Here is a 72089-nt window from a genome sequence, read left to right as displayed (position 1 = left end):
CATTTTCAGGATATTGGAACCTACCTGTCTTCTGTGGCAGATACTTATAGGAGTCGTGCAAATACCTGAGAAGATGGCTATACTGTCCATGGAGCTAAAATTACTGCAACTGTTTCTACATCATTTCCTATATGTCTGAGAATTGCTGCCTTTCTATCAGTTTCTGAAGGGAAAACTTGTTATCTCTAGTTGACCAGACATGACCTTTGCTGTATAAACACTGAACTCTAATGCATTAGGGATCATATGTTTTGGTCAGTTGTGATCTTTTACCTTCCTGGGTCTGATAGAGTGCATTCATTAACTCCATTCTTCTGTGAAATAATTCCTTAAAACATGCAGTTTGTGTTTTAAGGAAGAGATGTAATTAGTCCTTACACCTAGCTACTGTCAAAAACAAAGAATACTTCAAACCCTCTCTCGTTAGTATTCATTCAAAGTGAATTGCTCTTTCAGTTCCCGTTCATTATTATTTAACCGTTAATCAAAAAGTTTATAGGCTCATGTTATGATGATGATTATTTTTTTGGTTGGTGTCCAAAGGGTCATTTTGAAAGAGGCTCATTTCAGAAGGGTTGCAGAGTATGTGGATTTGCAGGAGCATTTAATGTGTTTTGCTTTCAGTCTTTCTCTCACTGGGCAACATGCCAGGAACTGTCTGAGGTTTGCTTTGTAAGTACTGAATCACTAATGCAAAGGCAGTGAAAGTACATAGCTATCATACCCATCTGTCCAATATTACTACACATGGAACTGACCATATTGAACATATTGAATTAATTCCACTACAGCGTTGCCCATCAAATTACTTGACTCTTTACATCACCCTTTTTTTGCTCCCTAATGCAAAACATCCATTTTATTTGACAACCCTTTCTTTGGCTTTGGCCTAAACAGAGAATAGGGATGATCTTGGCTCCCTTCACTCTAAATAATCGTTCTTTAATTACACTAGAGGTGGTATCATCTGCAGTAATTACTGAAAAGATGTCAGCTCTCAGATAATGGAGTAAAACATTAATGGAACTGAGCTGGCCCAGACATTTGCTCGTAGAAACCAGTCACTTGTTATGCAGTGGCTTGGCATCATTCTTAACACAATGTCAGTTCTAGTTAAGGTTTCAGTTGAGCACCTGACTTAGGATCTTTTAGAAGTTTCATATATCATAATCTTTTTCTTCAGAGAACAAAATAATTAATTTGTGATTTACGTTAGATTTTTGCAGCTAAAGAGATATATCTCCAAGAATTCCTGGTAAGCACACAGATCTCCACACACCCATGACATCTAGAGATGGACAGACTATACCGTTTCATACAGGAACTTTTAAAGCTTTCAAGCAGCAGCAGTAAAACTGTTGTCATTTTAACTAAAAAGTACCCTTCCCCTGGTAGGAACTACTGGATTACACACTTATAAATGAGAACAATAACTTATAATGAGAATAAACTTATTTTTTGCAGATATGAATTATACAAAGATAGAAGAAGGTGGGTAGGTAACGCTCATAGTTGCTTACATGTGTGACAAAGGGTTATCTGCAGTTCAGGTCTAGAAGCTGAAGGAGTCTGCTGGCGGATTCCTTAGCATTAGGCTTTTGTTCACGTGAGAGTAGTATAAATATAAATAATAAATATCTATAAAAAGCTAAGTATAATTAAAGCAATCATGATCTGATAATGTTTGCTCTCTTACTTATCAATGCATTGTTGTTTTTTTTTATCTGATCCATATTTAGTTTTGTAATCACTTTGTACGGTACCATCACACGGAAAGCATATACATTGCAGAGGGGCAACATGTAGCTGTCTTTCTAGCTTCTGTAAAGGGACACCAGTACTATCTGAAATTTAGTCCTGATGTTTATTCTACTGACAATGGTGATTCAATTAAATCATGCAATTGAGCTATAGTTTTCCAAGAACTGGCGAAATTTCTAACACATCATAATAAATTACTTCAAAAAATTACTTCAAGCAACTGTATTTGGAGGTGTAGAGTTGTGATTTTCTAAATGGGTACCTCTGATTAAATGTCTTTTGGCCTTCCTGCAGCTGTGAAATCCTTTGACTCTAAAGGCCCAGTAAAATTATAGATATATAAATATGATATACAAATATATAACCTTCCATAGCTAATACGCATTTCATGCTGTGTAGTCCTCATTCTCCTTGTATTGCAATTATTTTAGCTTCTCTGACTCTACCTTTCATGTTCAAAGAAAATAGAATCCAAATCTATCAGTCTATAACTGGCAGTTATACTTAGTGAAGCAACAGCAGTCAGCTGTTATTCAGTTAGATAGAAAATATAATATTATTCCAATTAAAAATAAGCCAGATGAGACCTTCAGAAACCACTTTTTATGCATCTTCTCACATATGTTACTTTTCAAATGAAAAAACCAACATATGTGAAAAGCACTTTGATCCATATGGTATGCTCCCCTTGATATTTTTTCTATTAAAAATCTCTATACTGATCAGTCAGCCTTTTGATTTATATACTTGCTTTTTCTTCAGCATAGAATATTGAAGGCTGTTTTTCTTCCCTTCCCTTCCCTGCCTCTTCCTCCTCTTTCTAGATTTAGTAGTATTTTCAGTGTCAGGAGAAAGTCACAAATAATAAATTTCAGGTTAGGAGCAAATGTAGGTTTGCCCTTTCTTCCCCGGAACTTATAGTGAAACCTGATATTGTAGTGATTTTGGATGAGGCTTAATGTGAGTTTTCTGCCTTATTAGAGCAACATGCTAAAATGCAAAGAGCTCAACAGCCAATATTTAAATTGAACAGTGTGCGTTCAATGAGTGCTAAATCTCATTTTCTGAGATTTCCTTTCAGTGAACCTTTCTTCTGGAAATTACCTTTCCTATGGAACCTTATGAAATACAAAATCTCAGAGTTTTATTGTTACACAAAAACCAATCTAGTTCCAGTTAAAACTTGAAATGTTTGAGTTTAAAAAAACGTTTTATCAAGTTTTAAATTTTTATATATATATTTTTTATTGATTAGTTTAGCAGCTAATACATAATGAAAGTGTTGTCTGTCAGGGAAATTTATTCCTTAAATGGTGTTGGAATGAGGTATTTGATTTTTCAGGAATTAATGTATTATTTCTTCCTACACGGCATTGTACTGTAATCAACATTTCACCTGCTTTCTGATTACAGTTGAACTTCACACTTCAGTTGATTGTAGTTCTCTCTCTCTTTTTTTTTTTTTTTTTTTTTTTAATAGAGATGCTCATATTTTCACCTGTGTATGTAACATGCAGTACAATGTATACATTTTTCTCTGCTAAATTTGAAGCTTCGTGTGTTCCCCATTGCCCTACTGCTAGGAGTTTGGGAATTGGAAGCAAGAAGAAGTGGGGATGTCTGTTTTGACTGCGTTTCCCCAGCCCTTTGGCTAGAAGAGTAGCTCATCCATGTGCAGCTTTGTGTGGAATTGATAAGTAGACTTAATCAAAGCACTCAAAAAAAATATCTGTTTTACTGGAGGTATTAGAAATGTGTAAGAAAAAGGTTTAAAGAACTCTGCTGTGTCTTTTATGTTTTTGGATATGTCTTCTACCTTCAAAGTAAATCCTGTCTGGATAAGAAATTCCATTGTTTTTATAAAATTCGGGAGCTTTTCCTACATTTTTTGAACATAATGCACTATACGTTTATCATCAGAGCTCCTCTTTGCTCTCATCGGAGAGTTCTACTTATAAATCAAGTCAGGTTATAGCCTGTGGGTTTTGTAAGTAAAGTTCAGGAGACAACCCTAAGAAAATAAGAAGCAGCCTTATTAATGAAAGAAGTTAAATGAATGATTTATATCTTTCTCTCCTTTTCTTCTTCTCTCCTCTCCTGCTTCTCTCCTGCTTCTCTCTTCCTTTCTTCCTCTCTCTCTCTCTCTCTATCTGTCTCTCTTTCTCTCTTTCTCTTTTACCTTCCCCTGAAGATGGCTACTGGCATCCTACTTGCAATTACTTTTATTTTTCGTATCTGGTCTCTAGACATTGCACAAGTCTGCTCCTCTTGTTAGGAATATTCCATAGTCAGTATGGTGAGATACCACATTTCATGCCACATATCATGTGGAAATTTATATATATGCATTTTTATTATACCACATGAACAAATATGATTACTATAGTATAAAGTCTATATACATTACAGTGGCTTAGCCAATAGCATTAAGCCATCTGAAGGACATAAGAAATATACTTTAATAATAAGTATTTCAGACTGAAGTTCTAGTGGTATTTCTTTGTCCGTGTAACAACAACAACAACAAAAATCAATATATATATCTTTAGAAAATTAGGAGTTTAAGTGTTAAAGCTACAAAGGGACTTGTGCACCCTCCTGTCAGGGAAAAAAGATTTTAGTGCCCTGATATTCTGCATTAAAGTTCAATATGGTGCACCTTCCCCTTCTGATTTGGGCATTACAAATACCACTTTTGGACTAGGGTTTACCACTCTGAAGGTCTTTCCTATTGAGAAGGAGAAGGTATTATAGAGAAAGTTCTGTGGCTCTATTTTCACATCTTCATTTTGAGTGAAGGACATGAATTAATATTTAACCTCAGTGAAAGAAATGTGTGAGCTTGGCTGAATTGAAAAAGAATTCAAATCATTGGAGAAGTGTCTGAGTGACTTTTATTTTTTAATATATCCATTTAATTTGGCTTATGTTAGGACATGACATAGGCAGCATATGTTAATGGTATGCACTTCTGTTAAAATATAATACCTTTATATAAGGAACCTACTTAGTTGCTGTTAATGTTTTGGTGAAGTTTTTATAATTATTGTAAAGCTTTTTGTATATTAGACTTGTAAGTTAACAGTGCTTAGTGAAATCTTTAATGAACACTCATAAAATGTTAATATAAACTTGTATTAAATTGTGTTGTGATGAGGGAAAAAGTTATGTGCTATGAAAAACTGTATAACAACAGTGTGTATAGTAAACGTAATTTATACGGTTGAAACGAGAGGTGAACAATCCCAACAGAAAACCTGGCAATATAAGTTCAGTATGAAAACTCACTTTAACTTAAAAGGAACATTGTTTAAAAATGCTGTATTTATATTTGCAGTATTTCTCTAAAAATATAGCATTTTACTGGAACATGGGAAGAATAACCCTCAAGTGGTGTTTAGGAAACTGAACCTTCATAGGATTTGTTCCCAGTTCATGATTAATCTGAAATATTAATTTAGTATGAAATAACAATGATGGGTCTTGGATTTTGATATATTATGATACAATATCACTTTGAAAACTTACAAGCTCTTAAAAGGCATAAGCTACATGTGGTCATATTTTAAGGTGAATAAAATGAAATTCTGAAAATCTGTTTGCAGTGGCAGGTAGAATAATTCACTGCTGTTCGCTGTGGTACAACATTTAAACATGGTATCGGTGTTATCATACTGCAATATAAAAGATAAGGTATATGATATATGCCAAGAAGAAACACTTCTCAACGATAATTTGCAGATTTTGAACATTATTTTCTGAAAGGACAGTCACTCTTTAGTGTTTTGAGAGGAAACATTGCAACGGGAAATTGCGTTAATTCAGAGTATGAAAAAGACCATGGATGAAGAACTACCTTTAGTGAAAGGACTGGGATTTTGACCTCTGTGTGGTCCATATTTCACTGCTATTTTTTTTTCTTTTTCTTTTCTTTCTGCTTTTAAGCTCTAAAATGGGTGTGTTGTGTTCTAGCTTTACATTTATGAAAAGCTCTCATCAAATCCTTGCTTGAAATTGACTTGCAACTGAAAATTAATTCAGTCCTATTGTAGCTTGGTTTAATTTGTAAAACTGCTATATATTTTTAGATGGGTCGGTTTAAGCAGCAGTTTGCTGGAAAGAGATTCTGGTCTGGAAAAGTAAGTGTGTGTGGGTCAGGAGTTTGTGTAGGAGTGTATGTAGGAGCAAGGAGCTGTGAAGAAGCTCACTTTGTGCCTGGCTGTATTTTTGCCTCCATCTGCCCAGTTATATTACAGTCTCAATTCATAAGGATTAAGCTCATCTATGGAAATAATTAATCTTGTTCTATATCCTTTCCTGTTAGTCAGATTGTCTAAGACAAGTCACCTAGTCCATTTGCAAGTGACAGGAATTTAGTGCTCTTCTTTGTGTTTGTCCTAGTTCATAAATAATATATCAGACCTTTGCTTTCTGTAGTTTAACTGTAGCCTTAAGGCAGCTCATTGGCTGCACAGATCTGAAGTCTTTTTTGGAGGTTAAGACTTTTACAGGAGATTTTTTTGAGGAGAAAATTTTGTACTTCACATTTGCAGAATTACTGGTGGCCACACTGGCTCTTTGTTTATATTTACTCAGTTTTTGATCTTCTGCACGAGATTATATACAAAGCCTTGGTAGCTCTGTCTGATGGTAGACCCTTTTCATTCTGCAATGCAAAGAGTTACTCACAGTGCCCAAGCTACAATGTGAAAGAGATGCTATAAACCCCAAACCTTAAAATGGAGTGGATGAGATGAAAAAAATTCTATAAAATTAACTGGAATAAAAATTTAGTCTTTATTTGGGCACAACCTATACGATGAAATGTGTAAAGATTTGGATGGTTTTATTGATTTTTGAGAAGAACAAGAAGCTTCAATATATCATGCTGTGTTTGTGTGCAAAATAAACAATGCATCATGCTGGAGAGCACAAAATTAGCTACAGTGGGGTTTATTTTATAAAGAAAATACAGATAATCCTGCAGAACGGTATTTGATGTCCTCATGCATTTTTGGCAATGCAGGATTACCAATATATTGAGAATGAGACATTGTCACTGTGGTCTTGAAAGGAAATCAAGATTAAGATTGTGTGACTAATGATGAAGTTATGTATGAAAGAAAACAATCTTTGGGGAAGAATGTGGCGTTTTCTTAAAAGCATCTGATTTCGACATCTAATTGGAGTCTAATTTCAACTGAACAAGCTACTTGTCAATGGAAAAGGTAACACTGCAGATTTCTGGCATGAATAGTGCATATAGACGAGTACTCAGGTTGAGACAAGAGGAGAAAGTAGTGACACCATGAAGTATTGTACTTAAAATTTACTCAAGCAATCCTTAATTTGTGTCATGTGAAAACTGAAGCAATCTAATAGGCTTTTATCCCAGCCTTCAGCATTGACTTTTTGGTTCTGTGTAAGCTACATCGCCATGCCATTGTCTGGCTTCTATTCCCCTCCTGCCTGTAGTCACCACTAGATGGATTTATTTTTTTTTTTTTTTTATACCACTGATCTCTTTTCAAAGGTGTTAGGTTGTGTTCTCATTAAGTAGTTTGTGGATAGATAGCTGAGTGGCATTCCAGTTTTTTAGAGGCTTGTTGAGAGGTTCGGTTCAGAGCCATCACTGGCGGTTAACTTGCCAGAATACTCAGGAACTTAAACTATATTGTGCTTCCTACTGAGTACATTTACACAGGACTAATTCTAGTCCCAAACAAAGGGTACAAATTATGCAAGTCCCTTTTAGGGACAAACCATTAATGAAAGCAATGTTGCTAGCTCTGATTTAATGGGAATTTCTGCACTTTTCTATAATATTTTGACTTCTGGCAGCTATCTCTCGCTGCAGGATTTTTACCTGAGGCTGATTTTTCTACAGCATCACTTATACCCTTGCTCTTGGTGCCTTCTTATTCTCATACAGCCCTTGTACCTCTTGTTGGAGTCTCTGGAGGACAGGCTGTCCCAGTACATTCAATTAGACGTGGTTTCTTCTGTAAACCTTTAAAATGTGTAACTCATAATAAACTGAATGAGAATAATTCATTGCTGCTATGTTCCTATTCATAACATCAGGAAATATGCTGATGGATCACTCAGAGTTACCCTGCCTTGACTTGACAGCCTGGTCCAAGTAAAGGAGAGCAAGAAGATTTAATTCCTTCTTTCAGCCACTCACTTAGGATTTTGGAAAGAAAGGTGAGTCTGATGTAGGTTAAATGATATTATATACTCATAGCCTCTCTCAAAGAAAAGCCTAAAGTTGAGTATTCTTTGTTTTGCCTTCTCTGTTTAAACTAAATGTCTCAAACTGATGACAGGTTTTCTCATTATTGAGTTCAGTGGCATAATTTTTCCATAACTGCAGGCATGAGTGGTAGAAGAAGTTACAGATCATTAAGAGAATAAAAATACAGGTTTTAAGCACCCCATATTAAAGATGCTGTGATCTGCTGTTCTGATTATTTCATTTATAACAATATTAGACTCACTTGGTATAGTCAGCACTAGATGCAGATTTCATCTTTTGTTAACATTGTAACATTTAACAATTTATTTACTCATATATTTACAAAACCTCAAAGTATGCAGAAGGGAATTGTGTAATGTACTTTGATTCTGAATAAACAACAACAGGAACTTTGGTTGACCTATAGAGGGAGAAAGGAAGAAATTCAAGAGAAATCAGGGTATTTTTATTAAAAAAAAAAATCCCACTTGATGTTAGCTCCTTTCAAACCCAAACAAATTTGCCTTGTTTTCCTCTTGACTCATCCTCTGTTCAGATCTCCATTCTCAGCTGAACTGCTTCCCATCTCAGTTATTGCTGTTCCCTTCTTTACTGTCTTACTGTCTTGAAATTGTGCTGATTAAAGAATATTCAAATAGCCAGGCTCAGGAAATTAAATCTCACTAGTTTTCCTAATACCTTGCCCATCATTTCACCCCTCTTAAGCTTTCAACATTTAAAGTCTTCACTATCACCATAACTTCCTAATGTCCACCATACTACACTCTAATTTGATCTTCATCTCCAAATGTCTCCTTAAGATAGGCTAATTTTAAACTGAATTTAGTGATAACAAATAGTAGCAGATAACAATGCTGTTGACATTTCATAGTTGGCACCGTTTTTGTGCCTCATGTACATGTAGTTTGGCACCTGAAGGGATCAGAACTAAATGAGCGCAGTAGTTCAGTCTGTATTTAAAAAAAAAAAAAAAAAAAAAAGTGTGAGAATTCCATCTCTGTATGCATAAACCATTACTTTAAGTAAGGTGAAGTGACCTCAGTTCATTAGAGATGACCCCATGTTACTTTGCAGTCAAAAGATGGTGTTCTAACTGCAGGTGCAAACAGGAGTTTAATCCTGATAATAAAACTAAATCTTTGGCGACGGCCCTGGTTACGCTAACATTAATGAAACCAGGGAATGCCAGGTCCAGCGATGCTTACATTTCTCCATGAGAAGCTATTGACAAAGACAAGTGATTTATCTTGCAGAGCTTTCAGAAGGTAATGAGTTCCAGTCACCACTGAGCTGGATCAAGTTTAAATTGGTGACCTAAAGGTGAAAGAAGTTACTCTACTACTTGTTCTGCCTAATTGTCTTTAACAATTTCTGCTCCTTTGAGCAACTGAATAATTCTTTTCAAAACTCATGTAATGAGTTTCTTTTAATGTTGCTTTATGACTGTATCTTAGTGAGCAGCTTAGAACATATTACAGAACTATTGGCAAATTGGGCTGTGAAGTACTAGAAATTACATTTATATTACTATTTAAAGTAATCCAGGCTTTGTTCTTTGGCCCTGAGATGAAATGTTACTGCATGTCTTATGTCTAGATGGATAAACACCTAACCCACGTTGCCAACTCTGAATGGTTCTTAGTGCTTGCAATCAATTGCCTAAACCATGCCCAGGCACTTAATGGGAGCATCCTAGTTGGCTTTGGCCAAACTATTTTGGGGTGTGCTGACAATTAACAGCCTGGATGACTGCCTGTCAGTTCTTGATGGAGATGCCAGGGATTCCAGAGCCCATCTGTTCCTTTGCTTCACTGTCCTTACCACCAAAAACTTGATGCTTAATTAGAGTCTTTTTTTTTTTTTTTCATTCAGTTAGAGTAATGAACCTGCCACGTCCAATTTAAATTAAAGTGAAACTGAGTTCTCCTTTCTACCACACTTGCAAGAGTAGTCATTCTATTCAAGCTTTTAATAGTAGACTTTTACTGAGATGTATCAGTCTACTATTTCTATATTTAAATTTCTTAACTGGCAATTTCTATTAACGCTTTCATAGCTCTTTTACTGTTGTTATAATTATGTGGATGTCAAAGGTGGTCAGAAAATTGACCATTAATTCTCTTTATTGCTCTTGTTACAATCCTTATATGATTAATCCAGTGTGTTGTATTGGTATATGATTAATTGCTGGACCTTTTTGACTTTGCTTCAGGGGCTTTTCAGAGGTTAGAGTTTTTTTCAGGGGTTAGTAGAGCATTCTTTGCCTTCTTGTATGGTAGGTTTCATTCTTACCCAACAGGCACATGGCATGAGCTGTTAGCTACAGCAGTCAAAGGGAGCTGGCACAAAGTGCACTGATTCTTAAATCCCCTAAGACTTGTTACTATAGCACTATAAACATTTTTTCTGCCTCAGGGCCATTCCTAAATCATGATTAGTCTCTGTATGGGCAGACCCAAAGAGCAACAGGGTCAGCAGGACAGATGGGTTTCACAGCCATTCTCTGATGTCTCTGATTTGGGTTCACTGGGTGTATTATATCTCCCAGGAGGTTATCAGGCAGGAGTGGAGTCATGGAGAGACGGGAGCTGTTAGCCACTTTTCCTCTTAGGAATGGAGCTTGTGAATGTCACTCACTTTGAAGTGCTTAACTTGCCTCCCAGTCCCCTAGGGATGGTGTCTGGCAAGTTGTGTTAAGTTCTTCATCTCAATAGGTAATAACATAGAGGTGTAGCGCTGGCAGGCTCCCAGGGAAAGAGCAGTCTTTCCTCCTTTACTGTTGGTCCTGTAGGACTCTGCAGATATGCCTCTATGGAGAAGAGGTCTTGTAAAACATTTTTAAAAAATATTTAGATGTGTCCCATAATAATTTATGCATATGATACATAAATACAGATGATAGCCAGAACTATGAATGCAATTTACAGGCAAAATAAAAAAATATTGCATATTTTGGTCAGCCTTTAAAAATATTTCTTTGTTACAGTACAAGTACTAACAAAAAAATTATAATGCTTAATCAAATGTATGGGAGGAAAGTTCTGAAAAAATAGACTAATTCAATGATTATTTTACATAGTGGAAAATATTGCACCTTCTTAAATTTGGAATGTTTAATGATCACTTCGGTAAGCTTAGCGAAGAGTGGTATTTGCTGAATTGTTTTGAAGTGAGACTTTGGAAGAGAACATAAAGCTTTTATGTATCCCATTACACTGGCACACACCACGTTATTGATTATATATGCACAGTTAGCTTTTCTTATACAGTTATGTATTATGGGTGAATTAAACCTTTTCAGAAATGCTTCATGGTATATCCTGGTGTTTAAAACGTTATTGCATCTCTGAACATCCCACGTAACAGTTTCAGTAACAGAATTTTACTCTATGAAATAGAATTTGTCATAACAGATACTTATACTCATCGGTTTTCTGTTTTATTTTCAATCCATGCACAGTTCAGAATAAGCACCTCTACTTTTAATTGGGTTAGGATTTTTCTTTTATCATTAGTACATCATAAGTGGTAAAAAGATTATAGCATTGTGCAACTGATAGACCAAATGGGGAAAGTGCAGAATTTTTCCTGTCGTTCTGTGATTGTCCATTGTTGCAATCCTTTAAAAGATAAGGAAAATAGATTCATGACATAGCAGTAATTAGTATGCCTGCATCCAAAATATAACTTAAAGATTTCAAAGCAAACTTTATTTTCAGAAACCTCTTCTGACCCAAATGGATGGTTCTACAGATTAATAAGGGTTTCAGTGGGTGACAAATCAGCATGTAACTTCACAGCAGGTGTGAGAGTTGCTTTCTTCCACACCTCTGAGAGTCTGGCCTGCATGTGTAAATTTGTCATCTTTTTGCTGGCAAGGTGGTTATCCAAACAATTAGAGATGTGAATTAAAATATCCTGCTTTGATGGCTGGGTTAGGATTGCTAACTTTACATTTTCATCTTCTCAGTAGTGCTGGAATGGCATTCCTGTGTCAGCTCAGGATTTTACAATGGAGAGGGTGTACAGGCAGAAATAAGCTCGTAACTTGAGAAAGGCTGGGCTGACAGGCACAGTGCCTAGCTTGCTTCCTAGGTGAGAAAATAAATTTAAATGATACTCCGAAGGAATTGTTCTGAAAAACAGTGCCATTGTGTTTCAAATTTACAGTAACTCAGTAATTTCCAGATCAGGCTTTCTTTTTCTTTTCTGAAAAGAAAAGAAAAAAAAAATATCTCCTAATTGAAAATCTTGAAAATGAAAGTCCAATTGGTTCTTTCTGGCTTGAAGTTCATAAATAATAAAAAATTTGCTTTTAGTGTGTAATTAAAGGTTTTGCAAATGTCTTAACTGGAATTCAGCTCCTTTTTCCCATTATTATATTGGCTTTGCAAAGCTAACAGGAATAAAATGAAATAAAAACAATAAGGTGCACATATGTGAGAAGGTGTCACTTTTATTTAGTTATTTTAGAAGTGCTGTTCATATTCTAGTGTTCTTAACCTGGCAGATTACATTAGCAAAGGATTACCTTTTAGGAAAATATGAAAAGCAGTTAAACAAAAATAAATTATTGCTAGAATTCAAATATTTTTTTTTAATGTTGGAAGTTCAAAGCATGATTGTCATGCAGCACCTTGAGTAGAATGTGTATGTCAGGTATCAGACTGATTACAGCAGTCACTGGGGAGAGGACAAAAGGTCAGTTCTTCAGTTTGGTATCAGGGTTTTCTTTGTCTTTATGAAGGGAGCAGTTTGTACCAAAAATGACAAATATTTTTCTTTAATGTGTTGAAGGCAGTGACTTATGTAGTTGTGTGTACTTTTATAGTAAAATTCCTCATTTAGTCCAATTTCATGATACCATAGTTGCAGAATTAAAATCAAGGTTTGCCCAACATAGTGCAAAAAAAAGGAAACTGAAGATCTGCATAATGCCTTTCTGGTTTTCTTTGGATTTTGTTGTTTACAGAGTTGAAGCTGATGCTTTTTGTTGTAAATTAGTTGTCAGTATCACCGTGGTACTAACAATCAAAATATCTGCCTCCTCAACTAGCCACATAGATTAAATAATCATCTTTGGCTTCCATGTTCTTGTACCTTGTTTTGTGTTTTCTTGCCATATTCATTAAGCTGCATAGCATGAGGATTAGTACTAATGCTTGGTTTCTCGGTTTATGTTAAAATCGAAACCGGTAATATTGAATATTGTGCTCCTTTTTCTTTGTTTGTTTCCATATTGTTAGGCTATTGTTAGGTTATTGTTAGCTCTATTGTTAGAAATTTTTGTTTATAAAAAGTACCATACCTATTGCATAGCACTTTTTTTTTTTTTTTTTTTTTTTTTTCCCCTCAGAATCCAAGTAGATAGATTTGCTTTTTGTGGATAGATGAAAAATTATACATATTATTAATGACAACACGTTTACCCTTTCTGGTAGTATTGCATTGTCTCTGGTAGGCAAAGCTGGATTACACCTTTAATGAGGGGTGAAATGATTAACTAGCATTTCTGTGACAGCTAGAAATTATGTGCTTTCATCACCTCTTCATGTACCTAGCCAGATATTGCTCAAAGACAAGACATAGGTCGATAGAATTACAGCTAGCAAATGCTGAAGTAGGTTCAATGGATTTTAATATTCCCAGTATGTGCAGTTGATCCTTGGTAATCCATGGATCAGTTCTGCTGCCAAGACAGTAAAAATAATCAAGATAATTTTCTCTCTTGCAAAAACGTGAGGGCAATAGCAGCTTCAGATGTGTCAGGCACTTGCTTTAAGCTGTTGCTGAGATGGTGCAACACAGTATATATATTATCCAATCACTTAAAAGATGGACTGGAACCAGAAAACTCAACATTCCCAGGTGGAAGTGCTCTTTAAGGTGATATTAAATCATAAAAAATATAAATAGAAGAGAAGGAAAAAGACTTCTATGAGCTGTAGAAAGCTGGTGAAAAGAGTTTTAGTCTTATCAGTGTTGAAGGAAAAAAAAAAAAAAAAAAAGATGTGCTGGATGGCAGAGCTTTAAAGCAAAAGTGTGAACATAGATAGTTTTTGAGTGATCAGAGAAAATGCCATTTTTTTAAACATGATCTGCATAACAATTAAAAGTGAAGCGAGGTTGATGGAAAATAACACCCCTGGGATGCATGTAAATACACAAAAGCTTAGAGCTCAAAACAGAGCCTTAGGGAATTCAAAAATGCACAAGGAAGATAATAAAAATGAAATTATTTATGGTCACTAATTGAGAGCATTGACAGGAGTACTAGAAAAATCCTAACTACTTGAAGATTGCATTATGTAGAAATTCCACAAAGAGATTCAGCACTGAAAAAAATCTGTTGCCTGAGTCATAGCAAATGTAGCAAAGATCATCATGTTGACATATAAGCCCCAATCGGTGTGAAAAGTCTTTTAAATCACTTACCTAGCATGTTTAGTAATTACAATAACAAAACTGTGGGATAAATTCAGATACAACTTTTCTCTTTGATTAATATTTTTTTATAATCAGACCTGCTGAATTCAGTTAACTTACTCTGGAGGTAGATATGACCTGATTCATTGTTTTCTAGTACATGGAGTATTTTAAACGATCATATTCCATTCACATGGAAATTCAAATGTGGCCTCAGCTTTATGCCAGTGATGAACTGACCTCCTGGCTTTGCATGTTATGCTGGAAAAGGTAGTCAGGTTTCTCAGGCCACAACTGGACAACCACTGCACCAACAAAGTTTTCATGCTCCTCTGCTGCTTTTATGCACTTGGCCAGCTAGTCTTTGTGTATATCTCATAAGATTTACTCTACCCTGACTGAAAGCCATAAGGCACCCCTCATTCCATTGAATGTCCTAGAAATGTTTTTGTCTACTTTTTTTTTGATGCGTCAATCAGGCCATGTCCCTTTCTTCGTATATATGATGTTTTATATCTTTGTATTTTTTTTAAATTCAGTTAGAAATAATGCATGAAAAGGCCTGCTTGTAAAAGTCTCAATCCTTAAAAGTTGTGATCACTTGTCCCCTGATTTCATGAATATGCAATGACTAAGTTATAGTAAGGATACTCCAGTTATGCTTTTCATGGATGATCACCTCTGTATATGGCCCTGATATACCCAGTAAGCTTAATGCTTTGGGCTCTGGGTTGGCTTTTCTAATGAATTATACCATAATTTCAACAGGAAGTCACTGATAATAAGGGATTTCCATCTGGAAGGCTCAATAGCTAATTTAATTTTGATTAATATAAATACTAAGCTGCCATGGTGCTGCTCCAAGATCCTGCCATGTAAAGTAATTACAATAAGCTACAAAAAGATATGCTTTTAGCAACATATTTTGGCTAGAGAAGAGAACAGAGCACCACGCAGGTCATAACAAGAATGGGCAGTTCAGAAAACAAGGTCTCTCAAATGGAAATCTCACCTAATTTTTGAAAAGATACCAAAAACATGTCTTTAAAACAGAAGTGAATAATAGAACCCTAAATAAAAAGTAGTTTGCTCTCCCTGAAGAACAAAATGCATGAAGCAACATGCAAGATTTTTTTTTTTAAAGAGGAGAGAGGTTAAGCCAACATACAAGTTTTGTTTTTTTTTACAAAGTGTGAAAAAAATATATATTCTTTTTAAACAAGTGCTTTTTTGTATTTCCAAGATGTTGCCAAAATCAATCAAGTAGTTGTTGGTTGAGCAACTCATACGCTATAAATTTTACAAAAAAATATTAATGGACAGAAGAATGCCAGGAAATTGATTGACAAAATAAAATAGTACAGTGGACTGAAGAACTTGTTTGTATGTTGTTACCTTTTTCAGCATCCATCCTAACAGTAGCGTAGGATAATTAAAGAGAAGTTATACAATGATGTGCCAAGAATCCAAGTGTCAGCCATGGGAAGAAGGGTAAGGCTTGACAGTGCAGAGGCAGTGTTTGAAAAATTTCCAGGCTCTAAATGAAATAAATAGCCGTAGGAGAAAAGTGGAGGATAAATATATGTTAAAGAAATTGTGGCTTTATAGAGACAGTTTGAAAGGGAATAGTAAAACAGGCATGGAGAAAGAACAGTATGGGCTTCATATTTTTCCTTGATGATTTACTGCTCTTCATACTTCTTATAGTTTGTAAGTATCCAATCTTAACGTGTATAAGATGGAGAAAAGTTGTGGCAATCAGCCTTGTGCTATGTGAACGTCTTATAATCTCATATCAGTCTCTCTCTCATGCTGCTGAAGAGATCAATAGATGATGCCTGCTGAGGATGTTATCTTTGGTACCAACTTTTTAATTAACTCTTGTCCTCAGCTCAAAGAGCAGTGTTTCACAGTAAAAACTCTTCATGTACAAAGCAGATCTGACATTTATCAATTATGCTTCATGGTATCTGGTAGAGTGATCAGTCGGGAGCTGTAGTATTGTTAGTTTTCCAGTGAAGGCAAAATAATACAGATGCCTGCATCATATACATTGCATTACTCTGGACTGTCTTTGAACATGTTTACCAGTTATTTTGTGAAGAATACAGTGACATTGAAGTGAAATTGTCAAGACCAAGAGCACATATATTGTGTATATTAGACACAGTTTAAATTTGTTGCTGTCTTGATCAGAAGGTAGTGAGGGAAAAAAAAACAAACACGCTTTCACACTTTCGCTTCCTCACTAGTATGAGTATACATTGAGAGTTTGGGTTGCCCTCCACTGAACATCAGAGAGGCATTTTCTGGAAGACATAGTTTTTACAGGTGACATCTGTGTACCAGCCCACAGGTCTATGCATTTGGCTTTGTCCTTTGCTTTTCAAGCGCAAATCTAATTTATCAGAAGTGAATCAGGTGCAGTACATGAATGTATATGACATTTTCTGAAAAGTACTCATCCAGACTGCCAATGTTGTGAAAGCATTTTCTTTTTACTGGCATCTCTTAACAATACAGTTACTTTATGCTGCAAGAGGAAGATCCAACACTATCAGTAAGCTCCTCCACCACTCGCAACAGTCCTTGAAAGTGCGTCTGAATTTCTTTTACCCTGCCTGATCAAGGGATGTTTTCGAGAGCTGATACTGACTTGGTATATTCTGTGAAACCATAGTCTTAATAATGTTAAAGCCACAAAGTTAATATGTTTGTCTAAAATTTCAAATTAAAACATATTACTTTATATTTCTTCTCTATCTGCATTATTTTCTATTAGTAGTAGTAACTGCCCATTGACTATTTCACCTGAACATTGTTGACACTTAATGACAATAGTCAAGCTAATTATTAAAAAGAAGCAAAAAATAAAAACAGGAAAAAAAAAAAAAAAACAAGGACAGCTGCTTCTTAATACAGAGTGTAAGTGTCCTTTCTTGTGTAAGGGGCTTTATAGGATATCCAGAAGGAATTTCTCTCCCTCTGTTTTGAATTCTCATATACTGAAAAATTGTTCAGGTTTCAAGAGATACTGTTTTTTAAAGAAGACGTCCTAAAGACATCTTAATTCCCAAATCCTCTTGAGAGCCAGTGCACTATACAGCAACAAAGCCTCTGCCTTTGTTATTACTGTTTATTTTTGTTGAAGGAGACACTAACATCGAGAAACAAATGGTGATCTCTCCTAGCACTCGTATTCTATTAAGGACAGCTGTTATTGTGTCTGCAGCAGTGTACAAAGCATAGGATATACTTTTTTGCTGTGGTCTGCTGATTGCTTTGTTCATCTCTGCTGGTGACAGATTAGCTTTGCAGCACATCCACAGGTCACCAACCACCCTTTTTCTATTTGTACTGGTCAGTACTGTGAAGAAAGATTTTAAATTGAAAATAACACTTTCTTTTGTTGTCTTGTATTTTGGAGAGCCAGAACTCTGTAACAGAGGTGCTGTAGGTCATACTAAAGATATGGTAGCAATGCTAGTTGCAAGAGCTTCTGTAATAGCACCAATCTCTCATTATACGTACTGTCAGCTGGTTCTATCAGTCCATGACATTTATAAAATTCTTTTCATAAAAAATTTAAGGTTAAAAAGTGTTAAGAAAAAGTACACTTCCTTGGTTTACTAATGAAAGAAGGAAAGGTTATTTTATTATCAAACGTACAAAGGAAAGTGCTTTATTCATCTTAGCTGGATGTTTTCTTCATAAAATGCAAAAACCCTTATCTTTCATATTTAATTTTCATCAAGTTTTCGTCAAATAGTTTTAATTAAATACTCTTTTATAACTTATTACTGAAGCATCAAAGGTGTATTTTAAAACAAGATAAGAGATTTAAATTCTGTTCAGATTCTGTAAGTTGCTTTTTGCAAAAATACCTTAAAAACAAACCTGTGTTTTCAAGAAAGGAGAAGGCATATGTTGACAAAAATTGAGAAAGTGAAATAATGGTGCTGGCTCTAGTTCCGACAAATAGACAGATCCATCCAGTCTTTCACTGAAAGGGCAACATTATGGAAATGGTGAAGTTCATTCTTTTGATTCATGGAATATATGTTGCCTTAGGAGTCAAACCAATCCAAAGCACCAGCAGTGAGGCAGGACTGGTGTATCTGTGGCCTGATACAAAATGTTTTCTTTTTCTTCCTTCATGCAGCTTCCAAAGAAATTATTATATATATATATTTATTTATTTATTTAATTTCGGCAAGAAATGGGGAGAAGCACCCATTATCCCTTTCATTGTTGGGACCAAATTTTGAAATAGAAGAGAAGCTATAGGCTCATGAAAATTAAAGAGAGTGCCAGTTAGAAGAATTTTACATGAAATACAGTCTCTTTGAAGCAATATTTTCAAGACAAAGTCTTTCTTTTTCAGACTGATTTAAAGAAGACCCATGTAAATAAATACATTGGAGTGGATAGGGCACCAAGTGAGAGTCTAGGAGGTGGATCCTACTTCATTCTTTTTCCCAGTATGTTAATTCAGTTCCTTCCTATATTTTTGTTTCTTCTCTCTGCTTAGTTATCAGCACCAGCTCTTGGAGGTAAAAAACGTCCCTTCTTATGTGTATGATACGTTTTAGATAGTGCAGCTCCAGTGTAAGCTAAGTCTCACACACACACACACGCACAAAAAAAGGATAAATCTATATTAAAAACAAACAAACAAACAAACAAAAAAACTATATCTAAGTTATATAAATGTAAACTTATCTAAGGTTATATATATATATAATATCTAAAGTTATATCGATATAAAGCTATATCTAAGGTTATTAATGTTATTCTTTTTTCTAGATGAACAGACTAAAATTATAGCACTGTGTGTGCTGCAACAAAATGATTTCAATTTAGTTAAAAATGCAAGCTAAAACTAAAATTTTGTCATTTAGATTCAACTAGACATTTTCCATTGTAATTATGTACATGGTATCTGCATGAGATCAACTCAAAAAGTGGCCATACTTACTATTCTGTCCAGTTGTCAGGGCTTTGGAATGAACTTTCTTTCCATCTCTAGAATAACTGGAAGGCTAAGACTCTCTTATTTCAAGATATATATATATATATATATATATATATATATATATATATATATTTAATATCCACCTTATGAGTTGTGACACAGAAATCTTTTGGGTGAACTTCTTTCTTTTGAAGACCTGCCTGGGGCAAGTAAATAATTCCTTTCTCTCTTTCTTCATTCTGCCTGTCTGAGTGACAAAGCCCCAGCCATGAAAACAAAGAGTTGGCCTTCATAAAAAAAAAAAAAAGTAGGCCTTCATAAATGAAGTGCTTAAAAATGAGGAAAAAAATACTGTGTCTGAGCTGATATATTCATAGTCGTAAATGTGTTCTAGCCTTCCTTCCCGTTAAGGTAATCTGAGAACTTTTGCCAAATACGTCTTTATACTAATAAATGAAGTCATCTTTGGGAGATGGATGCTGCTTATCTCCAGGTATGTTCAGAGCGAATGAGCATTCCAGTATATTTTGTATCCTTGCCAGAATAGCATTCCAGTCCATCTTGCCAAAGAAGGCAAGAGAACAGCTCCCAGGGCTTCACAGGGAACAGCTCTTTATCTTCCTGGGAGCCAAAAAAACGAGCCTGTATTGTGGGATAGACTTACTTATCAGCAGTACAATTCAGCTTTCTTGGCCCATACTTCACTCAAGATGCAAACTACTTAATGGAGATGCCTGCAGAAACTGTTAACAGTTCCTCTGGGGTGTTGATAACTGCTTATGGACGTCATCAGTTCTGTCCTGTTATCTGAAAGGAGAAGCATCTTACAGGAATATGAAGATCTTTTTGCTGAGACTGATGTGGAAAAGGATTTTGAAAGCACTTTATTTCTATAAAGCAACAAAGAGAAGAAAACATGGATTATCAATATACCCAAGGCATCATATCCTGAAAAAAAAATTCAGCAGCACCACAAAAATGGCTTTGGTACAACCTGCAAGCTTTCACACAATGGGGAGAGAGAGAACTTGGAGTTTGCAGGGACTGACTGTGCTTTGAAAGTCACTCTGGTTTCCCAGTATTTTTTTTCCATTTCTGAGAGGAACACAGCGGAATGCTATTCATTTTAAAGGGAGGCATGAAACTGTAATATTTATGAATATAAGAAAAAAGGCAGTCTTCTCTCTGTCTTTGAAATTTTCAGAGCTTATTAAAAACTTCTTTTGGCATGAACCTAGTTTGCCATGGTTATATTTTCCCAGTCCTAATATTTTCTGTTCATCAGACACAGTTTCCTTAGTGGAAAAGATCTCTCAGTTATATTGTAAGCTGTCCACTTGCAGCCCACTCCAAGTTCCTTCATGATCTTCATGCTGGATTTGAAATTAAAACTTTGCACCTTCTTCTGTTGATGAATTTACATTATTAAACAGACAAACTCACTGAAGTATGGGAACTTGCCAAAAAAAAACCTTACTGATGTTAATGTTGTTGATAATATCCTGTAACTTCTCTAGAGCCAGGATCCTGCTAAGAAACAAGTAGTTTGGGTCCTGAAGGTTGTTTGTATTCTGGTGATGTGCTTTCAAATGATTCACAGTATTGTTGGTAGGATGAGTCTCATGGAAATAATAGTACGAGAGTCCCTTCCAGTTCCTTCAACAGCCGTGTAACCATTTCTAACCAGTATCTCTAACTGTAATCTCTTCTGATGGTTAATTTATTCAAAAGCTCTGGCTCAAATAAACAAGATTAAATGATGTGGTTTATTGTTGTTTGTTTGTTTTCTCTACAAGCTTTGTAGTATCATGGAGATACCATTATGTGATAACACTGAGGTTAGGCTACACAAATCTGCTTTTCTCTACTGGATCTTCAAATAGCCTGCTTAGTACTGTTGGACTTTGGATGCCTGGTTAGGAAAAAAAGAATTTAATTCAACAGCAACTGCAAGAATCTGTGAACAGCTTTAATATTCTCTTCAAAGCAGACACTAATGAGTTCCAACAAAGATTTTAGTAGTGCAGTATCTGTTCAGATGAAATGACAGAATGTGTTGAGTCTTCTTCAATAAGATACACGCTGAACACCTTTACGGCAAGTCTTCCAGCATGTTCTGGAAAGGAACCCAAAGCTGTTTCTCTACTGCAATAGACTGTGTGGATATCATGACTAAGAACTATTTTATCTTCCATTTTTTTATGTTAGTCAGGATGTTGTCAATCATTCTTTGTAAGAGTCTTCCAGTTTTTATTAACATTGCAGACTAATTCATTACTTTTGTTTCCAACCCATATTTTTTAGCAGTGTTCAGAATCTGTTGAGAAATTATTTCTGCAGTTTCATCAGGAACTTCAGTGAAGCTCAGCAGTTTCTTCTGTGGAGTTTTGAAACTATTATATCCAGAAAGAACTATGACATGCAAAAGATTCTTTGGTCCGTGACAAGTACATTTTTAATAATGTGTTCACACTTCCCGCCTGAATAAGAAAATGTCTTCTCAGCAAGCTTTTTTCTGTAAGTTTTCTTTTCTGACCTACAGACCAAATGTTCTGGCTGTGATACAGCATGTGGTATTCCAGTGTTCCTTCTTGAATATTTAAATCCTGTGTCTTTAAATATTTTATTTTATTAAAATAATCATCCAGATTGGGAGAGAAAAGTAGTCAATCTGACTTGTGCTTATAAATGTTCCCAAACTGTCTTCCCACCTCAGATAACAGAAAATAGAAAAGTTATGCATTCTGTGGAATTCAGGAACTTCAAATGTTGTAAGTACTTTAGAAAGTATTTACTGAAGTGTATTTGACATGTCTTTTCCTTGGACCATGTGCAAATGCTTTGTATTCCACATCAACCTTTCTCTCTCATTGATTTTTGCACTGTATTTTTTCTGGAAATTCAGCCTCAGGGAGTCCTGAGGGGTAAAGCCCAGAAAGACATTTTTAAGTCTCGTTTACATGCCCCAGTTCTGTTTAGATATGAGCCTCTATCCAACTCTACAGAAACACAGTATTTTAAAGTCCTCATGTGCTTATGATTTTCATATGCTTATGATTTTTCAGTGTCAACTTAAGTCAGTGGCAAAATATTCTTTAACCTTGCAATGATGACAAGTCCCTAAAAGTGAAAGTAGACCATATCATATCACTTGTGTCCAGTATCCACTTCCAACTAAGTACTGTAATTTATGTTCTAAATAATAAGGATTGCAACTGATTAATCATCAAAGTGAATACAATGAAAATGCAAACAAAGCATAATCAGTGAATATGTCAGAAGAAAAGAGAAATAAAAAAAAAAAAAAAAAGAGACCTTGGCAAAGAATTAATCCTACAGTCTTGAACCTATGCATTCTTGCAATTATTTTAGTTGCTACTGAAGTGCATCCATGCAGCACAGTGGTTTCAGGCAGGAAGGGAAGAAGAAAACCTTTTCCAATTGAAGCTGCAGAACCAATTTTGATAGTAATTATTTGAAGTTGGGTCACCTCACTGGATGTTATTATCTCCTGCCAAACTAAAAAAAATTAAATTGCTGAAAAATGTAACCTGTAATGATCTTAAGTGGTTAGTCCCTAGTAATGGGAATCATCCAGAAATACAGATCTTCCTACTGCAAATGTTATAATTTGGCGGCATTTCTTCTGAGTGTTTCCAAAGGGAAGAATTCCAGTTTAAAATTCAGTTTCCAGCATTGTTGACTCTCATCCTCTAAGGAGTCCTGAAGGCATCCCATCACCATGTAAGCAACAGTTATCAAATGTAGGAACGGAGAAGTTTGCTGAAACATTGGTCACTGAGCAATACAGACACAGGTCTCTTAATTGTTTGAAAGTTCCTGTTAGTTGGTGGCACTAGTCCCACAACTGAGTATTTTGTGTGTTTTTAGCGTCCTTTTAATTTACTTACAGGATTAATGGATTAGACTTTAAAGTGCTTTCCACTGCCTGTGAAAATCATGCCTACTGAAAAGTCACCTTTACTCTCTTCATTCTTGTGTTGGTTTCTTTTGGAATCTCATTGTTTTTCTTCTGTGCGTTGTTTTATCAAAGATTTATCAGCTAGTAGAAAAAGAGGAGGATTTCTACATGTTATGTAAGCACATTTGTTCAGTCTGTCTTCTTGCCTTTTTAAACCAGTCATATATATGATAACAGCCAGTTTTTGTCTCTGAAGAATTGCTGTTGCTGCTAATCAGTTGCATCTGTAGGCTGCACTTTTTCAACTAGGTATTCCTGTGTGCGTGTGAAGTTCTGCACTTGTCCTCTTTGTTGTCAGATATATTTTAGATACTTATACTCAAGTTGAATGTCCTTTAAACTTTCTTTGCTGAGATAAATAGATTGAGCTTTATGATGTTTGTGTTCCAGTTCTTTAATCATTCTTACGACTCTCCACTAATCCTTGTTGATCCCACTAGTCCTGAGGTGAAAGCAGTAGTGATTTCCTGCACCTTTAAATTCAGAAACTTGGAACTAGTGGAAGGAGAGAAGTTGTATTTCAACATCCCTGTGGTCTCCCTCTCATGGAATAGCCATGAGCCAGGAATAGACAGCCGTAAATAGAGAAGCCTATGGACCATATTTATTTGGGATGGAAATTGCCCCATCTTCCAGTGCATCTCAGCTAGTCTTCCTAGTGACTTGATTTTTGTGATAAGCCCAATTCAACTAAACCATATAGTATCTTCAGATTATTCTAAAGTAAGTGGGGTTTTTGTTGTTGTTTTCCTCTCTCTCTCTTAGAAAACCTTCATGATTGAGCTCTGAGTAGTATAACCTTATTGGATAATGTAGTGTGTGTTTCAATGTGAAGTGGAAATGTCTCACAAATACTAATACCTTAAGATTGGAGGAAATCTTTGTTCACTGAATTCTCAGAGGTCTTGGCACACCCTGATTTAGGTCTCATATTGAGCTGTCTTTCATATATCAGATTTAGAAGCTGAATTAGAATTTAGAAGATCAGAATTGGGGAAAGTAAATCAGACTTTCATCATTGACTTGTCAATGTAAGAAGTGGCATGACAATAACACGTCCCAGCATGTTTGTTAGGGACTCTTCACCCATGAAATTTATAACCCTTTCAAACACAGCAACTGCATTTTTGAAAGAGCCTTGTAGAGCTCATGAAAAGTAAATGAAGAAAATATGGAGAGAGTGGAAAATTAGGTAGCTTCCATATCTCTTAGTGTTTTGCTTTAATTGCAGGAGAATGTTTTAGCAGAAGAAGTAAACCCTTTTTAAAATTTTTATTACATGGAAGGAATACACTCAAAGTGCAAATTTTATGTTGTACATCAAAGCACATGTTTGAAAACAGATTAATCCTGGATACTGGTCCCTGGATGTCATTTCTCAGTGTAGCCTAAGGGAGCTGATTCAGCTGATCCCTTCAGGATCCAGAGCTGTGGTAATGAATGCAGTGACTCTTTCAAGTGGCCACTTGGAGGGGCAGTTAAGTTTACTTCAGTTTTTATTCTGTGAATACATCATCTAACTTTTCAGGTATTTTAATTTGAAGAACGCTAATTCATCACTCCATGTGTTGCAGATGCTTGAGTGCCAGTGTACTTCATTTTCTAGAAGCACAGGACACTGTCAATAACTTCAACTATGCAAATAATAGCTTTTGTCATTGAATTATAAGAAAACCTTTTCCTGCAATAGCCGTCAAATTGCTGTTTCACTGTTATTCACAGCAGACATACTTTCAGTGATTACCTTTAAGGTGCTGTTTTTGACTTTGCTGGTCACTGCCATAGGAGCATGGCTATCAAATATCTGTCAGCAGGTTAGAAACACCAGGCAGAGCATTCCAAGAGCAGAAGTGAATCATTTAGATAATTTAATATCTGCCACCAATCATCTTTCACTATGATATTTATAGTATTTAGATTAGTTCTTTAACCCATTTCTGAAATTCTCTCAAGATGAGACAGATTCACTTATTTAAAATGTATGTGTGCAAGTTTCTTAAATTATGTGATGGTCTGGAGCTGCACCAACAATCTTATCAGCATTCAGTATCACTGGCTTTAGAAAGAATAAGCAAATGCATGATAATGAGATGAGATAAAAATTCAATCAGAAGAATAAAATATTTTTTGTGATTGTTTTATTCATTTTCTTTCTCAGCTGATTCTGTCTCCTAAAACACCCTATCTTAGGCAGACACTTTTTGGCATATATTCCAAAGTATATAAAACCTGGCACACATGAGTGGAGGATTTTTAAATTGCTAGTGAGGACTGGATATGCTTTCACTTTAATCTGAATTGGAAATAGCTCAAGTAAAGAATAACAATGCTGTCTGTAGAGATACTGATGTAAATTGAAAGATATTTCAGAGCAGAGTCTTTTATTTTTACTTTTTATTCATAACTGGTAAGGAAGTGTAAATAACTTCACAAGGGATGGTGCTGATTAGAATTAAAAAGGAAAAAACAAAACACACATACAGAAGTTACAGAAAATTGGAAAAGTTTTAAAGAAACTGCCCACTTACCCATTTCCTACTCCTTTTCATCTTTTCAGGAAAAGAATGCAGTTAAAATTTCAGTAAATATGTTTGTTTGTTTGTTTGTTTGTTTGTTTTAACTTTTCTGAGTTGACATTTTTCCCTTATTTTTTCACTCATTTTATCTCTGTTTCATGGAAGTAAAAGAGGGAGACATCGAGTGAGCTCTGCTCTAAGTATGTGGTTCAGTTCCTTCAGTAGGTAATTTTCTATATATCCTTTTTTTCTTACATGTTGCTACATGCTTTCTTACTAGATATGTTGGGAGGAGAGTTAACAACGGATGTCAGAATGAATGAGCCCATTGTACTTGACTGATAGATAGGTATTGAACAGTTTGCTCACTGGTTCATGTAACTGCTGCTTTGTAAATCTGAACACTTGCAGCTTTTGGGGAGGTCATTGGTAATTTCATAAACTTGTGGAAGACCTTTTCAGGAAAAAGCACCTTAATTCTAGTGTTTGTGGAAAACTTATTTGCTGCTTAAGGTTTCTGAGATTATTCTGAGGTAGATAAATCATGAAACATTATCTTCCTTGAATAGAAATACATTAGAATGCATGTATCCTTTATTTTCTGAGTCATGGTTTTTACTTTTTACTAAAAGCTTATGTGTTTGTAGAGTTCGAAGTCTTGCTTAGGTAATAAAAATGCAGCATGAATCTATATATTAGATACTTAAACTCCTTTCAATACATAGCCTGCCTATTTCATTAGATATCTTGATATTATTTCTATAGGATACACATGCATACATGTATATACGTATGCGCATATATGCTCATTTCCACAGAACTGCAGAGTCACAGAATGGCCGAGGTGGGAAGGGACCTCTGGAGGCCATTTAGTCCATCCCCTGCTCTAGCAGGGTACCCAGCACAGGTTGTCCAGGCCTGCCTCCAGGTGGTTTTGATGATCTCCAAAGTGGGAGACTCTACAAAACCCTGGGCAACCTGTTTTGGGCATTCTAGCTAAGGGCATTCAGACCACCAATTACTAGTTTTAAGCTTAAACACCCTTTGCAGTAAATAGAGAACGACGGGTGCACAGAATATAATTCAGGTTGCAGCTAAACTCTGAAGTAGTTTCATGCCTTGCTGTGCTCTTGGATCCTTGTTCTGATTGATGTTATTGAGCATTTAAGCCACAATGTGGTTCCTTCCAGTTCATGTGGACAGGTAAATGGCAGGTAAATATTTTCCATCTGTCTGGAATTAGCATTCAGAGGGCTGTTCATCTGAACAAAACATAATATTTAATATTATGAATACCTCTTCCTTATCACTTAAATATTGTCACAGCTACCTTCTTCAGTGCAGTTATTGCCTTGGGTAGCCAGCTGTAGAAAGTTTTATAACTGTTATTTTTGTCCTGACACACAGAAATGTCCTTACATTCATACAAAAAATTTGTCTTTACACCTGCAACTTCAAAAATGGTGGTAAATATTGATACAGGGTCTAAAAATGTTTCTTTTTGTTTGTTTGTTTGTTTGTTTGTTTGTTATTGTTGTTTTTTTGCATAAAGCAGTGTAACTGCAGGGGATGGGCAAACTATCGGCCACTCCCAGTCTATAAGAGTCTGAAAAATAGTTTTATAGTGGGAATCTTTTGTCCACCATCTTTTTATAGCTTAGATCGTGAATCTGTTATTGTAGTAGAACACTTCTGGATGCATAAATAACAAAAAAGTTATGGTATCATATAGCTTATCTAACTGATACTAGACAAAACTAAAGCATCAAAGGAAAATTTTTGATGTATAAATGCCTACTTTGAATTTCTCTGATTGTATTTCTGATCATTTGATGCATCTAATTTGGAAAGAAAGCTTAAAATAATAAAGAATACTTCCAAGTAATATAGTAGTTTTAAAAAATTAGCATATTCTAATGATACTTTCCTAAGACACATATATGTAAATATACTCGTAGAAGTTACATCTAAAAAGATGTAACTAGTGTTGTATTTGTTATCACAATTGTGTTAGAATTTGTGGTTGAATATATAACAGCCATATCTCATTCTGCTTTAATACAGTGGCTTTCATCTAAAAAGAAAATACTGAATGCGCTAGGCAAACGATACATGCTGCCAGTAAAGTGAGTCATGCTTTATGTACTCAATGTGTGCAACTGCTTGAGTATTATAAAAACTTTTAAAACTGTCACAAGTTATGCTTCAGTATCACTTGTGAAAGTGGCATCCCTATTTCTAGAACTGCATTCTCAGGGGTTGTAGTCAGTACCCCAGTGATGTGACATCCCCAGAAATATAATGTACCGAGGACTGACAGATGACAGCTGTAGGCACTGTAGATATTTGATGAGTATATTACATTGCCAAGGTACTGGTATACTACTTGCACTTAAATATGCAATGTAAAGTTCCTTATTACTTCAGGATTCATAAGCAGTTTTAAATAAAACATAAATCGTCATTATACAATACGGAACATATATAGAGGGGTATTAAGTAGTATCTGCTATTTTCTCTTTCACTAATTAAAACCAAGGCCTGACGCAAGTATAACATCATCTTTATTCTCCAGGAATCATCCAATTTAAGAGAGCTAATTTTTTTGGGGGGTGAAGGAAGGTTCAAACGTAACTCCTTCTGTAAATTAATGGAGGATTATTTCATCTTTGGTGCATAGACAATCTTTTCTGAATTCATGCTAATACAATGTCCACTTTGTATGTGGTCTTTTCTTTCTCGTTCCCAACCATTTGGTGTAGAAACTGTCCACAAAGTTGTAAAAGTTTTACTAGTATAGTCTTTTAATGTCAGTTGTAAATGCCTTCAGATTGAACTAGGTGTCTTAATAGTTACTCCTTCCCATGAGTATTGTATGTATCAAATAGGAAATGAATCTCTTTTTAGCTTTGTACAAACAATTTAGCAGAACCAATGCAGTTGCAAATAGTCTTTAAGAGAGAACCACTGACTTTCATGGGACCCAGGCTCTCAATAAGTAGTCTCTCTGTATCTCCAGACTGTCAGAGATCCTGGCAATAATTTAATCTCTAGAAGTCAGTGTTGGAAATAAGCTGTTTCTGAAGATATTCTTGCCACTTTGAAACTCCTCAATAACTGTGCAGATATATAGAATTATTGATAGTTTTATAAACTAGTCAAAACATCTAAACAGTATGCCTTTCACTGGAGACAAGGACATGTAAGAGGATGATTGATGACTTGTTTTTGTTATTTATCAGGTTAATTGGGCCAAGTTGATCAGAGTCACTGCAACAGGGATGTGGTTGGTCTGAGGTGTCTCATAGTTGAGACAGCAATCATTATCTGTCTTAGGAGGGAAATAAAATGAACAGTTAGAGATGAGAACAGCTTTTGAGTTACAGTTTTTCTGTAGTTGCAGCCTTTTCTATCACGATGCTTCAGAACAGATAAGAAGTACTTATATACTCTACTACAGAAGAAAGGTAACTATGTTAAATAAGTGTGACTGCTGTGTGCTTATATATGTATATAATATGTATGTGAGAAATGTGCTGACTTCTTAAAGCTTTGTAATGCAGTATTCTAATTTAGGGAACTACATTTATAATACCCTGTTTTAGTAATACTGCATCTGTGGTACCTTCATCTAAAGCCAATGAATTTCTTTGCTTTGTGTTATAAGAAAATCTAGTTAATAAAATATCATGTCAAAATAATCAGATCTTAACAGTAATCTGTTTTTAAACAGTCAGACACACAAGACTAAATAGTGCACTGTTAAAATAAACGTATTAAACCTTCAGTCTATGTAGCATAGTAGACATATGTAAAGTATCTATTTAATGTAGTGGTTTGTACCAGAAGCTAATATAAAAAAAAAAAAAAAAAAAAAAAAGTGTAATTCATGTCATTAAAAATTACTTGAAGCTTCCACACGTTTTTTATGGTTTCACCTTAGTCAATACTTCTTGCAGTGCTATTAGGACATGGGAGTTCTTGAGATCATTGAATTCACTGTTTGTTTCCATTGTTTAGTCTGGAATATTTTTCTCCTCTCCTTCTTCATGAATATCTAAGTTTGTAATTTTCTCCTGCTTTTGCACTTTTACAGGGCTGTTAATTTAGTTAGTGTAAATAATGGGGACTCCAACAATGTCAACAGGACTACATTGGCTTGGGATCTCTCTCTTTATGTATTGCTGTACTTTTAAGATTAACATTACATTTACAACATACCAGACAAGAAAATTAGGCCATTACCTCTAGTCTGCTGTGTTATTTTTTATTCTTTTATATTATTTCTTGCTCTAGCTATTGCAGAATATAGCTTTGGGGGACGTGTAGTTTCTCTATATCTTCTGAAGAAATGAGCACAAACTGTTACTACCTGTTCAACGTGGTTTCTGAAATGCAGAAAGCCCACTGTGCTTTAGAGCTTTGATTTGTGAATCAACTACTTTTATCTAGTTTGAATACTTTCATCAGCTTGAACTTCATGTAGTACGTTATGATACTCTGAAAAGCTAAGAGCCTTAGTTATTAGTACCTAGTAAATGCTGACCAAGTTCTATATTTATCTGTTAATCAAACTATTCCAATTATTATGTATTTAACATATTACTAAAGGGCAAGGAAACAGATGATGGAAATTTACTGGCTCATTAGTCAATCTTTAGCAAGATTCAGAAGATTCAAAGTCCAATTTAGTCAGTCTCTGGGGTGAAAAGTTTAACACATGAAATACAAAGAAGTGCATTAGTTTTAATTTGTCTGTAATGGTAATGGAGTTGGTATGTTCGCAGTTGCTGTCCATTCATCAATAGAGATTCTCGACAAACCAGCATCTCCTCTCATTTTTCTTCCACAAAGGTGCTACAGGTTCATTTTGGACAAAGTATAATTGATTGCATTTAGGCAAGACTTCTTGTAAGATTAGTTACATTTTTAATCAAAATGTCATGGGAGTACAAATGTAACATGTGCAAAGAAGTACTTTGTGTTGGAGGGACTCATTGCTCAAGAACAGCTGCAAATAGTCTTGTGTAGTATTTTCCCCTATGACTATTAAAGTGCTTGCATGTAAACATAAGGACTCTTTATGAAAATGATGGCTAGATCAGTTAAAGATTTGGAAGCCTGAAAATTTAGTTTGATGCCTAAACTCTAAGTGTTTGATCCTAAAGTGAAATGCTTATATACTGTATATTAAGGTGTAAGATACCTGGGTAGTACACAGGGAGGGTTAGGTCTAGGCAAATTAAGTTCAATACTTCTGATTCCAGTCACTGAAGGCAGAAATTAGAATTCAAGAGATTTTACATTCTATTCCTCTGTGTAGGAATCAGAGATTGAATCAAGAATGTACACAAAGCTTTTCAAACCTGGAAGGAACATGGGGAAAATATAAACAAAAGTACATCTTAAGTGTGTAGCATCCCTTGCATAAGGTTAAATCCACTAACTCCCATGAAAAGGATAATGTGTGTTCAGGAGCTGGCACTGCTATAAGCTTGGAAGTGATACCAAACATTAGAAGCTGCTATTAAATTCCCTGTGTCAATGTGTCCCTGCTTCAATATATATACAGATGAGCATAGTCTCATGACTGATTCACAGGTCTTAAGTGTATAAAAGATGGACGATGGTAGTCAAGATTTTAAACATTTTTTTTGTTGTTTCATCTTTAAAGATGTCAAATTTTGAGACTTTCATGTTTGTATGTGAATTTATCTTTTTCACAGACTGAGAATTTGAGTATCTCTTCTGTACTGGGAAGTGCAGTGTTCTTCCACTGATTAGTTAATTACTTGCTTGGGCCTTCTCCAGCTGAGTACCCTGATATGAATGAATGTAAACAAAATAGTTTCCTCCAGGTGTCAGCCCCTTAGAATAATGAATATGAAAATAAATTAAGGTGTTGTTACTGGTCTATTTTTTTTCAAAAGAAGACAGAAAGAAATATCTCTTGCAATTACATTGTTAAAATGCAGTTTAAATAGGCTGGATATGTGGAGGACTTTGCAATTCAGAATGATTATATAAAAATAATGAAACTTGTTTTTTTTTTCAGTGTTCTGTGAAATGGAATAATCAGCACTCTCCTGAACAAACCGTATTATTTTCCCATGTCTTTTCATTACTGCATTTGAAGTTGTGATTCATATATTATGGTGATTCATAGCTTAGACTTATGAAGCAGAGGTTTATTTTTAGAGTGTTGCCTTAAATTAGTATGACTAATAAGTGATTTTGAGGTACAGTGATTTCAATGGTTCTGCATCTACTTGTTAGAATTTAATGTGTTTATATATGACTTACTCTGACACTTTGCAGTAGATTTTCCAGGGGGTAGATGACTGCTGGGTATTAACCATGATATATTAAAATCTTTAAATGGATGATTTATTAGGCCTAAAATGAAATGTGTATTACTGCCCTGTTCAGAAACATCTATGCCTCTGACATTTGTTATGCAGCAACAGGGGTTACACTCATACTTTCACAATGCACTGTATCATCTCCAAGGTGCTGAGCCATGGTGTGACAAGTGGAAGCGCTCCTCACTTGCTGTTGAGACATCAGATGGCACCAAAAGAGTTTGTCACATGATTTCCAGAAAGACTGGAAGGTACAATAAAATTGGAGTTCTTCAAGATGCGTTAGATGAAACTGAATTTATTTTCTGTTCTTTTTTGAGTTATTCAGGATTTGAAATTTAGTATCTGTGGCCAGAGGGAAAATTTAAGTTGTCCTGGGCATTTTCCTCCTTAAATACCTTCACAGGTGAGCATGATGGATCTAGGGCATACAAATACTCTCTAATAACTTGGCAAAGAAGAGATGTTTTCTATCCAGACTGGTAGATTCCTCTATCAGGAAGGATACCTCTGGGGAGAAAAATCTCTAGAAATTGCCTTACTTCTTGATATCTTGCTTTGTGAAATGAAGGACTGTTGGACTTCTGAGTATTTATAGTAAAGAATAGTTGAAGAGGATTTTTCAGCATTGTCAAGATGAAATATATTTTTTCAGTCTTTATATAGCTTGCTATATATTGTGATATATTGAATAGTCAGTGAAGCGAATATGTAAATTATTAAGTTCCTTAAAGATTTCAGACTAAAAAATTCACCTAAATCTATTCTTAAATTAATTTCTGGCATCGTTCCTAATAGATCTTTTATATGTCTCTTTGTGAACAGATAATTGCTATTATCACCCCTCTCATCTTAGTGAAGTGGATATTATGAACTTCAGTACAATCAATATCTAGAAATAGAGAAAAATCACAAGGGTAGAGGATTTGTCTTCTTTTACTTCTTAAAATAATTCTTCTCTTTAAACTGTTAAAGTGTATGTATGGCTGACATTTTGCTCTAGACTTACTATCTGTATCTTAAAAAATGTTACAGACACAAAAAGCTCCTGGAACATGAAGTCATGAGCTGTCATTTCCTTTAAAGGGCAGGAGTGTGTTTGTTTTATGAGGATAGTTTTATCAAGCAACTTATAAAAGCCTTTCTTACTCCTCCTTCAAGGTTGTGCTTTCTCTTGAGAGTGTTTGTATGGGGCTGCAGGTGGTAGGTAATACGAAGAGAAGTAGCTTCAGTTTTTCTTTTGATAGTCATTTTGATTATCCATTACTTACATAAAAGATATGTCACATTTGTTTTCCAAAAGCATCCTTGTTTCTTTGCTGTATGTGGATTGGTGTTAGAGGACCCTGAATCCATGATCAGTGGAGTTGAGGGTAATGTTGGGATTGTAGGGAATTTCTTTCAAATTTGCCCAGCACATCTGCAGTATGGCTCTGTTCAATTTCTTCTTTCTGCACAGTGGATGACGTGGAAAGCATGAACTTCATAGATTAATGCAATTTTCTGGCTGTATATGAGCCCACTCATTTCTCTCTGAAAACAACGTTTTTCTTGAGTTGAGATTTTGGTTTGTATCCTATGAATCAAAAGCAAAGGTGGTGTTTCAGTAACAAGTCTTCCCTGTGTGTAAATACCTCAGGTGTGTGCACACCCAGGCCACTGTATTTCTCTGCTGTGGCCGAGGACCATCCAGGGACTGCTGCCTACCTCGACCTGCTCTCTAATGCCTGCCCAATTCTGCCTGCATTATGTGGCTGCAGCTGTGGCTGCTGCAGAGGCAGTCAGCATTAGGAGCAGTGCTCTGGGCAGAGCAGCATTGTGGAGTTCTGCAGCGCTTGGGAGAACAGGGAATTTCAGGGGAAGAACTTGTGCCAACATGAGGTGGGTGCTGTTTCCATCATGACACTACAGTGTCCCTTCACTTGCCTTCTCTCAGTAGCACACTTAAAATCTTAAGGGTGGACAAGTTAAAAGCACTTCAATATGCAGCTGAGTGAGCTGTTCCTGAAATGTATGTAAACCTATTAATATGACACTAGTTCCAGAAAACAAGCCTCTGTTAGTAACACTGGTCTTTATTAATGTGAGCAAAGTAGTGCTCTAATGAAGCAATGTGATTTCTAGATGCACATTGGTTCACTTGGCGGGTTATTGGAGCATAGGCAGAACAAGCAAAAAGTAGTTTATATGCTGATGGAGCAAGTGTAGCACAAATATGCACTTTGTATATGTATCTGAAAACCCTACTCAGTCATCAGCAAGGAAATTGTTCCCCTGCTTGATTTAGGTGTGACCATCTCCTGTAATATGGGCTGAATAGTTTGGTAAAGAGGAAAATTCCCTTTATGAGTATTCTGCGTATTCTGTATTGTTTGTCCCTCACATCACGTTAATAACCGAGACTGGGATTGGGGGGGGAAGGGATTGTAAAATCGTAAATGAAGTCAAACCATGTGTCTAGAATGAACAGTTAACCTGAGCACTTCTGGTGCTTGTAGTCCCATTGCTTACCCAGGAGTAAGGTAAAGAGTGTTTTTCTCTAACAGTGGAATTGCTTCAAGAATGCTTTTCCAAGCTTTTATTTATTGTATTCACCTCAGGATCATGAATAAAACAAACAGTAAAAGATGCAACACTATTCTCACGATAAGGTCAAATAATATAGAGTGAAATCCAACACGCTGCAGGAGGCCAACACAAGCCATACACCCCAATTAAACCATCAAAGTAGATTTAAGTGGAATTTATTTGGTGTATAAGAGTTGAACTATGAGTTTCACCTTTAGAGAGGCGGTCTACAAAGAACAAATGCTGGGCTTGAACTTGTCCCCAAATAAATCAATGTTATCCTGCTGATATCAGGGGAAAAATGACTTCCAGAGTGAAGTGACTCTTGACTCTTGTTTGTAAATACCTATTTCTAAACATTTGGAAAAGTATTTCAGTACTGCAAATAAAGAGAACACATTCTTATGTTGGCCTAATGCTTTTGTGAATTATTTATTTTGGGTTCTAGGTGGCTTGCTTCTTGCCTTTGCCATAAGTAGATTTCATGATTTATATTTCCACTGGAAAATGGTACCCAGGACTGAATATTGAATACACTAGCACAAGGCATAAGGAGATGTGTAGGCACAGGAAGCAAAGGTGTTCATGTCAACCATGTTTGAAAGATGAATGAATATAGAGCAAAGATTTTGCACTATCATTTGATTACCTTTTTCTTTTACTCTGTGTTTGGACATTTCTAGTACATGATAGAGACTACAATACCTTTAAATTTGTATATTTTTGTCTATATAGAATTTGTAGGCTCTGTCTAAACAAATATTTCCAGTATTCTGTCTATGCTCTTCCCTGAAGACTTATTTAGGATACTTTTTTTGTTTTTGTATTTGTTGATAAGGTATTGGCTTAACTTGATACAGATGATAACTTAGCCTTTCTTTTGTTTCTTTTTGATAATAGTTCTTAGTTGAGCCTAATGCCGTAGATGAACCTTTTTTTTCTCTTCTTCAGATGACTAAAACAAACAACTATTCTGCTTCCTTCTTATTGTTTAAGATGTTCGGCTTAATGGAAAATGGGAAAACACCTAGACAATGTCACTTTCTTGGATGGGTTTCTTTAGTAAACATTTAGTGGAATGTATCTGAAAGGAGGTAACAAGCAAATTAATTCATTTGTAATGTTCTGAGTTTTCTGTATGTGATGATGTACTTAGAATTTGAACAGTGACATAATATCTTGATATGCATCTTCAATTTATAACTATGGGAACCTTGTCTTTTAATGGTGCTTGGGAATTGGGATAAAATTTCAGTAAATCTTACATACTTTTCCCTTTGTCCCATACCAATCCTTTAATCAAAAGCAACAAAAGCTATTTTTTTACATGTAACTGGCTTGGTATAAAGGAGTACATGTGATTCAGTATTACATTTTCATATTATATATATATATTCTTAGTGCTGTTATAATTTTGGCCTCTAAAATAGGTGGGTTTATTCAACTGCATTTTCAGAACAGCAGCCTTTTGTGGATAAAGCTCATTGTGAAAGGAACTGTCAAAGATGAACATGCAGTTTGTTACTGCAGGGAACCAATAAATAAGAATTCAAGCTTGTCAACATTTAGCTGTAGGAAATTTGAAGACATTCAAGCTTTAATGTCACAAACATTCATAGAGTGCCGAGAGAGCTGTCGAAATGTCTTTAATGACACCACTTAATGGGAGTAGATAAATGTAGAATGGGACCCAAGGCCTATACCTGAGGAGTGCCATAAATAACTGTGTCAATACAGGGAAAAATATGGATCACTAAAATCATATTGAGAGAGGAATGAATGTGCTATCAGAATTAAAATGTTGCGCATATAGCCCAGTGGTCTGGGAAGCTGCCAGTAGTTTCATTAGCTATAGGGCACTCCACCAATTTACATCAGTTATATTTATCAAAGAAAGAGGTTAAATAAGAAGTTCAAATAGTAAAAATTCCAGATTACTAGTGATAGGCCTCGTACAGCTGTCAAATAAAATCTGAACTGATATTATGTGAGATGAACATTGGTTCTGGATCCTGAAGTTAGCCTTAAATATTCTAATAGCAGACATGTTTTTTAACGATTCTTTTTCACTACTTCAAAAAATAAGAGCTTCTCAGGTAATATATTCTCTGTTTTTCATATTTTTGAATGTGTTCTTTTATCTTATATCTAGCCTGGGAGACAAGTGTTCTGAGCAGTCTTTCAATCAAATCCTTTACCATTTGATAAAGGATTTATAATTATCAAATTTATCAAAGAAAAAGGTTAAATAAGAGCTTCAAATAGTAAAAATTCCAGATTACTAGTGATAGGCCTCATACAGCTGTCAAATAAAATCTCTGGAAATGCCCTGTTCACAGTAAGTTTTCCTAAATTTCATAGGTTTTGTAAGGTAGAACAAAGTGACTATAGTAGCAGAGCAAGTCACACACCTTCTTGTCTGTTGGGAAAGTTATGGTCTTCTCTTTTTCATGTAAAAGAAAAGCCTTTCATCCTGTGATGGTGGCTTCCTCCCCCACCCCCCATAAGGACGCAGCACACATCTTGCTGCCTACAGACCCCAGGGATGTCCCTTAGCAGGATGTGGCTTTGTGAGACCAAAGTGCTCACATCCTTCAGGACTGAGACCTGTGCTTTGATCAAAGGCTTGATTATTATTAAGATATGCTGGGTCCTATACCGTGTCTTGTTGTATTGTGTGTTCCTTGGTTTTGCTACTCCTTTTTATATTTTAACCACCCCCCCCCCCTTTTTATTTTTGCCATTTGGTGATAGGAAGGATTAGGAAAACTAGACTTACCTTAAATTGCATTTCAAACAATTTGGAATTGTTCATTTAAAATAAGTGATTATTATGTGCAAATACTTATGTAGGTTAAGTGTTAGAATATTAACTTCTCAAGGAGATGCTTCTAATTACCCATTTTTAATAATCCTCAGTGGAAGAGGTACCATTTCAAAAATGCACATTAATCATAACTAACCTATAATTATAAGCGGAAGTAAGTATACTTGCATTAATGAGCCTGTGACATTTAAGGACATTTGTGCTAAAAAGAATACAGCATTATGAAACATTTTTTCATAAAGGTGAAACAAAACAAAACTCCTAAAATGCTTTTCGTTAATAAAATAAATTTTAAAAAAGGTTGTATTTGACACTGATTTTTTTGCCGATCTTGTTTGTTTCAGGACAAATTGTTCCATGCAGTCTAGGTTACAGTAAGAGCAAACTGCATATTTCTGGCTATGAAATAAAATTAAAGTTGGGTGAACCCAAGCAGTCTACTTCTTTGGTCTCAACTAACTGTTTAAGATATAATTAATCATGCAATCATAGAATTTCCTGAATTGGAAGGGACCTACAAGGATCACCGAGTCCAACTCCTGGCTCCTCACAGCACCACCCAAAAAAAAGACCCTATGTCTGAGAGCAGTGTCCAAATGCTTCTGAACTCTGGCAGCTCAGTGCCGTGACCACTGCCCCGGGGAGCCTGTCCCAATGCCTGACCACTTCTCGGTGAAGAACCTTTTCCTAATGTTAAGGCTGTGATTAAGCACTGAACCCATATCTTAAAATCTATATTGGTTAGAAATGGGCTTACTAAATGCAACTCCAAATACCAAGATCTTGGAGCATTTGCACAGCTGCAGTTAGTTTCAGTGGACCTTTCCTGATGTGAGCCCACAGTAACACTGTAGGGAATTAGACTTGAAAAAGATGTTTAATTTTATTCAATTAATAAACTAATACCTACAAATGTGTTACGTTACCTGTCAAAGGAAAGAACTATTTAGACGATATATTGCAGTGAAGTATCAAAGGTATTTTCAGTGAGAACCTATTTGTCTAATTTAAATATAAAACTAAGAATTTGTAGTTAAATGTGAAAATAAACTAATGGAAATGGTATGAATGAGACAAAGTTAATTTTAATATCTTCTTTTAATTGAAATTTTGTATACCTGCAGTCATTACTTTAGTATGAGATGTCTGTTAATAGGATCTGAATGCTTTCTTGTTTATCCTAAACAAGGGCATATAAGGACAGGTCCAGAGAATGGGGAAGAAGTTGTAGATCATTTGGCCTCATGATTTAAGTCCAATTAACTACATTAGGTTTATGTCTCAGAATCCTGAAGTTGTGCATTTTTTGAGTGTGTGTGTATCATATGTTTGCCAGCATTGTTTTTCCATTATTTATGTCATATTTTATGAATGGTTACACCTGGTAGATAATTAATGTGTAGCTCATCCAGATTTTCCTAGGTATCTTACTTGAACACTGCAGGAGTCCTTTTACTTCTCCATACTGCACATATTTTGGGTTCCCTTAATGTCACTGGGAATTCTGTGTGAATTTGGAAGGAAAATTGAGCAGGAAAAAGTACATCTGAAACTGATACTTATTACCCAGTAGACAAATCAGCCTGTTTTTATGACAGGATTCGATAGATGCACAAATTTGTTCGTAAGGGGAAAAAATGTTTCTGTATTCTATACAAGAAACATACAGAGCCTTTATTATGTAATGCCTGATACTGAAGTGTGCTTAAAATTATTAGTAAATCATAGTATTTTATGGTGAGCACATGGCTCATTCATCTGCCTTTTTTATAGTACTGCTTTTTTGAAGCTGCCCAAGTTAATTCCGATACAGGCCTGTGTGAAAATAGAAGCATTTCATTAAGAATACTTTAAAGGAAACTATAGTGATGAAAATGTGCCGTAATGAATCTCCACAATTAATAGTCCAAATTAATGAAGGTTTCTCAATTCAGAAATGAAATAACAGCTCCTAGAATACTTGCCCACTGATACCTAGCCTTCAGTCACAGAAAAGAGAGGATTAACTTAGGTCCTTTTCTATGAATTAATGTTATTTGGCACAATTTATAAAGTTCTTTCTTCTCTCATTCTGTTATATAGTATTAGACCTTTATGCTGAGAGCTGTGGGAGGAAGTAGCATGTAAAAGGAATAAAGCATGCATTACCCCTAGTTCTTGTGAAGTATCCTGTGTATCTGCAGATTCAGTTAGTTTTGGAGATAGGAGAAAGTGCTTGGATAGCAATATTTTTCAGGTGATTTTTACTTGGAGGTTTAATATGCACAGCCTGTCTTCGATATGCATGTGTGCAATAGACTGAAATGGATCTTTTATGAAAATGCATTTATTTTGCATTATCTCTGAGTAAGCTCTACCATGTGAACATATTCCAGGTTGCTTTAAAGTAGGAAAACAAATACAGGATGGTATATTTAAAGGCACTCCTCATCTGACTTACATTGCTGGAAAATAATAATAATCCTGATGTTAATGTAACAGATGTTTTTATTTTCTTTTATAATGCTTATGAATAACACATTTAAATATAATTTATGTTTAAATCTTGGACAGAAATTGTAATAACCTATATGCATCTCACATCATCTCTATACTACATATATGTTATCACTATTCGTAAGGATGCGATCTATTTGATTGCATAAGTTTGTCTTTCTCTTCCTATCTAATTTGCCTTCAGATGATAAGGTTTAGTATCTATGTTTATTAGAAGTGGTACACAGTTGGAGATTCCTCACACTAGGCATATGCCGAGGTTGATGTCTTAATGGTATGGGGTACCAACTCTTACCACAGCATCAGTGTTACAACAGAAATCATCCATAAGTAGACATAGTCATAAGATGAGTTTTCTGTTCCAGAGGAGAGATACTAACATCAAATTAATACTTTCAAAACACTTTACAGAAGGAATAATCTTCTAGGTTCCTACTTGTAATTATCAGCAATGCCAGAGTTTTAAAAGAACTGGGAATTCCTGAGAAGCAACAGGTTACATTTAAGGGAGAAAAACTGTGGTCCCTTAAGTCCCATTTTCATGGGAAGATTACAGCCATTCTTTGTGAAGGAAGTAAACTAAAATCACAGAATCACAGAATGGTTGAGGTTGGAAGGAGCCTCTGTAGGTTATCAAAATAATGCTGACACAGCTGATACTTTGGTCTACAGACACTTACGGAAGTTGAGAAGAGTATGAAGATGTGGGTGCCTGTAGTTACAAAAACTGAGGACACCTTAGTGAGAATAACAAAATAGCATCAGGACTTTGATGAAGATGCAGCCACAGCAGCTCTTGTTCTTTCATAGTTACTAATAGCATAATATTAAAGGAAACTGTCTCTGCCTTGATACTTGTTGAACTGTTTTTGAGACATTTCCCTTTGCTAACCCAGCTCTTATTTTTTTTTTATTTGCTGGGATATTTCTACTGATGTAGAAGGCTTTAAGGTATGTAGAACTGTATAAGAACACCAGACCATATTATCCAAATGTTTGATCAGGGTACATCTCAGTAAAAAAAACTGCTGAGATAACTTGCTCTGCTAGAATTAGTAACTTGTCTGAAACTTCTTTGGTTTTGATTGAATTTTTCATAATTGTGTGCCAGGGTCACATCTTCTAAATGTCACTGCCCTCCTTTGAAAGGAAACTTGGACCAATATTATGTTTTCCTTACTGTTTCTTTTATAGTATATGTACATATATATGCACTTTCTTTCCTCTGGGCCCACTTCTAGCTCCTGGGCAAATAACTAGTGTCTCAGTACTTCTATCACTTGTAGTGTGTGAGCTTCAGGCATTGCCCTGCTCCTGGAAGGGATCAATCTGGCAAGTTTCCCTGACAGACAACATGACTATCATAGCAGAATAAGGGCACAAGTTCCCCACCTTCATCTTCTGAAGCCCCTTAGCCTTTCTCAAAGGAAAATAGCAGTAGTACAGCAAAAACATTAATGGTGTAGTTTTCTCAGGCTAATATATCCTGTTCCTCAGGAGGGGTAATTACAGCAAGCTCAGCTAGGGCATCATGCCATGTAATATAATGACGGAGATGTATCCTCAAGACTCTGTGGCTGGTTCTCCATACCCTTCTGGGTATGCTTTCCTGCTGCGGGAGTCTGATTTAACTGTGGAAGCAGACAAAGTTGAATGTAACTGCCGTAGAGCAAGTTACTACCATGTTTTCTTTGTTAGTGTATTCCTGGATAATAAGTACTTTTATATTTGTCCCTATTTAGAAATACCAGATTTGTACCCAGAAGCATGCATGTGTATTTATGTCTACAAAACATAGACATACAAATATAATAGATATATATGACGGGTTTATAAGCATAAATAAGATTTATTAAATAATTGAGGTATAAATATTTAATAACATTTTTCATAATTAAGAAATCCAAAATAGCTAATTTTTCTCCTTTGCCATTTGTTAGAATGAACTGATTCTGTGCCATTTTTTTTTCCATTAAGTACAATCTCTACTGTGAAAATGTATTTTGAGATATTTTCATTATTTCAGATTTACAAGGAAAGACTAATCAACTAATGTTAGAAGACTAACAACATTCAACTGCAACAACATATGGCATTAGGAATACTGCTTGAATAGGGAGTTTCAGATGAAGCTCAGAATTCCACCTATGTTTCTGCCTAGAATTGCAGCACATGCCTCTTAATGCATAGCTGCTTTTGTCTGCAGATTCCAGTTATATTTAGGCACTTGCATAACTAAACATGAACTGGAAACAAAAATGAATATTGATTTAAATATTGAAACATAATCTTGCTTTCCATTTTTGTAGAGTATGAAATATGTACATTGAACTATATTAACTGTGTTACAATCAGGAAAATTTGCAATCACTGGTTCATTATTAACATCAACTTTCATCTATCCTAACTTTGCAAAAAAATAACAATTTGGATTACAATTCTCCATACCATTCTCCATCTCCATATCAAGGTTAAGGAAATCTTTTATTTGCATTTTTTTTCAGACTGTGGTCTAAAATGTTCTGCATGTGTACAAGATCAAGGCAAAGAAATAAAGTATTCTTTGCCATGGTTGAAACACAAACTGGTGACTTAACTAAGAAAGCTTGGCACTGTTAGTTTTTGCAATAGGGAGTTGGTATTTGGCAGAGACAGTTATTTGTCTCAGATATGTCTCTTTGTTGCTTCCTTTCTCTCTTGACATTTTTAGACTTTTGAAAATATCCATTTATTAGATGTTCTGTACAGACATCTTAGTATGTGGTCACAAAATCTATGAGTTATATCCTCCAGTGTGAACCTACTCCAAGCCCTTGAAACAAACTCAGATTTATGGACGTGTACAGTACCTGGGCATGTTGCACTGGTCCCAGAGACTTGACCCATCAGGCTACCCACACCAGAACTGCATGAGCTCTCTAGAATCCTTGTAATGCATACTTCACTGCATAGGAATTGAAATGGATATATAGAAAAATCTCTGCTGTTTGACCAATGCAACATGAATTGATGGGATTTATAAAGGAACAGAAGTGCCTCACAGAGTGTGTTAGTAAATTGAGATAACTTGAGGTTAAATGAACTGTATTGGAGAATTGTATTTGTTAGCTGGGAAGAAAGAAGTTGAATATTAAAGATTAGGATGGAAAATCTCAGATTCCATGAAAAGTTACATTGGATTTTGTTTGATGGAAACTCTTAATGTAGATGAGAATTATTATTCTAACTTGGAATAAAGTAAAAATTTGGATTTGAGAATTCTAGGTTTTTGCCTCTGCCAGTAAGCATTAATTACAGAGTTCCTTGGTACTTCTCAGACAAATAAAGTAAGTCTAGCATCACATGGAAACACAAAGTAGTCTTCTTAGAGAAAATGTCATTAACATTAACATAAGGTTAGATGCAAGTTCAGTGTCTGGTCCTAGAACAAAGATTAACAGTATTTAAAGAATAGGGACAGAACATCTGAAATCATGTTTTGTGCAAGTCCCTTGACAAGTGAACTCTCTAATCTCTACAATGTTAGCATGAGATTCAAGTCAACTTTAATCAGGAGTTAGAGTATGGTATCTTAGAGTATTAAAGTGTGTATACCTTATATTTATTACTGTAGTGTGATTTGCCTGTATTTGAAAGTCAAGCTTTTTAGTTGCTTTTTAGCAACTAAATGCTTATATGCTGAAATTTTACACGCATCTATTAAGACAGATAGGTCTGAGGATATTTGTAGATATCCATGAAGCTACAGCAGTTTTTCATGTCAAAAGATATGGCCCCTAACTGCTACAATTACAATATGCAGTAAAAATTATTAATACTAAAATAACTGTAAGATTCTTTGAGCATTATATCCCTTATTAGTATTTTTTTTAAAGTAATTAGTTGTCTTACACTTATGTCCTTAGAACATTGCAGAATCACATGATGGTTGAGGTTTGAAGATCCAACTAAGATCAACTCCTAAATGATTCTTGCTGAAAGTACACATTTTCTTTTACAGTGACGCTGAAAGATACGATTTTGTTTATCTGGTTCTCTTCTTATCTTGACATCATCAGTCCAGTACCTGAATGTTTTCCAAGCATTTATTGTATGTTCTTGAGAGGCAGAAACATTATGACAGTGGAATTAAGATTAAGAGATGAAAACTAACCCTTTAAATGGATTTAGCATTTGAGTTGGTTACAAAGGTATGTGCATTTTTCAATGCAAAATGTCATTTCCTGAATTTCATCATTTTCCTACCATATTTTTTAAGTTTTAATATATAATTTTATATATACTTTAGAAATATATTTAAAAAAATGAATCTATTTCATGAATTCTTATATATAATATGCATATGAAATGTATGCATAATCTAATACTACACATACTCTAGTATTTAATTTTATATTCAACTTATCTTAAAAGTCTTTACAATTCTTTTCAGATTATTTTGGAATTAAATCTGAGCTGTTAATGCTGTTATTTTTCTTTATTTTTACTTAGTCACTGAAAATGCTAGAAATAAGAGCATTATTTCAGGAAGAACTCCTTTAGTTACTAAGAACTACTTTATTTACTTCATATATTCATCTTCTAAGCATTTACTATCTATGTTTGCTAGGTTCCTTAAAACAATAAGATGCCTAATTCGTAATGCATATAATTCATATACAGAGTACATGTACATTTACAACAAGTTTACATTGGGATTTAATGTTGTTTAACACTACATATATGTTGCTAGTTTTACTTGCATAGTAGAAGACTTACTGACCAAAACAAAGTTTAACACACAAACGGTAGAATTTACAAATAATGCCAGTTTGTTATTTTTCTCTGTCCAAGCTTTTCTAAGTAATAAGTTTCTGTAGATCTACATATCAGTAATAAACTTCATTTATCTCAGACAAACTGCAAAAATAGCCTACTACTTCTATAAATCTAAGAAAACCTGAGTAAGTTCAAAAAAGGGCAGCTGCAGTACAGAATGTCTTGAAAGATATTTTGAAAGATGTTTGAAAGATACTCCCTTCTTCCTGCTCTGAATGGATGGCTGTAATGAAATAACTTGACCTTTAATACAGTGTTCCTATTTGTGTTGGTATGAAATGATTTGATACTTAAGGAAAAAAAAGTTTAAATTAAGGCATGAAATTTAAAAATGAAACTTTTCTGCAGCTATTCTATATATATGAAATATAGGTGAAAATACTAAACCTACTTTTCTTCAGCTTTCAAAGGAAATAATATGTTAATTTTTCTCATAATCTGTAAATTCTTAGTTTTATATAGTTCTACTCAAAATCCCAAATGGACCCTAAGATGTTTTTTATTCTAGCATTTGAGCATATGATCTGTGATCATTAAACCTGTAAACTGACTTCTCAGTGTCATAGTTGGCTCTCATTAAAATTTTGAGAACAGTGTCTGAAAATTAATCTCTGAATTTGAATAATTTGTTTTTGACCTCATTTCCCAATGTTACAAATGATGAAAATTTGAAGCTGACATTTAATTGCCTTAACCACTGGATTTTAACTCTTACATGTTTTGATAGAAGGGTGGAAAGGTAAGTTATTAGACAATTTGCAGTCATATTTCATGGAGATAAATAATCATCCTCTGAACAGGTGCAGCTCTTTTCAGTGGAGATTTACCTTTTCTTCACTGTTGTTAAGGTGGGCTCTGAACAGTGATAGATTTCATTGGCAGCCATCATGTCTTATTGTGGCCTTGCTAGAGGCTTTATTTTACTTGTCTGGTATCTGTGAGTTTCACTGTATCTTCTGATTTCTCAAGAGAGTGCATAGACAGAAACATACTGGTTTGTCTAGAGTTATCTTTTTCTTGTCTTTTAATGCCTAGTTTTCTTCAGTTGTTCACTAAAAAAACAAACAAACAAACAAAAAAAAAAAACAAAAAACAAAACAAAACAAACAAAAAAAAAACAAAGGTGTAAAGGATAAGAAAGAAAAGAAGAGAATGCACCTGGAAAGAGCTGTAGAGCTGTACAGGGTAAAGATAAGAACTTCTGATTTCCCCTTTTAACAACATTTTAAGTTCAGGCTGTTTGAGAGTTTTTTCAAGTCTTTTTCATTAAAAAATAAAAGCCCTGTTTTCTCACTATCTGAGCAAGATGCATCTTGGTAGTAAGTTGTAGATTGATCTAGGAATGGTAGCATCATAGAGAAAAGATTATTCAAAAACAACAAAAAAAGGAATCATGAAATTATCTCCCTTCAGTGTTCTCCTGCCACAGAAATTCTGCTTAATTGTCACAGCTCACTGTAGAATTATTTAGACTACAACAGCTCTAGTATATATAGTCATAGTTTAACTGGGTATTTTTCAAAAGAGCTTACATCTTAGCTGAATTTTGCCCTCTCATTCTCTGAGGCATATTATCTCTTATAAGCGCATAATATGTCTGCCTGAATGCAGGTACTCTACAAGAGCTTTTTTTTAATTGTCTTCTCATTCTCAGTTGGCTAAACACAGCACTGCATAATAAAATCACTGCTGCACAAGCGCAGCTATACTGACCGAAGATGTCATTCTTGAAAGCTGTGTTTGCTTCAATAGGGAGTTTCTGCTCAAGTGCAAAAATCCTGGGGCAGCAAAAAAAACAAGAGGAAAAATCTTTACTTTTAATTACCTTGAAAACAGGCTTCTCAAAGCTTCAGTTTTCCCAACAGCCTGCCCACTAAGCGGTTGACAAGTATAGCAAAGACAAAAAAAAGGTTCCCTGACTGAGAGAAAAGCCTTAATGCAAGCACATATAGAGTTTCCCAGTAGCATTTCGTTGAATCTGCACCAAAGCCACTTTCAGCTACAACAGTAATATAGAGATTTTTGACAAGGAAGTGACTTTTGATGGAGGTGGCAGTATCATATAGCTTTGTTTCTCTTTTATCAGCATAGCAATGAAGCTGTCTTCCATCAAGAAAAAAGGAAAAATGCCAAGGGAAATAAAATCAACCAGGCAAATTTTTAACATTTAAACCGATGAGCTATATGTCCTTGTTTAGAAAATTCAAGTCACTACAAGTTCTAGAAGCCTTTTTGCCAATGCAGAGCTTTAAAATTATAATACAAAGGCTTTTGTGAGATTGATCACAATTTACTCTGATAAAACCAGTTCCATTGTGAGTTTAACAAGAGCTTGTACTGTGTGTTATGTAGCAATACTATGGAGACGCCTTAGATTTTGATGGCAGGAATCTCATAGCTATGGCTCTGTGGTTTTGCTGTGCCTCCAGGGGTTTTGAACAGGGATTCAGCAGAGGTTGTGAAGGAAGGGATGCTCAAGAAGTTAATCCTGGGGAAAACTATGGTTACAGGCACTTTAGGAAGAGGGATTTGTGAGAAGTTCAGATATATATCCATATATATATAGGTCTTTTCACCTTTTCCATCTTTTAAACAATTTTAAAGTAAAGTAATTAAAACCCACTACCTGAGCATCAAATGCTTTCCCCAGACATTTCAGAAGTGCACTACAAATATGAATTCTATGCAGACATTTTCTTAATTCCCTGATATGCTGTGCGTGGAAGAATTCTAGCTGAAATTAAAAGAACTAGGTAGAACTTTCCCTATCCATGTTTTCAGCCATCTGGATTCATTCCCTCATCTGATAATGAGTCGCTACCGTCAATTATTCTTCTTGTAGATTTTCAGACCTGTTCTCAGCCATACAATTGCCTGAAGAGTTTACAAAGATAGCCTGGAAGATAGCTGCAAAGGCGTTCTCATTAATGAGTTTCTGACCACTGGTCCAGGCTATTGTCCTTGTATTTAATTAAAGTAGTACAAGCTGTGTATCCTCCAAATGTCTAGGCAAAGGTCAACAATCTGTTCCAGGCTCCAACACTCTTGTACAACAGTTGTACAAGAGTACAATTACTCTTGAAATTGTTCTTAGGACTGGAGGAATGCTCTAAAAAGGACAGAAACCCATCCCAGCCCAGGGTTATGTGGGGATGCTGTGGTCCTCTTCCCTTCTTCTATTAACCTTAACTAGCTTGGACAGCTAACTGCCTTCTCCATTCACTTCTTTTAGAGATATATTTATCTCTATAATTCAGCTCTCTGAGCCATTTAATGATCCGTTTGCAGACATACTGGTGTCAGAAAAAGGACAGGGCTGGGGCTTCCTGGACAAGAATGGGGAAAAAAGAAAAAAACATCTCTGATTATTTAGAGTTTCTGTAGAGCAGTACCTTACAACCCTCCACTCTTGCATGTGCACATATAGCTTAGAGTTTTTGAAAAATCTTGATGGAGGTGTTTTACTATCCTCTATTTCTTCAGCTTTTCCCCCTGTTATGTCCTGGGGCAGATTCAGCAGAGGGGAAATGGATACCTGCACCACTCCACTACCGAGGAAAGGGAGTGTTTTCAGTGCTAAAGTTCTCATAAACAAACAAGAACCACTTTCACAAGGAGGGTGGGAAGGCAATGTTTGCCTAGACCATAGACATTATCTAAGAAACTGAATTTCTTTTAGAGCATAATTTTCAATATTTAAAAATAATTAGGTAAGTGTTGAAAGTGATCAAGACCTTTTTACAAAAGTTTATAGTTCTGATTTGGTATCTGAGGTTGTAAAAGGGGAGTAGTTAATACCTGCCAGCTTGAAGAAGAATGGCATGGGTTTTACTGTAAGCATTACTCTCTGAGTGATTTTGACCTCAAGCTGTTAATCTTGCTGGACTCCAGAGCAAATATCAAATGTCAGGAAAATCCAAACAGATGTGTGGACTTGGAGTACTTTAATCAGCCTACCTTTAAACAAAAAGGGGTTTACAGCTCACTAGCACAGTTCTCCCTGAACCCTAATATGAACAGAAATGGTTATTCAAGATTTTGTGGTTGGGTGGAAGAGAAATAGAGTAGTAGAGAAGGATGAAAACCTTCCACAATAATGTGTGAGCTCCAGTTCAGAGTCTAGCTGCCTAAGGTGAATAGTTAACCTGTCTTTTGACTGCATCTTTCCAGAGCCTGAAGAAGACATTTAGGCACCTGAAGTCTGTGCCACTTATTCCCCTCTTTCTTCCTTACTCTTACAATGAAAGCTGTTTTTCCTAAGTGGTGTCCACAGCAGACAATACGTTTTACATATAGCTGAGCCTGTAGTTCTGCCTCTACACCAGACTGACTAGCAAGAAATTGTCTCATACCACAAGCAACCATACCATAAACCAGTCAGCCTTGGTAACAGCTGAGAAAAAAATAGAAGAAAAATGAAAAATTTATCAGGAGGCAACTATCCTTGTTTTGAGACAGGTTTCCTTCTCTTCTCTTCTCTTCTCTTCTCTTCTCTTCTCTTCTCTTCTCTTCTCTTCTCTTCTCTTCTCTTCTCTTCTCTTCTCTTCTCTTCTCTTCTCTTCTCTTCTCTTCTCTTCTCTTCTCTTCTCTTCTCTTCTCTTCTCTTCTCTTCCCTTCCCTTCCCTTCCCTTCCCTTCCCTTCCCTTCCCTTCCCTTCCCTTCCCTTCCCTTCCCTTCCCTTCCCTTCCCTTCCCTTCCCTTCCCTTCCCTTCCCTTCCCTTCCCTTCCCTTCCCTTCCCTTCCCTTCCCTTCCCTTCCCTTCCCTTCCCTTCCCTTCCCTTCCCTTCCCTTCCCTTCCCTTCCCTTCCCTTCCCTTCCCTTCCCTTCCCTTCCCTTCCCTTCCCTTCCCTTCCCTTCCCTTCCCTTCCCTTCCCTTCCCTGTTGTTTGAAAAGAACACTAGTACAAATCACTGTAATCTTCTTGGTAACTGGATTTTAGTGGCCCTTCATACTTTTACAGTGCCTTCTGGGATTCAGCTTGCTAGATTTTTTTTTTAATTTATTTTTTTAAGAAAGTGCCTGTTATTTGAAGTATTTAGTTAAATATACATGTAACAAATATAAATCTACTTATCATTAAAACTTTTGGTTTTGAATCATGTCTTGAAAAACAATATGAATGTGATGAAGTAAATTCCTCTTTCTTACATTTCTTCTGCATACAAATAGAAAATATCTCCCCTGAAGAATGAAATTTGTTTCACAAATGTACATAGAACTGTAATTTTACCTGCTTATGGTAATAGATATCAAGTGCTTGGGGATGCACTTTTAAAAGGCAACATAACTCTATATTTCCCTAATGCTGAAATGCTGTTACTGAGATCTGTTTCTAATGTGTTTGGGACCTTTTTATGATTCTCACTCTAAAGCTTTTTGTTTCTTTGCTACTGCTTGCCCCCTGCTGTTTTTGCTGTTGCTGTCTGAAAGAAAACCTAGGCAACTGCATTTCTATGATTTTATATATATATGTATATATACATACATACTTTAATATATATATATGCGCACACATATATATAAATAAATGTATGTAAAATATATATGTGTGCGTGGAAATACACGTCAGTTCATATAAATATGTATATGTACCCATAAATAATATAATACTTAAGCTTCTTCTCACTAGACAAAGAGTACTGTCAAAAGTAAATGTAAAATCATTGATGCTGATTTGAAATCAAGTAAGATTTTCCTGTACTACATATAACAAAGACCCATAAGCCAACTAGATTAATATGCATTAATTCAGTACAGAAGTGCTACGTGGTAACCTTTTAAAGAGTTCACATTAAAAAAGAAGGAAATCTGTTACAACAAATTGGGGATGTTTTTCCCTATAGTCGCATTGATGAAGACAGAACTGAAGCCTATGGTGTGCTGAAAAAATATGCACAGGTACAGTGACAAGTGGCATTTCCACTATGAACGTTTGCTACTGGCAGAGAAAAAGAGGTGGAGGAAGAGAAAGAAAAGGAAAAGGAAAAGGAAAAGGAAAAGGAAAAGGAAAAGGAAAAGGAAAAGGAAAAGGTACATTTGCTATTGTTTTGTATTGATTAGGCAGCTAAATAAACTTCTTTATTTAACATAATAGCATTGCCAGAGCAATTTTTTTTACTGTGAACTGCTTGACAATTTTTTGAGTTTGTTTTGCAGTTCCTGTTTGTGACCCCAGCCTACAAAACAAAGTCGTATTATGGGATCTATCTTTCTTAGATCATAAAAATGTCAGACATAGATAATATGGGTAGAATAAACAGGTTTGACCATTGCAATTTGCTAGTTATTTTAGGTTTTGGAGAGAAAATAGCTTTCAGATAGGACTGTGTAGGATTTCCTTAGCCTCCTCCTTTCTAAAAGCAGTGTTTATGCCCTATTATGAGAACATTGTCTCTTGAATAATACTAGTGAGTTAACTTATTAGCACATCATGTGACTGTGTTCTGGAGAAACCAATTGAATGAGTATCTGTTTCAAAATCAGCTATTGTAGATACAGATGTAGAGTATTCTTTAGAGACTTATTCTGCACAGTTGCATTCAGCTGCAGTGCAGGATTCCCAATGCTCTTCAGTGTTGGTGCCTGAATTCCTACATAGTGCCCTGAGAATTCCCTTGACCTTGCCAATAGGCCACTGCTGCTCTCATCAGTACGTGTGTAAAAAGTTGGAGAAGTTCTTCACAAATAACTTCATAACTTAAGAAATTCTAAAAGTGTTTATCTAGAATATAAATCTATGCATAACTATTTATATGTCAGGAATTTGTTTGGTTATGTACTCTTGTTTTGTGAACTTAAGCTTTCTATTTGTTCTTACGTCACTTGTGTGAAATACACAACCTTATTTTAACATAACAATGGCGTTTATTGTTCATAGAGATATAGATACAGTATATTTACAGGGTGTCAAGGTGTTTTTTTCTTACATGCCTGTGGATAAGGAATTGGTGCTGTGACAGAATGTAGGGTGGAATGGCCTCAAAAAGGGAACCATACCACCAAGTGGTGAGAAATCTAAAATTTATTTGTCAAGTGAGATGGTTGTAGTGGCAGATAACGATTTCTATTCGTCCTTTTCTAAGGTTTCTAGTCTGTTATACTCACACACTTCACACTCTCACCAGTCAGGGCCCCTTCCCTTCTGTTCCAGGTTAGGCAGACTTCTTTGCACTGAGGGAACATGACAGTCACTCGGACAGTTCAATGCTCCTGGTGGTCTAGCCTCTCCATCACGGTTCTACCTCAGTCTCAGATTTCTACATGGTGTAAGGTGTCCATGTGTGGAGATGAGTAACTACATCTTTTTTAAAAATAGTTACAAAATATTTTGATGGAAAATTTGGAACTGATATTATGTGAGATGAACATTGGTTCTGGATCCTGAAGTTAGCCTTAAATATTGTAATAGCAGACATGTTTTTTAACGATTCTTTTTCACTACTTCAAAAAATAAGAGCTTCTCAGGTAATATATTCTCTGTTTTTCATATTTTTGAATGTGTTTTTTTATCTTGTATCTAGCCTGGGAGACAAGTGTTCTGAGCAGTCTTTCAATCAAATCCCTTAATAATTTTTATTTTTTCATCTTTACCTGATTTCATCTTTACGGAAGATGAAACTCCTGTGCACAATCACATGTGTTAAAGGAGTGAGAACTACAAGACATTTACTGTTATGATACACAAAAATTGCATTAAGGTTTGGACGTAAACCTGTAGGAAGGAGGTGACTCATCTTTTAGTCACCTTGTTTTGAACTTATGCCAGGACTCAATATTGCAAAGTATAGCACACAAGTTCAGCTAATGTCTGGAGAAACTTGGTGGGAGTAGCAACTCTTAATTCTGGATTTCCTGTGTTTGGTGGGTTTTAGTGTGACCACTTATGTTATTTTAATGGAGACATTTCTATCTAATTTCCTTTGTTTCTTTTCAAACCATTAAAAAAAAAAAAAAAAAAAAAAAAAAAAAACAGAAAAGGGTGATATTAATAATGTATTATGCCTGAGACTTCTTCAAATGTGATCAATGTTAATGGGATCATTGAGACTCTTCTCTAGAGATCAGAATTACCCTTTAGAGCTGCTACAGATCATGTTTTCCCTGAATGCTAAATATGAAGCATAGTGCACTGTGGTTCACTTGTGTCATCAGTGTCAAAGGTGCTTTAATATTCAGATCATTGATGTTAGAGACCACTAACTTAAAACTTTTTTCCTATTAAAAATCAACTGCTCCACCATAGTACACTCCTGTGGAATATTAAACTGGTTTTTAAAGGAAAGAATTGAAAAGTTGAAAATAGTTAAAATAGTAGAAAATACATTCAGGTTTTGAAATATTATGCAGTGATAATTAACAGATTTTCATAAAGTGTAAGAAAAGAGTATACCAGCCGTACAAGTTGTGGCACATTTCAGATGTAGCTCAACAAGCTGCACTATATCATAACTCTTTCAAGACAGCAGTTTCTCTCTCCTGAACGACTACGATACTATTAGATTTCAAGAATTCCCTTTGGAAGTCAACAGGAACTGTAAGAGAGGTTTTGAACACTCAGTTTAAAACACAGAGATCAGATTGCGCTCCATGGTTTGAGTGCAGTATCTGTGTGTCTCCTTCTTTGGCATTGTTAAAGAGGTTTTCAATCTCTTGTTGTCTTCATTTTTCAAACTGGGAAATGTAACATGAGTAACTTCACACGTAATAATCCGTTTTGAATTAAGAATGAAGTAGAAATATCATTTAATCATCCAAGGTGTCTTTCCTAGAAAGAGCCATCATTTATGCCTATGTAGTTCATATATCACTTGGCCAGTGAGGTTTGCACTGGGTTATGGAGGATTACTGTTAAGTAAGACTGAATTATCAGGGCATTTGTAATCTTGTCCAAAACAAAACTTTTAAAGAATATAAGAGGAAAAAGGTGAAAGTAGAAGTCTGTCCACATCACATGGGAAAAGAGTTTGGAAATGTTTTCTGCCAGTCTGCAAAATGGGCAGTTGTGTTCTGAATTGCTAAATTTTGAGAAGCGTTTCCTTCTGGTGACACAAATTTGCAAGGAGAAGCTTTCAGAAAGGCTCCCTGCAGGTCTATGAAAGCCCCAAAGCATCTGCCTGGGGCATGTGTCTGTATAGCAATACTGCAAAGGGCTAGAAGAAAGCTGTGGTACAAGCTTCATACATATCTACCGGATCAGTATTTTCCTTCTGTTTACCATCCACAGTGTAGATAAAATATTTTTATGGCCAAATGTGTTTATGATACAGAATAGCCCCAAAAGTTTATATTCATCTTTCAGCGTTGCAGTAGTTTACAGGTTTTTGAAACTGAGTCCTATTCATGCCCGTCTCTTTTAATGAGGGCATTTTTTTTCAGGGCTGGGCTAGCTTAGAAGCTGAGACAGCGCAGCTGAGCAGCACTGAGCAGTTTCCATTCGAAATGAGGCTGTTGACGAAAGTTTAAGGGAATTGAAATGAAGTCTGAAATATCCTTCCTGCCTTCACCAGGATGTTTGGAAGCCCTAGGGTGCTACAGACTGTGAAAGATTAGTAATTAGAGGCTCACCTTCTGTATACTAATGAAAGGCTCAGAACTAAAGCTTTTAACATTGAAGGGATTGCTACATCCTGCATTTTTTACTTTGAGGTTTTTAGAAAAACTAACTGTGTCAGAGGGCATATCTAGCAAGTTATACTAAGAAAGTGACAGTATTGTTTAAACACACAGGGTTTGAATGTGTGCTGTGCAAATCGCTTCCAATGTGCTTTTATACCTAGTCCACCACAGCAGAGCTGTGCCTGTGCTGGGCAGCACCCTGTGACCCTGCCAGTCATGTACAGGTGATGGGAAGGGAGTATGTCCTGCGGGGTGCTCTTACTGTCTTTTCAGTCTATAAAAATCATGTTGCATCTGTCAGGAGATAGAATTAGGAGTGGAGCAACATTTTTTTTTTTCACATGAGCTGATACGATCCCTCACAGTTCCCATGAAATCACTGGATAGCCTTTCTTCACTGAATTTTTGGCGTTATTTGCAGAATTTGATAACATTCAAAGGAAGTCTCATACAGCACCTCTCTGTCACACGTATCGGTGGTTTCAATTTGAACCCCTCTCTCCCCCCCTTCCTGTTTTGCCTTGGCTGTTTTCATGTAAAGAAAAAATAGACCAGTCACTTAAAAAGAATTCAGCCAGGTGTCAGTCAGATTCATCTATTTATAAACTTCAGGTATTTGTTATGGACTATTGTGAAATTTCTACCCATACTTCATTTTGACTTCTAATACACTGAAATATATTATTTCTGCTCACAACCGTTTATATAAGGATTGCCATTTCAAGAGCTACAGTTTCTGAAATGCAGATTAAAATAAACTTACCATGAAAGTGACTGTTTTGATTGGAACATACATTTCTCCTTCTAGAGGAGAATGTCACGGTCTCAGATGGTGAGGAGTTGTTGTGGTTTAACCCTGCAGGCAGCTCTGCACCATGCATTCGTTTGCTCACTGCCCTTGCCTAGTGGGATGGGGGAGAGAATTGGAAAAAAGGTAAAACCTGTGGGCTGAGATAAAGACAGTTTAATAGGACAGAAAAAGAAGGGAAAATTATAATAATTAAAAAAGGGAATATACAAAGCAAGTGTTTTACAGTGCAGTTGCTCACTATCCGCTGCCCAGCCACTCCGTGAGCAGTGGCCCCTTCTATCCTTAAGAGACAGTTGGTGTAGTGACCTGTCCTTTCTTTTTCTGCTGGCCACAACAAATGCTTGGACATAGGAGAGGAAATAACCTTTTTCTAGTTCAAGTGTGGAACTAACTTGCTTCTTCCCAATAATAAGCAAAATGGAAAAACCTAAGTTCTTGTGTTGTGCTGCTGGGTGCAGTAGAGAGGCATGCCACCCCTGGCTCGGGATAAATCACAGGATTTTACTGTAGTCCAGTTTTAACAGCTGCTTTAGAGATACAGCAAACAATTCACACTATGCATGGGAGGAGCAGTAATTCATCTGAAGGTGGCAAATCTGAGATGAGACAGATATTAAAAAGGAAAGGCTAAGTGCAGGATCACATTGTTATTCTACTGTCTTTCCATACAGGTCATAAGAGGCAGTCCATTCATTCCCTCAGTACATTACCAAGTTAAATATGTGCACAAACATTTTCAAAACTACTCTTTCTCCCTTTTAATTTTATGTCAATCAGTGGTTATTGAAATAGTCTAAATCCTTACAAAAACAAGTGCTCATATAAATTGAAATGCACCTTGTTGTCTGCTGTGAGAGCGTCTCAGAAATCCTTGTGGTGTGTGTGGATGGTGTTATAAATAACAAAATGTATTTCCAGGGTAGCTGGTTTCTCTAGCCTTTTTCATCACAGTGCTAAGTTTAGTATGTAGAGGTCCAAGGCTTTTTCATTTGTATTAATACAAAAAATAGTAACCATGAAAGTTAATGGAGTTAATTACATTCAAATCAGTTAGATGCAGGAAAACAAAAAGGACATTTTGTGTAAGCAAAGAATTAGCTTTGGTAGTTTCTGAGTAACAACAAGAGTTTGAAGATCAAGGGCCAAAGACTATATTACTGAGCTCTTACTTTTCAGGAATAACATACAAAATGTGGCAGGCTGATGAGTACTGTAGAGATCTAGAAAGAGGACTAAAACTGAAGGAATCTGTAGGGTATTTAGCACTGTCAAACCAGTAAAAAATCTATAGTTGTCACACTACCAAGGAGTCCTAAGCATTTCCTCGAGGCTCAATCATGAAACATTTTTGTCCTGCCCTTCTTATGATCACAATCTAGCTATTGGTTTCAGCAATACAAGGCTTTGGAGAATAATCAAGTTGTGAAAAGTTGTTTCTCCTGAATCCAATCCAGGAAAATGTAAAAGCCTACCAGGAAACATATCCCTTACCTGGAATATTTCAAGATTGCTTCAGTAGGGTTAAAGGAGCATATCCTTAGTGTCTTTAAGAGACAGAACCATTTTACCCCTGGCTTTGGTGCCTTCATTTGAAATGAGACCTCTAAATCAAAATTTAGGAAGGGAATAATTACTATCACTGAAGGCAATCATATGTGAGTTGTAATAGGATTTCCCTAACACTATAATTTATATCAGATATTATTACTTCAGAACACAGTCCATGAAGAACTTTCCAGGAAGAATCAAAATTAATTTATAAAATCCGTAATTAAAACATTGAGGATTAAATCAGTGCTTGAGGTCCTCTGTGATTGCATTATCCTTCTCTTACATTTTTGCATAATATTCATGTTACTCCTCTCTTTCCTTAAATATGACTATCGAAAAAGGAGAAAAAGATTTCTAAGACATTAATTTATTCTGTCTTCCTTGATATTCCCATAAAATTAGGGGTCTTGTTAATCATCTTCTCTCTGTTTGAAAATTTCTAAAAGTAATCATAAAAGGTAAATTCAGTAAACCTCAGAACAAACAAACAAACAAAAAAGAACCAAAGTACTATGAGTTTATATATCAGCTAGTTAATATTTAAAAAGATTTATTTTATATGGGCAATATGGAGCTCCTAGAAAATTGACAGAAAACACCCGGAGCAAGAGGTAGAAAAAGGATTAATATTTTCTGGATGATTGAGAACTTCGGGCATACCAATCTACCTGTCTTATCCTTCACTTTTACACTTCACTTTTACAATTGTGATGGACCATTTCTGGATGAAAATTTTAACATGTATGATGTGGATCAATATGATGTAGTATGCAAAAATCTCTGTATATCCATTTAAGTTTTTCTGTCGAGTTTAAAGTCCCCACTCAGCCTTGTTTTTAAGCCTATGAGTATTTATTGCCCACCATACTTCAACAGGGTTCTGTAATTGTGTTTCTTGGAAATATCTCAAATATGCCAACTAATCAAAAAATAATAGTGTATTTCATGTCAAAAGGACAGTGTTGCATATCACCTATGGAGAGCCCCAAACTGGATGTTCTTCTCACTGCTAAGTGCTATCACGATAGCCCCATTGCTAATCATAGGCAATACGAACCCTCCTCACCCTCTGAGCCTGAGTTAAACAGAATCTGAATCACTTTTGAGCTGAACAAAAACCTTCTGAGTTGATTGGTTTAAAATAATTAACTGAATAAAAATCATTAGTCAGGATAGTAAACATTGAGATTTGATGGTTAGTGAAAGATACTAATTTCAGGGGAAGCAATCCATAGTTCAGTGCACACTACCTGATGCCCAGACATCAAAAGATGCTTGGAAACTCAATTTTGGCTGGGTGCATAATCCCTTTCAAGCATGTCAGCGACCGATTCCCAGGGCTCCGTGATCAGCACCTTTGAGAATGCTGCACATTAACTTCTATTTAGGATGTAAAAACTGAGCGAGTACATTGTTCTCGCTCTTTTTGCATATGTTTCATTATTTCTGTGCGTCCTTCCTTTTTACATGTATTTCTCATTGCAGCCAGAACCTTTCCAAAGGGATAAAAAGAATGGTGAGTGGCATCTTGTGGCTCTCAGCTTTACCACATGAGTGACTAAAGCATTAGGAAAGTTAGTGCCCTAACAGTTGGCAGTCTCCCACCTCAAAGACTGAGCAATTTAGTATAATAGTCTGAGCAGCCTCAGCTACCATTGTGTCTGGGATTTTGCCTGAACTGTTAAATCTAGGACTTTCAGTTGGCACTCACTGTGTTCTGCCTGTGGGTCAGCTGTGCACATGAGTAATTTGTATAAACCACATTTTACAAGCTTGAAATGAATTGTGGTCTTGCAAGATTAAAATAGACGAGCACAGCTCTGCCTAGATGTCATTGTGAACTATTTTTAAAAAATATCCAGCATATACACATAAGTAAAATAGGAAAGCAAAAATAGTGCTAAATAATTTTTTTTTTCACTGCTGCCTCAGTTTCCATTTTAATTTTACACAGGACAGGATTACAACAGAGCAATGGAGTTGTGTTAAATAATGAACTTTACAAATATAGTCAGTGGTAAAATTCCATAATTTGACTTTATTAAATACAGACTATTTCTGACAATGTCATTTAGATGCAGCTATAGTACTTGTATCTTACTCTCAGAATACAGATCTTTTTAATCATGAATATGAATGATTGTAGGCTTTTCAGAGGCAGGAAAACAATTCTAGCAGGAGGGCCTTCGCAAAACTATCCTCAGTCCTTTACCTACTCTGGCACTGTGTCAGTATCAAATAATGTAGAGGAAGAGACTATACAGACAGGGTTATACAAACATGTAATGTAGGATCTAATCCTACAGTACTGATTTGAAATATTTTATTTGGGATTTTAGCAAATCTACGAATAACTTCATAAAGTTAGATTTTTGCCACAGGTCTGCTCTTTTCATCATCTTTCAATTTTACAATGGATTTTAGCCTAATTTTGCTGCAGAACGTATCTAGTTGCATATCTTTAAAAGAATGCTTACACTCAGAACTAAAACTGATTTAAAATACTCCTTTAGAAATGGAAGGGTTTTGCTTTGTGTTTGGTTGTTGGTTTTCTGCTTAGCCTTTTTTTTTTTTTTTTTTTTTTTTTTGTCATGAGATGCTCTGCACAGAATCATTTTTGTAAACCTCGTAGCAAACCTAAATGGTGTTTTTAATATTACTAAGCCATCCTCTAGCGTACATGTAGACATGTAGAACTGGAGATGAGCAGAGTCTTGAAAATGCTATATTCTCTATCCAGTGCATCTAAAGGAGTACTTATATTTAAATTTTGTTTCATTCTCTTGTATGAATTCATGTCATTACCAAATGGTAAACAAAAACAGATGTCAGGCTCACTTTAGAAAAAGTGGTGAGCTTGCAGTTAGGTATTGAAGCGAACTGCTTCCGAGAGGAGGGTTTTGATATACTTCCGTCCATCTCTTTCAAACAGATATTTTTGTGCTGGAAATATCTTTAGTGCCCTTAATGCTTCATAGAAGAAAACAGCCAAAAAGTAAAATAAATAAATAAATAATGGCGGAAATATAAAATCCATTAGGATGAAGAACCCTGAGAATGTCTGGTTATTTAAGGGTATTTGTTTATTAAGAAGTAGAGAGAAAAGAACATCTGGCCATTAAAATAAGATGAGCAGGCTATGGAATAAATTTATACAAATAAGCCTGGCTTAAAAAGCAGAACAGTTGTGTGCTTTGCTACTAAACAGATTTTGTGACAGTACTGCAAACTTGCCAAGATATTAAGTAAATGAAAGCCAACAATCAAGTCTTTAAGTACATACCTTAATGACATAAGAGTATTACAGGCTTACAGAGGAAGAAAGCTTATAAAAGTATTAACTTTCTCCTGTACTCTCAAAGACATTCAGGTGAAATAAAAGAAGAGTTTTTACAATATCAAAAGACAATACCTCAAAAGAAAAAAATTATGTGAATTCAAATATGCAGCAAAAGTTTATCGTATAGGCTTTCATTATTTGTGTAATTATAAGAGATGGCATTTTGTACACATCTATCAGGAGATATGAGGCATTCTCACATACAAAAGGTGTTCTATAAGAGCACAGTCAGTGAAACAGAGTTCTTATTTACAATGGACATTTTCCCCATTCTTAGTATAGAGGGAAAGTATTCACCAGTTTAAAGGTATGTAGGAAAAAGTCCTATTTTCCTGGAAAACTCTTCTGCTAACTGAATAGAACATTCAATATTGAGTCTATGCCTATTTCATCTGCCTGGAGCCTTCAGCTCCATCCCCTTCTGCTGGTTATCTACACAAACACACTCTGTCTTCGAGACCTAGGAATGATGCAGTGTATAAGGAATACTAGGCCACTGCTAGGCAATGTTTATGGGACCAGCCTCCATGGTGTACTCTGTAGGAGATAACCCTTGGATGATGTTAGACACACTGCACCTGGTACCCCAGGTGTCTCTCCACAAGGTGAATAAACATAGCTTGAAGCAGCTGGTAGCTGCTGAGAACAATGTCACAAACACTGATTTGCCTTGTTATCTGCTGAGGATATCATCTCTAAAGAGGTAGAAGAAACTTTTCAAAAGTGGCAAAACATATGTCATTATAATGAACGGAGCCACTCATGCCTCCACTGATAGATACAGAGAGATTTGGGTATGTACTGCTCTTGGTAATCTTGATTTGGCCTCTCCGTGGCATGTGCTTTTTTTTTTGGACAAAAGAAATCAAGTTATATGAAAAATAGCAAGGCATTTGAAACAATCACAATTTAAAGAAAATCAATATTTCTTTCATTAAAGAAATATTTGCCTTGAGGCCACTGACTCAGCAAGGAAAACCTAAAACTTAGAATATTCCATAACTGACTCAGCGATTAAAACATTCCATATGAACAATATTCCATACTTACCACCTAAAATCACTGATGATTTTATGGGTTTGGTAAATGACTAACAACAAAAGAGAAAATTCAGGATAATCCAAAGCTAGCAAATATTGAACTGAGTATCTGCTTGATACTCTGGTACGCACAGAAGTGCCTACTGCAATTTTCTTATTAACTGAGAGCAATGAAGGATGCTTCCTATGGTTTCAAACTGTTCAAATAGCAAGCTCAGAATCCCGTTCATTTTACTAACCTTACTGTGTATACTTCTACAAGTAACTTGACTAAGTAGCATCTAAGATTTTTGAGAAACTAAGCGATTGAGTGGAAATAGAAATGAAATATCTTATTTCATAGAAGACTAATAACATTCAGATACCTTGTTCTACTGTGTTCCATAGTGCTGATTTATCTGTCAAAGAGAGGGATGCAGTGCAATTAAAAAGTGATTAAGAAAGCAAACAAAAACTTCTGCTAACAAATTACATCACCATCCCACTAAACATTTAAATTAGTCTTCAAAGGCTCTTCATAGCTGAAGCCATTCTCGAATTCTGCATATATGTGCTAGGAAGACAGAACTGAAAATTGGTGAATTGTTTCAAACTATCAAATGTTATCTCAACATAGAATTCAGTCTTTCTGAATTAAATACATCTACTATTATATTAAGTTTCATAACAGATTTTTATATACAATGCCATTTCCTGGAAAAATTTAACTTTTGAGAAGATCATTAAAGGATCAGTGATTCTTCATATTATCTGTTAAATGAAAATACTTCAGGCTAGCTTTAACAGAAGCTATTTACAGAGCTGGAGGCTGACAGCCAGGAATATATATCCAGTATGGAGTTTTATTCAATATTTAATTGAATGCCAAAATAAATTGCAAAAAACAGCCATGTTGGGGTTTTCTTGTATAATCTGATTTATCTGTTTTATCTTGGACACCTGCCTTAATTCTTCATCATTCTTGCATCATAAGGGAGTGTGATTTTTATATTTGGATTAGATTTACAAACAGGTTAGATAGATAATAATAAAGGTCTAAATAATAAACTGGAACACAGCTTAGTTACTCTAAAAGTCTGTACTCAGTTGAAAGTTGAACATTTCCCAGGCAATGATTTGGAGAAATTTCCCAGGAACTGATTTGGAGCAAATCAATTCTTAGGGTTTGAGTCCTCATCCAAAGGGCAGTGAAATCAGTGAAATTATTGCTCATGAGAACAGAGTGGCTTTGATCAAGTTCTGCAGATTCATAATAATCTAATTTACAGATGTTCCAGAAATTATTTCTTCAGATTCTTTAGGAGACAATTCTTTACTATCACTGGGCTCCAAAGACAAATAGAAGCAAGAGATCACAAATACCTCTTGATGAATAGTTACACTGTGTTAGACTTGTATAGTCATTTACGTAACAGAAAAATACAGCAGATTAATTATAAGGATTATATAAAATGAAGGTATTGGAATAATTTTTTAAAGTTCAATTTTGAAAATTAAAAAAAAAAAAATCAAAATTAGAGAGGTACTTACTGTAGAGTCCTTTTTCTCAGAAAAGAGTGTAAGTTTTTGCTGTTGTTATTTTGTTTTGTTTAGGAAACTTCTGTACTCTGGAGGCATTAGCTAAATGAAAGACAAATGCTCAGAAGCTACAAATTAATAACTAAAAATATTTCCATTTTAGCTCTGACATTAAATTATCGATTTGTTATATTAGGATTTATTCGTAATATCAGCAGTGGTGCTTATATGACATAGTGCCAATTTTACACAAGTAACATAATAGAGCTTGTAAAGCACTGGCTAGTTTTTATTTCTAATCATTTTCAAATTTTATAAAATGTTAGGAGAAGTATAGGAAATACTGCAAGAATCCATTACTTTTGGAAGTGTGTTTGACCTTGTATTGGAGTCTTTTTCTTGAAGTTTACTAAGGGGTAAAACTCTGAAACAGAATTTATGTAAGCAAAGAGTTAACATCTGACCAACCATTTTTCTCATTGATGGCTTCTTCACAATTGAATGATAGAATCATTAAGGTTGGAAGAGACCTTCAAGATTATCTGATCCAACTATCACCCTACTCCAATATCACCCCACTAAACCATGTCCCTAAGCACCAGGTCCAATCTTTCCCTGAACACCCCCAGGGACGGTGATGCCACCACTTCCCTGAGCAACCCATTCCAATGCCTGACTGCTCTTTCTGTGAAAAATTGTCTCCTAAAATGCAGCAATTGTTTTTTCAGGTTTTAATGTAATTTAAAAAATAAACAAGATATGAAAAATAAAAATCTTCAGCATTGATTGCATATTATTATTATTATTATTATTATTATTATTATTATTATGTAAAGTGATAGTTGGAAATGATAAGCTGTCCTTGTTTCAGTGAGGTAGTGAATTTGGGAATGTCTACTACTGCTTGGCAGTAGTTGATGTAGGCTATGAGGAATTGAAATCAGTTAATTGGTGCTAGCATCCAGATGTGTAGAAGAAAAATTGCTTTCTCTTGTTTGTAATATTAGGAAAATTGTGTGAACATTAATGTAGGATTAGATATTATCCTGTTTATTCATGGGAAAGGACTAGCAAAAATGTTGTTCAAGATAATTCTGAATGTGTGCTACAGTTACCTTCTAAGTGTTGATCGTCTTTTCTAAAGAGTCATATTTCTCTTTTTATTCAGACCTCTTTTAAGGTCTGAATATTCTTAAGAGAGTCAATAAAGCCATGTAAAAGAATGGAGGTTATTGAGTGAAAAGAAACAAATTGATGAAAGAATTATGCTGCCAAAATAGATTTGAGAGATTGAAGCTTTGTATTAATTTCAGAGAGACTTTGAAGAATCAGGGTTAACAATAACAGATACACAGAAAGGGAGAAAAGGAGTAAATTTGAAAACATAGCAGTATATAATGATAAAAAATGTCTTGTGAAGAGATTTCAATTATGTATATAGAGAAAAATTAATCTGATCAAAGTGAATTGGTTTTATATGAATGAAAAAACACCCTCCACCTTGACATAAATCTGTTATGAATAAATGTGTATTTCAATTCAAAAATACTATGGAAAGTGTCATGAGGAAAATAGGCACAAATGAAAGGAAATTGCTATGCTAGGAATGCCTCCTTCCCATAACCACAACATTCAGGCCTTCCTGAAACAGTAGCAGCTGGCTCTATCTCCTATCAGCTGTCCATGGGAGAAAAACCTTGGTTTTGCTGCTGAAAATATTTGTATTCAATGAATGGAAAAAACTAAAATATGTTCACATAGATTAATCCAGCAATTAAAGATCAACAAGAAAAAATGCATATTAGCAAGCTTTAGTTGGAAAGGGCACTTACAGGACCTACACATTTAACATTCTAATAGAAAATGTCTAGTATTCATTCCCATGGCATTTAAAGAAAATGCAACAATAGAAAACAAATCACAATGGAAGACAAGTAAGTGAATTCGTAAGGGTAAGCAGAAAAAAACTAATGGATGATTTTGAGAAACTGAAATATACATTTAAGGCATTCTTAAAACAGGATTCTTTTTAGATACTTTTCCCCTACATAACACCTGAATGGTTGTTTGTAGAGCAGAAGTTTGAAGGAATAAAGGATGCCATAATTCTTTTTAGTATTTTAAGTAGTCTTTTGCTTCTTTTGATATGTATCATGTAACAATTTAAGTCTTGATCTTCCATCTGAATGCCCAAATAGCATTATGAATGTTAGTAACCCTTGTGCACCTATGAACACTTGTGTTTGCATTGTCTTTCATATGTAAATATCTGATGTACTTCTACCTACTGTTCAGGAGTACTGAACTTGTTACTATGGTTAGTGCAGTTGTGAGCACAACATCCCTGTGAGGCAATGTTATTCAGCAACTATATAAAAAGACTGAGCCAAAGAATGGTTTGCACAGAATTGTGATGAAGAGCAAAAAGTAAACCTTAATTTCTGTGAGCTAAGTTAGTCCATCCTTCTTACTACGTAGCCAATATTCAACAGATAATCTATCTCTCTGCCCTTGCAAGCTGACTTTTCAGAAATTAATTTGGCTTTAATTCAGTTAAATCTAATTTAGTTTGGAGTGTGAAGTTGCTTCATGAAAAATTCCTTTTTTTTTTTTTTTTTATTTTCCTGGATAGTTTGAAATCCAGCAAAGTTTTAGGGATTAAAGCTATATAGGATAATAGTAAACCTGAAAATAAAATGAGACCAGTCATTCCCTCAGATAAGCTCTAGAATTGTCAGACTGTTTTAACTGTAATAGCATGGTCTCAAAGAGGTTTCATCTGATTTTCAAACACGATTTATCTTGTGCTTTCCTGTTCTTTGCTGATATATATGTGAAGGAGAGCTAAAGGAATTCAACTGCTGTTTGTGCAGAAAAAAAAAAAAAACTTTTCACCATAGCATTATTGTGACCCAGAACATTATCCTACATTAATGAAAGAACAAGATAACACATCTTTCTGCCACAAACTAGGAAAGTCAGCAACTCTTGGGAGATATTTTTTTTTTAATCATAACTTTTCTGGAAAAAGTAGTCTCTGGTTTTCATTTTGCATTAAATGCCTTACAGAAAGTATAGCCATTGCTGCTGTTGCATGTATGAGGCTTCCACATGGTGTGTTCTTTTTGATCTTTTTACCTTTTACTGTTTTTCTGCTCTCGTAGTTCCCTTCTTGCTGCATAGTTATAACCCTGTTATTGCTAAAATAACATAGCCCTGGCTTTCTGAAGTGTAGAGCGTTTGCAGATCTGCTGAAGTAAATAGGACAGTTAAACAGGGTAGAAAGGTCCAGCTGAAAATCAGGCTCTGTATACTTCTCATGTTAATGTAAAACTTAAATTTATATTTCATAGGTCTTATATATGTAAGACTTGAATTAAGTCAATTCAGAAATCAGACTACCAGAAATTATGAACCGGTTTAATTAACCTGGGGCTGCTTGGTCTAAAAGCCCTTTGAAAGGAGCAGAATTAAACAAAAAAATCTTCAGAGAGTTTCATTTTACAATTTGTTTTCTCAGGAGATAAATTTTGAAGAGTACCATTCCCAACAAAAAAGAACTAGTTTCAGAGTCATAGAATATCCCGAGTTGGAAGGGACCCATAAGGATCAAGTCCAACTCCTGGCACCACACAGGTCTACCCAAAAGTTTAGACCATGTGCCTAAGTGCACAGTCCAATTGCTTCTTAAATTCAGACAGGCTTGGTGCAGTGACCACTGCACTGGGGAGCCTGTTGCAGTGTGCAACCACCCTCTCGGTGAAGAACCTCTTCTTGATGTCAAGCCTAAACTTCCCCTGCCTCAGCTTAACACCATTCCCGCGGGTCCCATCACTGGTGTTTACAGAGAATAGGTCACCTGCCTCTCCACTCCCAATCGCGAGGAAGTTGTAGACCGCAATGAGGTCCCTCCTCAGCCTCCTCTTCTCCAGGCTGAACAGGCCCAGTGACCTCAGCCACTCCTCATACATCTTCCCCTCTAGGCCCTTCACCATCTCCGTCGCCCTCCTCTGGACACTCTCCAACAGTTTAATGTCCTTCTTGTACTGTGGTGCCTGGCACTTGCTCTTGTTAAACTTCATGCGGTTGGTGATTGCCCAGCTCTCCATTCTGTCCAGATCTCTCTGCAAGGCCTTTCCACCCTCATCTGAGCCCACAACTCCTCCTAGTTTGGTGTCGTTGGTAAATTTGCTCAGAACACTTTCTAGTCCTACATCCAAATATTTTATAAAAACATTGAAGAGGACTGGCCCTAAAATGGAGCCTTGAGGGACCCCACTAGTGACCATCCACCAGCCAGATGTGGCCCCATTAACCACAACCCTTTGAGCCCTGCCCGTCAGCCAATTGCTCACCCATTGTATGATGTTTTTGTTAAGTTGTATGCTGGACATTTTGTCCAATAGGATCCTATGGGAAACCATGTCAAAAGCCTTGCTGAAGTCCAAAAAGATCACATCAGCTGATTTCCCTTGATGGACTAGACGGGTGATCTTGTCATAAAAGGAAATCAAATTTGTTAGGCAGGACCTACCCCTCATGAACCCATGTTGGCTGGGACCAATGACAGCATTGTCCCCCAGGTGCAGTACAGGAGAGCAGATTCCTCTCTAGTTGTTATGGTCCTTTTCATAGTGGCTTTATGTTATTCATTCTACAGCTTCCTTTAATAAATCCTAACTTTAGACTCTGTATAGTGACTTTATTTTCTGTGTTCAGTTGAAAAAAACCTATTCTGTTTTTCTTTTTTTTAAATTTTTTTTTATTTTTTGCATTTTCATTATGTGTGTTGTAAAGATATCACTCTGTTATCCTAAATTAAATTAGGTATATAGCATCAAATGTTAATTGTTTATTCTTCAAACTGTGCTTGTTCTTTGAGATGAAAGAAGACAATGCTGAGTTGAGGATCCTATCTATCCTGTTTGTATGTATCCCTAGCAATTTTCACATCAGTGATTAAGGGATTAGCTTTAAACCACAAGCACACGCCTCAAGCCAAAACATATCAGGATGGATTCTGTGATCCTTACAAGCAATACTGGGCTGTTCCTTTGTTTATATGAGGTATTATTTTAGAGCAGCCATTATTAAATGAGCCTTCTGGTGTTTTTTCCAGTATCACAGCCTGCTTTTCAGACCTACTCAAAATTATATCTGAGTACACCATTCTTTTGGGGATTCAGAGGATAGGCTTGAAGTTGGAAGTACCTGATATTAAACAGTTCAGAATTTCTACCCCTCTTTCAGTATTCATTTAATTTATATCCTTGTAGTACTGTCACAGGCTCTACTCCCACCCAGATCCAGGTGTCACAGGTTGCTGTTAATTTTCACCATGCCTCTGTCATGAAACAGGACAGGAGTACTTCAGTTTGTATTGGTCTTGCCATTAGCCTGGTGAGCTTCCTCTAATGATTTAACTGTATTTATATTACAACTGAACCTTGCACTTCCTCTTGCTGTGAATTCCAGGTACAAACGGTATTCACCAGTTTCTCCTTTGAGGTACTTCTGAATTACAATTTTGTTGTCAGACCATTCTTTCTCCTCCAGTGAAACTACCCCCTGTGCTTTCCTTGTGTAGTATTGCCTACTTAGCTTTCTCTCACTGGTGAATGGGCTGGGATGTGCTTCTCAGTGCAGAGGCCATCCTGTGCTCCCAAAGTTGTCTTATACTGTTCAAACCAAGGTTAAGTGAGTAAAGAGATAAAGGAACTATTAAAAGGGGAGAAAACCCACTACAGACACAGGATCTTTTAATAGAATGGGGTATGTAGGTTACAGACTCCTGCATCCACATCATATCAGTTAATTTATGTTTTTGAGTAAACTCTTCTGTCTGAAATCTCTAGGTATACTTCAACGTATAACTAATATACTATTATTTAATGTACTACTTGGATCACAAAAGACTTTTTTGGAAAACCTGAATAAGAAGGGTTGACCTAAGAATCCGATTATATTATCTCTCTCTCTCTTTAGATGTAGGTCAGAGGAGTTATTTAATCTGTTTATACTTAAACTCTGATTATTGTGTTTTCATTAGAAAAATCAGACCTACAAAATAGGTGTCAGGAGATCCTTTTGAGTCTGTATAGATGAAGAATGGCATCTCCTCAATGTTGGCATAAAATTTATTTTGAATTTCAGCTGGCCAAAGGAAAAAATAGTTTTTACTTCCTTGACATCTCAAGGGTCTTTGAAAATCCCTAGGTCAAAATAGGGAAAAGAATAGAATTTATATATTTTTTTTTTTATCAGAATACCTCAGTGAAGACAAAGAATGATAATCACAACCTATAGGGATTAAATAGCAGGAGAAATTTGGTTAACAGTTATAAAAAGAAACAATTGGAGATGAATATATCTCTCTCTTCACTGCTTTTTCAGATTTTTTTTTTTTTTCAGTCAGCGTTGCTCCTTTGAAATTTTATTTTATTTATTTATTTATTTATTTATTTATTTATTTATTTGTAGAAATAATGGCTGGATCAGTTCGGTTTACAGAGGAAAATATTAGTGATAACCATAATTTTCAATTACGCCTAAACAGAACTGATTCTGCTGAAGGCAAGATATAACCTACTGGAGAGCAGAGATTAGCATAGCTGATTTGAAGAATGTTGTGAATCTTTGAACACGAGAGTATTTAGGGACTACTGGGAAACATCTGTGTTTGTCTAGATGCATTAAATACTCCCCTGCGAGGAGGGTAGTTTCTGAACCTAATTGCACAGAATTGATGAACCCCTGCTTTAACAGTAGTTGCAAAACAAACCTTTTAGAATGATTAACAGTTACCTCGGTTTCATATCTCAGACCAGCTGCAAAGCACTGTACATGAAGATGGGAATTCTCACTAGCATTGCAAGGCCTGGTTGTGATTTCATGTTTCCATTCAATGTTTCAACTACTAGGGTGATAATGCTTCCTTGAACAAGCCAGACACTAACTGGAAAGGCGCTTTGGGTGGATGTGAGCTCTTCATTCAGACTCTGTGAGAATATGGTAGTCCTCACATGAGCCACCCCTTACATTTTTGCCAGCAAAGACTGCTTAAAAGAACAGTTTAGATGATGATCTAAGGCAAAAATTCTCTCCCCTGTGACACGTCTGTATGTTTTAAAATATAACTAATTGTAGGGGCTTGTGGCTAAAATTCTAATTGCATCAAACTGTAATACAGAATAGAATCTTAACTTTAAAAATTGTAACCATACTTTTCTGAATTATCGGGATATAGGCTATTGTATATCATTGGTCAGTGATGTCACTGACCAATCATCATTGGTCAGTTATGTCACTGCTTTCGGAATATTAAAAAAAAGTCCTTGATTTATTTAGGTTTCTTATTATAGGGTCTGCAAAAAAAAACAACACATTTAATCCTAACCATAATTTCTCAATTAAAGTAGAAAACAGAAATCCTTTTGGACATAAGTTTAAAGAAAACATTTAATATCTCTCCAACTGCTTAGACTTCCTTTTCTTTCTTTTTTTATGTTAATATAACACATTGTGAAAACAGTCCTTTCTGTTTCCCTGCACATGAAACTGTTTCTCAGTTACGGTGTTGGTGTGCCTGATGTTCAACAGGATGTTCTAATGATAGCTTTGAGTCATCTCTGCCCTGCTGAATCCCCAGCAAAGTTTAGAGGAGCCTTTAGGTGTTTGAATTATATATATATATTTTTTTCTGTAACCTCCCATCAACTATTATTAGTAGAGTTTTCTCATCTCACACCAAAGACAGTTTTTGGGTAGGGCTCCAAATACCTGATGACATAATTTGTTGTCATGTTTTCTTTTTGTCTGCTGCTAACTTTTATATTACTATTTCAGTTTGTTTTCTTAGCAGGCCATAAATAAGAATTCTTTATTCCTGGTTTTGTGATTTTAATGCTTTTTGGGGAAATCAAAATGGTGATTTATTCCCTAATGCAGTTGGTGGGCATTTAGCTAATGATTATAGTGCCTATGAGTTGTCTCCAAGGAAAACCATAATCTCTCAATATATGTGTATCCCTTACTTGAAATATTAAGTAGTGATAGAATGCATGTTTAATGTGTCTGGTAGAAATTGTCCCTTGCCCTTTTACCTGGAATGTGTCCAAACTTTGTTGTTAAGATTGTTCGTGCTAGACTAAATTATGGATTTCTATAACAATGCAAGAATAGTGATGCCAAAAAGTCTACATGCAACTGATTAGGTTATAATGATGTAAAAAGTGAATTGCTAAGAAATATTGTTGGTTTGAAGGAGAGTATGTTTTCCAGAAGCAACCACTTACAGCTCCTAGAATTACTTTATTTAATTGCTCAGTGGTCAGACAGGCAGGCCCATAGCACACAAGCTGAACTAATTAATTATTTGTATAGCAATAGACCTTGGAGACAAAAGGGTCTATGTTTTCTTTTACTTAATTATTATTTACATTGAGATGATTTCAGAATTACTAATGGAATTATTCTCGATTTTCACTGGCATGAGATGTGGATTGTTCTTACAGATTTATTTCTTGAAATAAATTGTATGGGTATTTCCCTATATTGCAAGAACAATGTAGTAAACATCCATTCTTGCTATAAAATGTGCTTGGATAAAAATGTGAGGGAAAAAGCCTCAGATCAACTTGGGAGCATTTTAGAAAGAGTATTCCAGTTCTAATGTAGTTTAGTGTTCTCTTGAATGACCACAATCAGGAAACATTTCTACTGAATCATTTAATAAACAATGTAATAAACGAAAAGAGCTTTTTACGGCTGAAAGTAAAAATCTATAGAAAAAGTAGCAGAAGATTGGTTTCACTGTTGACTATTTCTGGATGTCGGGGAAAAATACAAAGGTATAATAAAAATTAATTTGTTTGTATAGCATACTTCATGTCTTTAAAATGTGGTACCCATTTTATAGGACAGGTTAAGAAGACTTTTTCCACACTGAGAAGAATCTTATTCATTAGGGGAGTATTAACTGAAATATATACTTTGCTATCTTGGGATACCAACGTTAATATACTAGAAATTAGTCTAAATAAATATACTGTGAAACAAGATATGTGAGTCTAAATCTGCAGATGGCTGAGGTATCACATAAGGAACTTGTGTCTTGCCTAGTGCTACAGATTTAGTAAAACTAGGTAGACTTTTCTCTTTGAGACACGATATGTTTCTTCATGATGAAATATAAAGAAATAACAGAAAAATAGTAGCATGCAGAG

This window comes from Aythya marila (genome assembly GCF_965140915.1).
Source record: "Aythya marila genome assembly, chromosome: 13".
NCBI lineage: Eukaryota > Metazoa > Chordata > Aves > Anseriformes > Anatidae > Aythya > Aythya marila.
Note: the sequence above shows the minus strand (reverse complement) of the source record.